A 72,089-nucleotide genomic window follows, 5' to 3' on the forward strand; every position below is an offset into this window, starting at 1 on the left:
CATGACACCAGGAAAGGAGAATAAGGTGTGTAGACTGAAGAAGAGTTTATATGGCCTGAAGCAGGCCCCGAGGCAGTGGTACAAGAAGTTCGACAGTTTCATGTTGGGAAACGGTTTCAGGAGATATCATGCATACCACTGTTACTATTTGAAGAAGCTTGATACGTCGTACATCATCCTTCTTTTGTATGTTGATGATATGCTTATAGCTGGTTTAAGCATGAAGGACATCTCAGATCTCAAAAGACAACTATCTAGAGAATTTACCATGAAAGATTTAGGAGCTGTAAAACAAATCTTAGGCATGAGGATAAAGCGTGACAAGGAAAATAAGAAACTAGTTTTGTCACAGGTAGAGTACATAGCCAAGGTACTTGATCGATTCAATATGGGAGGTGATAAGCCAGTTAGCACTCCATTAGCCAACCACTTCAAGCTATCTAAGGAGCAAGGTGCAAAGATGCAGGAGGAACAGGACTACATGGCTAAAGTCCCATACGCGTCAGCTATTGGGGGTCTCATGTATGCTATAGTGAGCACGAGGTCAGACATTGCTCAAGCAGTGGGAGTTGTTAACAGGTTCATGAACAACCCCGGGAAGGAACATTGGGAAGCTGTGAAGTGGATCCTCAGATACATGGTAGGTACTATGGATATAGGGCTGTGATATGGTGGATCGAAAATCAAACTACAAGGTTATGTGGATTCAAATTTGGTAGGAGATATCGACAACAGAAGAAGCACTACAGGTTATGTCTTTAATTTGGGTAGTGATGCAATCAGTTAGGTCTCGTAGTTACGGAAGATAGTATTTATCAGTACAACGAAAGCAGAATATGTTGCAGCTACAAAAGCATGCAAGGAGATGGTGTGGATGCAAGGTTTCATGGAAGAGTTGGGTAAGAAGCAAGTAGATTGCAAGCTGTACAGTGACAGTCAGAGTGCAATACACATGGTCTTTCATTTAAGGACCAAGTATATTGACATCAGATATCACTTCATACGTTCGTTACTGGAAGATAGATCAATTACTCTGGAAAAGATTCATACAAGTGAGAATCCTACGGATATGTTGACCAAGACGATCACACGGGAGAAGCAGAAGCTTTATTCAGCTTTAATTGGTCTTCAAGCTTGAAGACGGGGAGGTGATGCACTCCGGATGTAGAAGACGAAGGTTTATGGCGATGTGTCTCCAAATGGGAGATTGTTGAGATGTGGAGCCACATCTGGATGACCGCTCGACCAGTCGAGTGACCTGCTTGACAGGTCGAGCGGCCCGCTCGACCAGTCGAGTGGTCGGCTCGACCAATCGTGGACTGGCTCGACTCGTTTTTCAGCCAGTTGGGATTTTGAATTTTCGAAGTGCTCGACCAGTCGTGGGATGTTCTCGACCGGTCGAGGGTGCCGCTCAACCGGTCGAAGACTCCACACGACCAGTCGATCTTACGTAGATTTGAGTCCGGATTTAATACGGAATGCAAAAATTTGAGTGAGTTTTCGCAGAGGTGCGAAAGGCAAGTTTCCTAAACTATATATGAATGGGAAAGCTTTTCTAGGTGATGGGAAATAATTCTAAGGTGTGGGCAAATGGTTTTCTTTGTACTTTCAAGAGAGAGGTTAGTATATTGCTTTGGAATCTTCATTTTTCTTCATAGTGGAAGTTTACATCCGTGGTTTTTTACCCTTGTTGGGGTTTTTCCACGTATATCTTGTCTTGTGGTTTGTTTGGAATGCTTTGATTCTGTTTCTAGTCTATATTTCTTCTTGTTTATCGTTTGTGGGTGAGACCGGAGATTGGATCTCAATTCACTGCGTTGTTGGCATGTTGTGCAACAAGTAAAACCATTGGATGGTTTTAAGGCCCATCTGAGAGCGTGGATTAGGAACCCCTGATTTGGAATTCTTTAAATTTGAAACCCCTTAGATTTGAAATCTTCTCATTGTGTTTGGCACTTGGATTCAGAACCAACTTTAATCTAAAAGTAGCTATGCATAGTATATTTATAGGGGTTTAAATTTAATTACTAAATTAACTTTAATATCTTTAATTAGTGAACATATGTAATGTTTGACACAATGGTTGTAATAAGCTCGTTGAAATATATACTTTGCCTAAAAATGATGAAATTCCAAGTCTCTAATGGGTAACAAGCATAAGATCACTCCAAGTGACTAACCAACGATTTTTAACTGTTGATTTACATGGACAATGTTTGGACGGCGCTGATCATCGAATTAAAATAATTATAGTAATGCAATTGATAATCTAATTATTTTGGAATATCATTAGTGAGTCATGTGTTCAATAGATTAATAGTCTAGTGACACACATATTAGACATGCAACTCTTGAAAGAAATTTAGATGTAATCCAAGCTCTCACCGGGTTACTTTACGGTGCCAAACAAACAGGGGATTTGAAACCCCAATTACTTCATGGTGCCAAACAAATAGGGGATTTGAAACTCCTTCAAATCGTCCCAAATCCATGGTGCCAAATGACCCCTTAGTTGCTTGCCGTCCAATAAAAATGTCCACTAATTAGATAGTTAGATAATCAAATAAGTTGTAACTTTTTGGTTCATAGTACATCTAAACTTGTGGAAATAATCTAGATTACTTTTTTAAAGAAGGTAATTAGTAAGTGCTCGTGTATCATTCATCACACTTTTGAAGAGCATTGATTTTCCTTTCTCCGTCATTTCACCCTAATAAAGAGGAACGCTAAATGCATTTGTCGCACACGTGAGGGGGGCACGTGTTAGAGATCAGAATCGTTCATCAGGCCATCCTACAATGTGGAGGCGGTAACTCATGTAGGCCATACCAAACCATTGGTTCCAAATTTTCTTACATCGGTGGCCCACTTGATGATCCTATTTTGTGTGATTTTAGATTGCATGGAATTCACACACAGAAGATCGCCTGATGAGCTGTGGATTGTGTGGTGACTCGAGCACCAGGTAGGTACATAATGTCAGGACTATGTTATATCCACACCGTCCAAAATTGAAGCATATCCAAAGCTGAAGTGGACCACACCACACGAAACAGCGAGGATAATCATGTTCACCGTTGAAACCTTCCTAAAGCCAAATGTTGAAGGGTTAGCATCTCTTGCATGTAGATTATTAGGCCATCCAACGTCCATGTTGGGGGGCCCATCAGAGCGATGGTGTGGATCACTTAACCATGCCCGAACATATGTGTAAACCAGCCAATCCCTATGTGTCCGGATTGGGTACTTCCTCCACCTAGGACTCGGAGGGGCCACTGTGATGTATGGGTATTATCCACACTATCCATCCATTCTTCCATGTCATATTAGCTAACGAGCCCAAAAAAAAGTCAGATCTCGGGCTCAAATGGACCACAAAAGGGGTATTAAATACTTACCATTAAAAACTTCTTGGGGGCACATAAGTTTTGTATCAAGCTGGTTTTTTTTTTCCATTCATCCAGATCCCTATGACCCTATGAACAGGTTGGATTTCAAATAAACATGACGGTGGGCCCTAGGATGATTTCAACGGTAAATATCATTAGCAACGCTGTTTCCGGTGGTGTGGCCCATTTGAACCTTTTACTTTTCTTATTTTTAGATTTGCATACTAAAATGACATGTTAAAATGGATGGACGGTGTGGATGAAACCCATACATCACTGTGGGCCCTCCGAGCCCACTCTGTCCCTAGCTTGGGACAAGCGGGGAAGTACCCAATCCGCGCCCCATCCCTATACGGTAAGGACCAAAGGCTGATCTGCAAATCAGGTCCGTTCATATGAAGCACCCTAGCATTCTGGATTTCTCCAAAATTGTACTTATCAGACAATCCCATCCCTCTAATATGTGGCCATTAAAAATCTTCGGTTGAGAACAAAGACAATTAACGGTCAAGTAGGGAATGGGATACCTCGTTTCGGTTGAGAACAAAGACAATATGGGGGGGAAGGATTTGAGGGGATTTCAAATCCCCTGCCTTATTTGGCATCATAAAGTAATTGGGGGGTTCTTTGAAATCCTTCCAAGAGTTGCATGTGTAGCATGTGTGTCATTATATTATTAATCTATTAGACACATGACCCACTGATGATATCCTAAAATAATTAGATTATCAATTGCATCACAATAATTACTTTAATATGATTATTAGCATTGTCCAAACATTACCCATGTAAATCAACAATTAAAAATCATTGGTTAGTCACTTGGATGTGATCTTGTGCTCATGGCCCATCTTAGACTTGGGATTTCATCATTTTCTGGCAAAGTATATATTTAAGCGGGCTTATTATAACCATTGTGTCAAAAATTACATACTTTCACTAATTAAAGATATTAAGGTTTATTAAATAAATTCAAACCACAGTAAACATACTATGAATAGCTAGTTTTGGATTAAATTGGGGATGTGACAGATATTTGGGCCATATACCTAAAATAGGGTGACACATTGGGTGATCCAGGTGAATTTATAGATATTACAATAGGGCCATAGGTACATTGAGGGCACCTTTTTTCTTTCATCTCCTTACAATAATAACATACCTCCCAATTGGATTACCATACAATATTGGATCTATGTGGTGACCATTGTGATTTGTGAGTGCCATCCAACCCATCCATTAGATCTCTTTTATAAGCCCAAATTCAATATCTAGATTGATCTATCACTGCATTGATCCACACCAAAGGGAGCAATGAGAAACTTTGTAGAAGGGCACAGTGTACATATTCATTGTCACCACTTGTGCACATAAAACCAACCATTCATTTGTAAACTCAGCCATTTTTATCCACCGAGCATGCATTAAACCTATTCAATAATAATCCTTAACCATGTCTCAAATGCACTCAATAGTCTTTTATCTACATAAAAAATATATATATAAAAAAAAAAAAAAATCTATTCAAATAACTTCACTCATTTGCACTACAAATCAGCCCACTCTCAGTCCTTCAATCTTGAACTAAACCTAACTAAATCAAACCCATGAATTTTGAGTTCAATCTACTTACATTTGACCCTTGATTTTTCACCATTTATTGGCATCACTGAGGACTATAGAACCTGTATTTTAGAGCAGCCTTTTAAGACGTATGACAATGTGCCCAAACTGTGTCCAAAACAATTCAACCAAGAAGGCGGGCCAATGCTTTGATTTTCACCCTTAAACTGACGGATAAAAACCTTTCTACACTATCATTAATTTTAAACCACTCATTCACCAACCATCTAACTTCCACCATGTTTTTTCATCCGATCATCAAATTGGACCATTGAAATAATCATTCACTACTAGATCTAAGTATCCAACCATTCACTTTACTTATGGACAATTCTTTAATAATGAATTAGTCCTAAATTCGTTTAAACTATACATGTACTCATTCATCCTAACGTGTAACCGTTCACCCTACTTCTTATCCATGCACAAACCTTTCCTACCATTGAAATTAAGATCCAACGACTACATCACGAGATACTCCTCGGTAGTGACTTAAGTGCATTTTAAGGCATGCACACATGGAATTACATAACTTTATGCACACATTAATCATTTGAAATTAATTCCTGACCACATACTCAATGACCTTTGGATCTAGCTTTCTAATCACCTGATTATTCATAATAATATTATTATTGGTTTTGACCATTTGTACATCACTTACCCCCAAATATATACCATACATTCTCTTCTCCATCCATACATACACCTGTCCAACCATCCAATATATATATATATATGTGTGTGTGTGTGTGTCCTATCTTTCTATGCTAATATAACTTTGCACGGTGCCTTTATACGTTATGATATTTCACATGTCTTTGCCTGTAACTTGATTGGATAGTATCATTCACGGTCCAAAAATGGGAACGGGAGCTTTAAGAGCCACCATAATGAAGGAGTTTTATCAACACCGTCCATCCATTTTAAAATGTGATTTTAGAGTCAACCCACAAAATTGAAGCAGATCCAAGGTTCAAAGGGACCACACAATAGGAGTTAAACACCTACCGTTGAAATCTTCTTAAGGGTACTCAAGCTGTTTGGATCAAGCTGATATTTTTGTTTTCCCTTCATCTAAGGTTTGTATGGCCTTATGTACGGGTTGGATGGCAATGAACAATCACGGTGGGCGCTGGTGAGTGTTATTATCACCGCTGATTCCTATGGTGGAGTCCACTTGAGTCTTGGATGTTCTATTTTTTGTCTTTATAGCCTAAAATGATATTGGAGAGTGGATGAACGGTGTGGATAAATCACATGCATTCACTGTGGGCCCAACAGAGTTTACACGATTAACCGTACGCAATCCGCTTCAAGGTAAAAATTCCTCATATAAAGCAAAGGCCGCCCCCTCCATCCTTCTTTCAGAGTCCCTTTTTCCGCCATGGATGACGCTCATCTCTCTCTTCTGACTGAAACCGAGAACAGCAGCAGTGAAAACGGCGACGACGCGGCAAACGCCGGCAACGATGCAAACGGCGACGACGCGGCAAACGTCGGCGACAATGCAAACGGCGACAAAGCCGGAAACGCCGGCAACAATGCAAACGGGGACGACGCCGCAAACGCCGGAAACAATGCAAACGGCGACAACGCCGCAAACGAAGACAATGCAAACGGCGACAATGCCAACGATATTGTGCCGCTTCAAGCACACCTGGGCCGTACTATTCTTTCTCCTTTTCTTCCTCATTCAGCCAGCAATGTAAAACGCTGGCGACGGAAGAAGCCGACCTCCTGCCTCAGAGCTTACAACGCCGACTCCCTGCGAAAGCGTTTCGCAGGAAGTTCTTGAATCCAAAACTAAAGGCGGTCATACGAGAGGGAAAACAAGCCTACCGTTCGTATGGCCAACTTGAGTCTTGGATACACCTGATTTTGGGTCTCTTTTCCTAAAATAATGATCGGGAAAAACGGATGGACGGAATGTATTTCTCGCAAACATCACGATGTACCCATCTAAGCATCCCATCGGAGGAAACGGATTGGGTATTCCCCTGCCACCAGCACGGTGGCTGATGGTCGGTGCTCTGTGGGCCCCACCATGATGTATGTGTTTCATCCATTTTTACAGATCATTTTAGGGCTTGACCCGAAAAATGAGAGGAAGATAAATCTCAGGTGGACCACACCAAAGGAAAACAATATGGAATGGATATCCACCGTTAAAATCCTCCTAAGGTCCACCGTACTGTTTATTTGATATCCAATCTGTTGATTAGGTCATACATGCCGTCCATCTTTTATAATTTTTTTTAAAAAAAAAATGAGAGAGAGGGGGGGAGGGAGGGAGGAGATGCAATAATTATCATACATGAACATTAGTTCTAGTGAACTGTAATTAAGGATATGATGCTCATGAGATCTTGGTCATTTCTTCTTTAGCTTTGCTGTGATGCTTGAGATGATTCTCTGCTATATTATTTTTTTTCTACACTTTCATGAAATATATTTTATTTCTTTTTTTAAATATTTTTTTTCCTATTTCAAATGCAGGGATTATGAACGTGGTCGATATGATCGGGATGAGTTATTTACTTTTTTCATATTTTAGCGGCATATTAACTATTATATTTTCTCCCCCTCGCCGTTGGGTGGGGGGCCTATTGCTTTGTTGCTTAGTCATAGCTGCAATTATCTGGAGCTATATTATTCAAAGAAGAGAGAGAGAGAGAGCTCCTGCACCACGACAAGTTGCTGAAGGACAGAGAGAGAGCTCCTGCACCACGACAAGTTGCTGAAGAGGAGATGGATCTGCCACCCCTAGCACCGGCACGGACAACCGGGAATGCATCATCGGGATTGGCATCTGACGTTCCTTGAAATCGATCCCTTGGCATTTTTTTGTTGAGGCACACTAGGAGTGACTTCCATCAAGAGCTTGCCTCTAATATAGTTGTTTTATTGTCAACTTTTTGTGTTGATGGCTTCCATCAAGAGATCGCCTACAGTATAGTAGTTTTATTGTCAACTTTTTGGTCTGGTTTATTTCAAGGAGTTCTGCCCTTTATTTAAATGATCATTGATCACTTAGTTTTCCTTTCTCTAGAACTACAAATGGATGGTGACTGCAATCTTTCATGCTAATCTAGCAGTTCAGTTTCAAACGTTCAAATACCATTTTCCGCACTACTAAGATCACAACACCAATTCATGGAAAAAGACATCTAAGAACATACTCCTTGTTCTTTTAATAGGTTTATTGTGATGGATTTAACAGTGTTGTAAATGGATATGGTTTAGCCAGTTCTGTCACCGTAAGATGTCGTCATTCTTGGTTTATTTGGAAGATAGTTAACATTATCCTTCTCCAGTTGATGCAGAAAGATTTCTTGTACAAATTATAAGGAAAATTGATTCATATAGTGTGCAGCCAACCATACACCCTATGGTTGTAGATGGTAAGCATGCTATAGAGATTATATGGTTATAGGTCTTTTGCAGAAAACCTCTTCAAAATCTTGAAAACCCCAAAACAAGGTTACAAAGGGCCACCACAGAAGGCCAGATGAAGGATTTAATTCAGCGGACTTGCATAATTTTTGAGACGAGTGATCTTCACGGTGCAGCCCCACCTTCTCATGGCTCAGATGACCTACAATAGTGGAACATTGACAACGAAAATGGGCCATATATATGCGGCATATGACTACTCTAATTACTTAACAGAAGCAAGTAATTAGATTAGTCATGTGCTGAGGCTCACGTTGATGAAGGACCAATATCGATGAATACGTACCTGGCTTAGCAATCCTCCAAAGCTCAGCTCAGATTAGTTCGAACAGAAGTTCAAACTAAAACAAGCCTCAGAGTCACGCTCATTTAAAAAGGTAAATCAAGCTCAAACCAGGGTGGTACCGGATAGTATTGGATTGATTTGGCTCATATATTGTATGCACACAGTTTCCTATGATGTGATCCACTTGAGCTGCCGATATGATTCATTTTTGAGATCGTCCTAAAATGATATATAAAAACGGATGGACTGGGTGGTAATACATATATATGATACAATATGACATGGATAATACACAATACATATGTATAAATGCACATTGTTTCCTGCGGTTTGGTCCACTTGAGCTTTCGTCCGTGTCTTTTTTAATGTTATTTTACAGCGTTATCTTTGTATTAAAAAAAAAAAGTCAACATTATGTATATTATTTATTTAACAAAAAAAAAAAAAAAGAGTTGACCCCTGTTCGAACTTGGCTCCATTCAGCCCCGCTCACATATTTGGACTAAACCAAACCAAGCTCAAGCTCGTATAATCTGGACCAAACCAAGATCCAATAATAGGGATCAACTTTCCATTTCACCGAAAGCATTGATATTTTCAAGTAGTCTGTTTTCACCTAAAGTGGGCCACAATGTATTGAGTATAATAATTGGTAAAATCATTTCCCTAAATTATAATAATATCGTAAAATCACTTTCTGATTGTCCATTTGACGTAGCCCACTTGAGGTTTACCAATTTTTCGAAGAGGAATCATAAGGTCCATGCCCAACTATGCATCTTTTGATGGATCTAATTGTGACAGGCTCCCAAACTCACATAAATTTTAAAGTTGCTACCCTCAAACTTCAGTTGAACGTGGACCATTACATATTTTCATGCCACTAATTAGAACATTAAGATTATCCTACTGAGATATACACACACACACTACTCTTTTCGGAATGGGACTGAACAGAGCAGTCCGGATCATGGAAGCTTGGGCCCACTTGCCAAGCTCAAAAGCATTTCCTCAAATCCAGTATAATGTAATGTGCAAGCCAAGGTTTCTGGCTTCAGCCCAAATTGCATGGATGGGGCTTGAAATTCCCATTCGTGGCCCACAGCCAGATGGTAAATGGGATAAAACAAAACTAATTTCACATACAACCGGAAATAAATTAAAATATTATTTCAAGCCATTGATTTTATTGCAGTGTGCTGATCTTTTAAGGAAAAAGATATATGTTAGAATAGCAGTGGATTCCACGATCTACTACAAGCATCAAATCTAGGTTGTTTAACAGTTTTGAAGGCGTACTTTGATCGGTCATTATGCCGTCTGTATGGATTGCTGGATGATGTGGTGTCTTTTGGTCTTCGGCCTCTACCACACCTATGCGTTCTTAGGTTCTCTAATGGGAAGATGAATGGGTGCATAATGGTGTGTAGATTAGGGGACAGAACACTTCTTTATATAGAGACAAGTCATAAGAAAATCCCACCCATCATAGGATTCTCCCAATCCCATGACTCCTAAATCATTGGGAGAGAAGCCTTCTCCCAACACAACTCTATCAAGAGTTGTCTATTGTACTTCACACCCATGATAATTGTGTGCACTCAACAATAGTGTGGGTCCCACTCTGATGGTCATGCGAACGATCTAATCCCATCATTGCATTGTTTGATGGACATATGCTATGTGTAGCCCATAATTCCAACAATATAAACATAAATGAAAGAGGTGAACTTGAACAGGCATTTTAGTCATTTTACCTATAGAAGTTGGGCTGGGACAGGTATTGTCTCAACAATAACTCTATTTGTTGAAGTCTATATATATATATATATATAAGAAAAAAGAAAAAAAAGCGCTAAACTGTCAGGTTTTTCTCCAAAGAAAGAAAGAAAGAAGTGAAGAGAGGATCTTGACTACTAGTGCTGGATCCATGGCAACCTTTAACGGCTAGTTGCTTCCTCCTCCTGACCAGAAAATGAAAAGATTAATCAATCAATCAATCACATAATAGTCATTTTATATTAAATAATAATAATAACAGCAACAAAATCATTAAATATCATTCGAAATCAATAGGTTCCGAAGCTTAACACAACATCCTATCCTAAAATCTAGAAAAAAAAGAAGAAAAAATTGAGACAATGACTTGGGCATAGAGAGTTGGCTACAGTTCAAAACCCAAAAACTCGACTGAACTGGATGTCCATTCGGGTCGAGTTGGCTCAAAGACCCAATCGAGTCTTTAAGCTACTCGATATTTAATAATTAAATTAAGATATTAGTAGTATTTAAAGAGAATTTTTATAACTAAATAAAATAAAATAGCAATGGCACATGATACTATTTTCTGCTACTTTTCAGGGTAAAAAAGAAATAGTAGTAGTTTTCACAGTGGCGGAAGGCATTGGTACTATTAAAGGAGGGCCACTGGTTCTGTTAAATGAGGTTTAGTGTCTGATTATATCCCTCATCATGAGCAGACCAAGTTATAAAGTCAAATTGACAAAACTTGGTTGAGCAAGTTCAAAACTGAGTTTCCCACTTAGCCCCAAATCTCACTGAGTTGAGTTGAGTTGACTCAACTTTGGGTCAAGTGAGTCAATTTATATATGTATGGCATAGTCGATCATAGGCAAGGCTCATAACAACACCACTTCCAGTCTGGATTGTTGTTTTGCTTTGCTTTGTACCCAAATGATCTGTGGTGGTTTTGGCAGTTGTTTTTCTTGTGTTGTTCTTTGAGCTATAGTGCTAGTTGATATACTACTTTTGTTTTGACAACTAAAATCAACAAGTAAAAAAACAGGACAAATTGTAGCAGAGATATGTGACAGCTAGAGTAACCTTCATTACTAGAATGTGTTAAGGAAACAATGTGTCAGACCACATAAGACTACATTTTGGAAACTATAATTAATCTAATTTATTTCTCTGAGAATAACATGAATATATAGAAGATGTAGCACATCTGGAGAGATCTAAACAAAAAAGGGAGCAAGGGAGAAATATCCTAAGCTAGAAGATAAAACTAACATTTTCTAACATCTCCCCTCAAACCAAGGTGCTCCAAAAGAAGCAACTTGTATTCGAAAGGAATGGTGAAAATTATTCAAAAGAAAATTTAAAAAATGGCATGATAACTTGAGGTGACAAAATGACGGGCAGCGACAAATATGAGTAGCATGAGGCAAGCAGGCACTTTTGACGATGTCAATCAGATTAAAACAAGCAAAAAAATAATAAGTTGAATTTGTTTACACTGAACTGCAGCCTCCAACTGACCAACAGTCCACATTTAGCATAAATGCATGGCAAACCTAATGACTGGACTGTTTAGCTAGTGGCCCATGTTAATATAATTTAATTCACATCTCCTTGTTTTCCATCTGGTGGCCCATGTTAATATAATTCACAGACTATACCTGTATGCTGGTTTAGTTATCGAATAGAGAAAAGATCTGTGCAGGGTACCTTTAAGAAGCAAATTTTCAAGACAAGCACTTGGACTGCATTACTTAATTACGGGCTCAAAATCCAAATTATCAGGTAAGGGAATGGCAAGACTGTAACTGCTCATAAGTGCAATCTTGTCAAAATACTTCTTGACAACTAAGAATACCATTGAATTTGCCACCCAATTGTAACAATTTACTACAAATTTCTACATAACCAGGAAATTTAAGAGTCCAAAATCCTAATAGATGTGAATTTCAAGACTCAGGAATGGGGGCTAAGGTAGTCCCTCTTATTTTACAAATAACTCCTAAAATTTAAAACCCTGGTATGTCTTGAGTGCAAGTGTCGGGATGGAAATGGAGGTGAATGGAGGTCATAAAAAGTAAGCCATGGATCCAAAAGTAAATACCAACCCAAATGTCCATGTCAACTAACCTCCACTCCAAAAAATATTGCTACCACACACAACTACTCGTAAGAGCAAATAATGTAGGAGAATGTAGAAATGTTGAAAATATGGAATCATGAAAAAAAAAAAAAAAAGGAATGATGGAATGTAGATGATCATGATGAGATGAAGACAGATCAAGTACAAGGAAAGCAACAGATAGGTGCCAATCAGAAACATAGTCACAGGAATAGAGAAAGAGAAAATATGGAATATAAAGTGGAAGATGAACTACGGGCTTCATCATCCATCAGCAATGTAGAGTTGCAGATGCAAGAGGATTCCACACGTTTGGGGCCCATTTATCTGATGGGCCTAGTGCGGATTGGGGGTCCCCTGAAAATCTCCTAGTTTCGAAGATCCTGACCTTTAAATATTTAGCCTTTTCTTTACTTTTCTCTTGTTTGAATAGCTAGATCTTAACCTTTTCTCCATGCAATGTGAACCCTTGCTATACTTTTCGTATTAAACATCAATTTCTTCATCACCAATAGAATACTTGAGATTGTCCAATCCAACTTAGCTTGAGAACTACAGGAAGTTTCTCAATTCTTCTTATATTTTAGTTGAAATATAGTTAATTTCTTCTTCCTTTTTAAGGAAGAAAACAATCCGCTTTGCTTCCTAGATTGCTCATGCTAGAAAGCATCTGTCTCATTTCTAGTTTCACACCCATGGTGTCAGTACAGTACGACCAAAATATGCGTAGATTAAAAAATTATAAATAGTGCCCCCAATAAGAAAATTAATGGCTTGTTCACCTAATATGAGCTCATTCATATTTTGCTGGATTCCCCCTCCAAAAACCTCTACCAAAAAACAGAATAATTCTCTATTGCACATTAATATATAACGCAATTAACGGGAACAATTTTACCCCTGCAATTCGTTTTTACAGCGGCACTGCACTTTGAATATTTAAAGTGACATGGGAAGACATTTTAAGAGTGTATTTTATTAATTTGGAGGCCCAGTTGCTTTGCAACATGCGGCTCGAGATTTTACTCACAAAAAGCAGGTGAACAGCTTAAGAGTCACCTGGAAAAAGAGAGTGCATGGTGCTCTCTCCCTGTGTAGCCCAGACAGTGAGTGGTTTTTTATAGGACAAGGTGCCCACAGCATCATATTTGAGGCATGGACTGGATTTTCACCCCCGGATAGTATCTTCAATGATGACATGAACCGTTTGAATTCTGGACTCTATGCAACAAAGGCCATCGTGGCATCGTTAGATTTGTTGAGAAGACGATTGTGTAAAAGGATGGATTTGGAACATTGGACATTAAATTTTTAACATTAAATTTTTAATGTCTCATATTCAAATCCAAGAGTCAAAGGTTATGAGAATCATTGAGGCATGATTATAATATTTAAGCTACGAGAGTTATGAGTATTTGAAAACAGTTCAGATCATAGTCCAAGATGCAACCAGGGTGAAAACGCACCCTGCACGGTATATGGTAAGGAGCACCATATCCTATCAAAAGCATGTCTCTCTCCTCTCCCCTCTGTGCGAGACACAAACCCAAATGTCACGCATCCCTTCCCCAAGATGATCTCTCCCCAATCTCTCTTCACCTGAGTGACACATCTCATCCCCTGTTTCATATAATGTGCCAATTACATATGGCATATGGCCTTGTTTATAGATATCGATTTCCTCATTTGATCCAGTCTCTCTGTCTACCTGCAGATAATCTAGATTCCCTAACAAACTGAAACTGAGAGAGAAATATTGGAACTTCCTAAAATAAAAACAAGTCTAGGTAAACCATGCATCAGGCTAAGTGGGACCCATCCAGGCCTCTTCTTGTGCACATGTGTGGAATGATGAAGAGCAGGTCGCGGACAGTTACATGGCCAAGATGGATAGAGAAGTGATTCGGACCATCGAACCTTAGACATATCTTTTAATCCGGAATGAGTTATCGGCGTAAAATATATGATTTTGGGGTAGGTAAACCAGAATTGCGAAAAACCCCTGGATCGATGGTCGTTTCCCGTTTTAATTTCTTTACTATAAATAGATAGTTTTATCCGTCGGCTTTAGGAGTTGCGCCCAACCTTAGAATAATTAGGAGAACGGTTTGGTGAGGCCAAATAGGTGGAAAACCTAAGTGTAGGACCCTTATTTATAGTAAGTCCAGTTGGATTTCTTTCTCATTGCTTGGTACCCCTATTTAAAGGGTTGTGAACTCGTTTTTATTCATTTATTAAGCAATTTCGAATTTATTAGAATTTATTTCTATTCGAGGAGTCCAGAGAAGCTCCGTGGATTCGGAGTAATTATCCCCATCACGTTCATCCCTGCGTCACATCATTAGGAAGATCAGGTACATGTCTACAATAAAAATGGATCCCCACTAAAAAAAGAGAATTGAGGGTCTCCATTCAAGGTACATATGTATGATAAAATGCAATGGTCCACGTACCATGCATCCTTAGCCATGCGCTGCCATGACACATGCATGCTGGGTGTGCCACCTGATCAACATCCCAATGTCTTACATCAACATGCCGGCATGGCACTTGAGGGAAGGGTTTAAGTAGCCATAACATGGCTAACTCAAGATATATGATATAATGCAGAAATTATAAAAGTTATAATTTCATAGCCGGGTTATGGAATATTTGGGCAGAAAGGAACAATCATTGCTTCAGAAATCAAAGGGGCCACATTGAAGAAGTTTTCAATAGAGCAAATTAAATGTTATGAAATGGGCATAAGCAGCTAAAATATTAGGCATTGATCAATTTCCTGCTAGTTGGTCTAAGTTGTAATGGTTTTCTAGTGTTTTTTCTCTCTCTCTCTCTCTTTTTTTCTACTTATGTATTCTTTGGCCTTGGCTGTTCTCGAATAAAGTGATTATCGCTTCAAAAAAAAAAAATAAATAAAGAAAAGAAAAGAAAAAATCATCTCATGCACTACACATTAATGTAGAGAACAAGACGGGTGGGGAGAAATCGGGAGGAATAGGTACGGCTATCAACTAGCCTGGTTCAAGAAGGGATGTGGCCTGTCCAAGTCCAGCCTGAAAAGTTAAACCTAGAGCCCGGCCTGGGCTGTGATGGAAAAAAAGAAACAGGCCCTAGCTTGAGCCCAATGACCAACTTTTTTGCAGGATCTGGGCTGTTCATTGAGTGTGCCTCGTCATGCATGATATATCACAAATAATTCTATTAAGTTAGGGTTGCAGTGGACCAAGCCCAGCAGCCTAGCCCCATAAGGCTAGGGATTGGGCTCCTCAACTTGGCCCAAGGTCTTTTTAGCCTGATTTAGGCTAGGACTAGCAGGACTAGGCTTGGGTCAGCCGAATGGGCTGTTAAGCATCACCTGAACCCTAAAGGATTTGGAAATGAGCTTAAAATCTTGGCCTTGGCCTGGGCCTGGGCCTGGCCAATGAGCATAAGGGGTCATTAGGATGCCTGTAAATTGTTAAGTTGTGACTTTCACCTGTAAGTCACTTATAGGGAAGTGACTTCTCACCCCTAACCCCATGAAGGTGTTAGCAATTTTGCCTATAAGTGACTTATAGGTGAATTTCCTCCCCCAAACAGCATCTGTAAGTGACTTGCAGTATTCGTAGTATCGGTATCATTACATGTATCGTTGGCTGGGGATACGGAAACATGTATTGATATTGCCGAAGTTATTGCCAATGCCCAGAAATGTATCGTTGATTGAGGGAAACATTGGGGAAATATGGGGAAAATGATGGACACATATAATAAGGTTCTTTTAATGGAGGCCTAAAGAGCTTGTATTGCTGGCTCAAGGAAACATTAGGGCCTTTTTGGATTCATGAAAAGCATGAGAAAGGAAATAGTGTTTCTTGGGAAACCTTATTTCCAAGAAACTGTGGGCAAGGAAATATTGTTTTACTTGTTTGTTTTCTAAAAAAGATTTTCGTAGAAATTTATAATCTATTTTCAAGTTTGTTGTTTTGCAAAACAAAAACTTTTCTTTAAAAGATTTTAGGTAGTCACTAGCATGTGCTAGATTAGCACATGTGGCACATGTGCGCATGTGGGATGCTTAGAGATGAATAGTGGCATATGTGGGCACTTGAAGCTGAATTGTGGCACGTGTGGTAAATGTGAGGTGTTTGAAGTTGTATGGTGACACATGTGGCACAAGATATGTATTGGCACATTTGACATGTGAGCACAAGGCTAAATGATGATAGTTGTGCACTTTGGCACCATTGGCACGTGGCATATTTGGAGAATTGAAGATGGATAATGGCATGTGTGGCACATTGGTGCATGTGGGAAGCTTTTCACATGTGGGGCACAAGTAAGATGAATGGTGGTACATGTGGCACAATAGTTCATGTAGGGCACAAGAGAAGATGGATGGTGACATAAGTGGCAAATTAGCACATTGGGACATGGTATTCCAAATCGGTTACATAATGGCCGTAACGGCCGTTACGTAACGGTAACAACCGTTATGCGTTACAGGATCGAAACGGCCGTAACGGCCATTACAGAAAAATGTGCCGTAACGGTCCGTGACGGCCCCGTAACGGTCCAGGAAGTGCATTTTTCAAAAAATAAAAAATGGTCGTAACGGCCGATATGGGGGCTGTAACGGCCATTACTGCCAGTATCATAATGGTAACGGTGGTGGCCGTTACGGCCATCATTACCGTTATGGAACACCTTGCATTGGGGGCTCTTTACACATGAGCCATATGATAAGATGGATAGTGGCATATGTAGCATAATGGCGTGTGTGGGGCATGACTAATGATGGACAATGTATCTTTCAGCACACGTGACACGTGAGGCGATTGAACATGGATAGTAGTGCATTTGGGGTTTAACCCCTAAGAAACCAGTTTCTCCTTCCATCGTGAGAAAATGCATTTCTTAAGAGTTGAGGTGGGAAAGTAAGCTCATTTATTTTTATACAATGATAGAAAGTGGGAAATGGTATTTCCCACAATTTTCACAAAGAAAGACATTAAAAAATAAAAAAATAAAAAAAATAAAAAAAAATAAAAAACAGAAAGTCAGTTTCATGGCAAACACCATTCCATTTCCCATACTTTCCATTAATCCAAATAGGCGCTTAGGGAAACATGGCGAAAATGGTGCAATTTCTCAATGATACTTCTGAAGATGCTAAAGTACATGTACTTGCATATTTAAGAATTAAATAATAGTAAAAAAGATGTGTATTTGCATATTTAGGAATCAAATAACAAGTTCCCTTTAATGGGGGCCTAAAAGCAGGCATCGTTGACTAGGGGAAACATTGGGGAAAATGGTGGATCCATCCATCCATAGATGCACGTACATACATACAAATACACATGCATGGTCTATTCATCCATCCATCCAACCATCCATGCATGCATACATACAATGCCACAAATATATATACATACACCATGATCCATCATCCACACGTGCGCGCGCACACATCCATCCATCTACACAGACAAACATGTATTTAATCATAAAATCATGCACCCATTTAAAAATTAGAAAAGATTTTTAAAAATAAATAAATAAATAGATTTTTGGTGATATCGATACATTGGCAATGCACTAGCAATATTATCAAAATACCGCTGATAGCCTAAGACATTGACGATACAATTGACGCCTAGAATTTATACAATTGAAAACAATAGCAATACATTAGTAATATCAATACATTGATAATACTTGGTGATATATCGCTGGTACATGGATTTTTATTTTTTTATTAACGGGGTTATTGATATTGTTGAGCCAGTGATACCAATAATATCAGCAATATTATCGATAATATCATTGATTCTCGGAATATTGCTTAGTTGTAAGTCACTTCCCACTCATTGTGGCAAGCACAAAACCCAACAGGCCAGCCCAAGCCATCGATAGCCCTGGATGCAGCGAAAATTTAGACAAGTAAAAAGAAACAGGAAGAAGAATAAGGGGTATACACGCATTGCGGTCTCATCCATGGAAGAGATTGCACTTCCAAGGTAAGCCTAACAACATGCCCCGCCCCATGTCATCTGAAGTCAGGAATCCATTCTCACAGAAAACCCTGAACACTTGCAGATGGGAAGGTAGTGAGATATACTTGGCACCACCCACATTGACGCACTCCAAGTGGGCCATGAGCCGAGCGTGGAGAGTCACAATTAGAGCTGAGCAGAATCCGACTCAATCCGACGGATCTGACCCGATCCAATTTGAACCAAAGGACAGGATCAGGTCAGATCGAGTAGGCCCACTCAGATCCGACCGTACATCGAATAGAGTTCGGATTAATGGCCAATCCGAACCGATACGATTTCAAATTTTTCCTGATTTTTAAGTATTTTGAGGGTATTTTTTCAACAAAAAAAAAAAGTTAAGGGGATGTGTGATTGCTCATGTGATTATGCGATCACGACATCGCGTAAGTGCACAACCACTCCAAGTCGTAAATGATCACTTATGCGATTTGGCAACATTGATCAAACCCTAACCACCATTACCACCATACATATAAGTCAACATGATCACAACCGTCCATAAAAAATTTCAGCTTAGTCATAGATTAATTTATCTCAACCAATTAAGTAAGATATCATAAGAAAATGCACCATAATTTAAGGTTGAAGAGAAGATTCGCCATACTGTAGCCCTTCCACCCTATTCCGTCCTACACATTGTAGCATTTATTGTAAGTGCAAGAGAGAGAGGGGCCGTACAAAAGAGTGTTTGTATCCTTTTCGTGTCAGAAAAGAAAAGCAAAGGTTTTATAGAAATGATTGATGATGCGTATGGAAAGCTTCCCATCCACATGGCTACCTTTCAACTTGTTGGCAATCACATAACGTATCTGGACCGTCCATTATGTCTAGTCTACCCATCATGTCTCTCTTTAAAAATTTCATGACCATTTGATAGATCAAACCATCTATTCATGGAATTTAAGAATAATGGACACGATCATTAGGAAAATATAGTTCCAGCCACAAATATTTAGAACCGTCCAATTGCAGTGAATTTTACATACAAGTAAAAAAAAAAATAGTGACCTGGACCTAATGAAAGGTCCAGATACGTTACGTGATCACCAACTGAGTCCAAATACAACTATGTACATCTAAAGGCTTCCATACACCTACACCACCAGTTGTTGAGGTTGGTAATAATTTGGTTGAAATTTTGAGAATATCTATGCAAAGGATTAGCCGTTGAGAATGAGAATTGCAGAGAGCATTGAATGCTCATTCCAATCTGTTTGTTTGTGGAGGAGCAAGTAAATGTGCGTTACTTCCTAAGGTGGCTAAGGAGAGTCGTGAGTGTTAAAGAGAGAGATGGAGATAGTACCTTTTGATCCTAAAAACCTGATCTATATCGGTGCGAACTCGATCCGACTCGATATTTTTGATCGGGTCGGACTCTGTTCGAATCAGCCCAACTCAGATCGGGCTCAGATCGAGTCAAGCATGTTGGACTCGGTACCGAGTTCGAGTCAGGCCTTTTTCAAAACCGGATTGAGTCGGGTTAGACCTAACTCGGTCCGACTCGACTCAATGCCCACCTCTAGTCACAATATCATCCGTGCAAGTGGACTACATGTTACGAAAGATTAGGTGTAGTGAGAAATGCAGCAAGTGGATGAGAGAATGTGCTCAATCCATAAGATTCTCTTGTCAATGGATCGGCACTTGGCACTTAGTTTGTCTTCGAAAGCATGCTCCGGCAGAGTGGCGCTTAGCGATCTTGGTAGCTTTATGGTTAATCTAGGGGGAGATGAATGAGAGATGCATTAAAAATGTGGGAAATGATGTTTGTTTTGACATCCCTAGGGTGAAATCTTTTATAGTGGATTGGGCTTCTTGTAATGCATCTTTGAAAGATAGTGTAGATGCCGAAATCCAGATGTCCTCCCTAGAACGCTCGTGGACTTGCAAAACGAGACTATAATGGAGACCCTGGCTATAGCAGGGGACCCTCCGATGCCAAAGTCAGTGCAGGCAAACTGGGTCTAGTCAAACGTACGATTTTGGAGTGTATTTTGGGGCATATCGTTCACCATAAAGGAGGCCCTTATTTATAACCTTTTGGATGGCGGTGACATATATGGCAATGCCTCTAAATGCATATTGCGGAAAGGATCTTCTTCTAAATATGTCGTGGTTATCTTCTTAAGATCATCGACGAAGATCTTGGAGTGATCTTCCTTGGATAAGATCCTTGAGCGGTCAGGGTCCGAGGAGGTCTGGGTAGATGGTTGAGGCCAACCTCCAGGGCAGCTAAGTCGAGACCTTACAGACCGAGCTGAACTGTCAATTGTAGTCAGGAATCATATAGAGCAGACTAAAGTGTTGATCGAGGTCAGGACCTTTCTTTAATGCAGGTCAGGTCGATAGTCATAATCGTTAGCTGGTCATGATAGTGAAACGTCTGTTAGAGCCGAGATTTTTGTCCATGATAGATGCTCGGGCCATTCGTAAAGGTCGAGCTCGGTAGTTAAGACCGAGTTACCTTACTTTGATCATTTTGTGCTCTTTCGTTCCAGTTGTTGGGTCAATCCATTTTCACCCATAACAGTAGCCCCCTACTTCCGAGCGTCCTTCACAAGCTCAGGAAGTAAGTCGGTATGGACTGACACTCGCATAATGTGTTGTGCCCGATAAGTTGGTTGGTTGGACTAGCTTGTCATCATTGTCGGAGAGAGAAATACGGCTAGTGCGGGATTCGAGGAAGATTCGTAATGATCGTGAAGGCATGCTCGAGGAGGCGTGTGCTGGAGCAGCGCCTCTTTGACTCTTTGCCAATCTTGTGTAGGCACGTATCTCTACCTTGGAGGTCGAGTCGGCCAACCAATAGTCTGTCACCATGTGGATTAAGGCGTGAGCTATAACGCCTCTTCGAATGCGGCATTAAATGCGGCCCATTAATGCTTGTAGCCGAGGTCTCTATAAAAGAGGGGAAGATTTCAGAAATCTCTCTCATTTGATTCTTCTGCCATTGTAGTATTCTTCCTGACTATCGGAGCAAGCGATTTCCAGTAAGTCGGGTATCTGCCATTCAAGCAACTCTCTCTTCTTCTCCGATCATCTTTGCTTCCTTTTTCTATTCTCCCTTCCTCTTTCGGCCGATATGTTCGATATTTCGGATGATTGGTCAGAGCCAATGGCTTTCCAGGGGGACTCTGAGCCAGAGAATATACACTCCCCACTCGAAGTTCCTTTAGACCCGCCATCTCCAGTATCGCTGAGCCGAAGTCGAACAGCGGAGCAAGCTCCATTCGAGAGGGTTACCGATCAGACCTCTGTTAAGCGGCTCGTGGACCTCGGCCCTTTTGGGTTGAGGCTCAGAGACGCCGACCTGGTTTAGATCATATCGGAGTACCAAGTACCAGCTTCCGCGGTAATCTGAGCTCCTAAACTAGGTGAAGTCCCGGGAGATCCTCGCAAGGGCAAGGTGGCTATATATCTGATCGCCTTGCAGTGTGGCCTTCGACTCTCTATTCATCATATCGTTAGGGAAGTCACGGCTCACTTGAAGCTAGCTCCAGGCCAGATCATCCCCAACGCCTGGAGGGCCTTGTTGGGGACTTACATTCTGTAGTTTCAGCTCGGGTACACCGAGCTGACCACCGAGGAGTTCTTGTACCTGTATCAAGCGAAGACCAGTCCTAAGCATCAAGGCTGGTATTACTTCTCGGCCTGAGCGAATAAAGGCTAGGCCCGCATCACAGACAATCCGTCCTCCAACAAGAACTTGAAGTACAAATGGTTTTGGGCATCTGGAGAAAATGGGAGGCTCCAGTGGTTGATGTAGCTCGGCTTTGACCTCGGGTTCCCACCAAGTTCGCCAACCCGGGTCAAACATATCCGAACCATAGACTTGTAAATTTTATTTGCTTTGTAGTCATTTTTGCTAACCGTAGGGATGATCTTTTGCAGTGCTGCCCAAGAATCCACCCCAATTGTCTGACCTCCAGCGTCGTCGAATTAATCGTGCGAGGTTAGTGGACGCTGGTGACCGAGCTTGGAAGGATGGGATGTGGTGGCATTGTCTTACACCAAAGGGGCGCAAAGGAGACTAGGATTCTTGAGTTGGGATTAGGCAGGCAATGTGGTACAAAATGAATGTACCTATGGGAGAGACGAAAAGAAGACGTGAGGGACTTCTATAGATTTCTTGCCATCCCTTATTATAGAGAGCATATGTAACCAAAAGTTATGCAAGGCCCATCATGATATCTGTGTGACATCCACTCCGTCTATCCACTACGACTTGTTAGGTGGTGAGCCGGAAAAAAGAAATAAACAAATGCAACTGAAGTCTGACACACCATAAGAAATAGTGGGGATTGAAAAGCTTATATTTACAATCCATTCCACATCACATATCAAGGTTGTAAGTGTTGTGCACACTTTTGTTTAATTGTAAGTATTGTGCACACTTTTATTTTGTCAAATTTCGATAAGACAAAACACCCTCTAGTTCAACTTCAAGTGATGGAAAGTTCACCTTCAAGTTCAACTTCAAGTGATGGAAAGTTCACCTTCAAGAACAAACCATGAAGAGTGTATAGTGCAAGAACAAGTTCAAGACGTGGATAATGCAAGCTAAAGAATACTCAAGTTCTACTACTAGTGGAAGATCAAGCTCTACCTTTAAGTAGAAGATTCGTTCTATACACTTCAATGTCCAGCTTTGTCAGGTATAAATGACCCTAGAAAGACTTTAGGCTTAGGTTCTTTCAAATGCTAAACTTATACAGGGTTTTATACTTTTATTAGGCTTTAGTTCGACTAGTCTAAGCCTTAGTTCGACCAGTCCAAGCCTTGGTTCGACTAATCTAAGAATAACTTCGACCAATCCAAGATTCAAAATCAAAAAAACTGATTTTTTGCACCCTCGACCAGTCGAAGGCAGTGCTCGACCAGTCGAAGAATGGTTTTATCCGATTGCACCGAAAATTTAAAAATTTGTTGGATCTTAGACGAGTCGAAGCAACCGAATTTCAGCCTATAAATAGAGGTCTTCTCTCATTCCAAATCAATCAATTTAAGCCAGGAAAAGCTTCCATTGAGAAAGAGAGAAGTCCCCACTATCTTCAAGCTATTGCGCGGTATTTTAAATTTATGTTTATAGCTTTTTGTTTTGATTCTTTGATCTCTAGTTTATGAATCTTATTTTTTAAAAGAGAGTAATCACTCTTCTTTTTGAGATCTAAAGGATTCAAAAAGTTGCCTAAGGTTTGAACTAATTTAAAATCAATTAGAACCTAGAACCCTTGATTGTATTACTGGACATTTAATGTTCTACATCAAACGAATCATTTCTACGGGCTACATCAAGTACATCTTTAAAAAGGAAGATTAGTATCATTCTGTATTTTTGTCTTTGGTTTCTTTGAGATATCCAGAAAATCTCATGTATTGGTTTTGACTGAGATAGCCAAAAAATCTCAGCATAGGGTTCTGTTTGTGATAGCCCATCTAAAAACACAATTGTATAGGTTTTAAGGTGAACCTGTGAAAACCTTGATTATTAGTGAACACCAATATCATGTGGGTTGTAATTATTGGGAGTGGAGTAGGTGTGGCTATTTGAGAATAGTTGGTGTACACACCGATCTACTATAACTTCTGGTGTTTGTGGTGAATGATTTAAATTTCTGTATATGTGGTGAATAATTGTAATTTGGTTGTGTGGTGAATGCTTGTAATAAATAACTCTCTCTTATCTCTTGCTTAGTTTGTGATCTTAATCCTTACTACATTCATGAAATCAGGTTGTCCTACCTAAAACATTTGTTTTTGGTGTAAGGTTGTCCTATGAACAAAGTTTGAATCAATTTCTCATTACTACTGCTATTGAGATCAGTGATTTATTCTAATTTATTCATTATATTTGTTCCATCCATGCCAAGATTTAACAAATAGTTCCTCCCTTCTGATTAGAAAAAGAAGAGATTATTCAATCAATCATGTAACTATCATTTTATATTAAACAACAATAATAACAGCAACAATAACATTAAATATCATTTGAATCAATAGCTAGGAATCTTATCACAACATCCTAGCCCAAAATCTAAGGAGAGAAAAAATAATAAAAATAATTATAAAAAAAAGACGAAGAAGGAAAAAAAAAACAAGAAGAAGAAGAAGAAGAAGAAGAAAAAAAAATGCTATAGTGAGTTGGGCATAGAGAGTTGGCCACATAGTTCATGTTCAATGGCTACATGGTGCTAATCTTGAGGGCCTATGGATTGTCCTCTCTTGGCCCATGAATGTGTAGCTTACATTATTAAAATGGATCCCATTAGATGTTATTTTTCACTACAACTTTGGGGGGGTTTAAAAGGTGTAATATGTAAGTCAGATATTGAGAAGGCCTACAACCATCTCAATTGGACCTTTCTGGACTACATGTTGAGTAGGATTGGGTGTAGTGAGAAATGGAGGAAGTGGATGAGGGAATGTGTTCAATCCACAAATTTTTTTTTTTTTTTTGAAGACACGGGGGACTAATCCCTGCGGATACACGCAATCACCCACAACCACGTGTATCGGGTAAAGACAAGGAGGGGAATCGAACCATCACCAATAGGGAGCAAACCTATGGTGAAGAGAAATGGAGGAAGTGGATGAGGGAATGTGTTCAATCCACAAATTCTCTATTCTTGTCACTCGATTGCCTAAAGGCTTTTTTGCAAGTTTGAGAGGTGTGAAGTAGGGTCCCCTTATCCCCATTTTTATTCTTGGCAGTAGTAAAAGCTCTGGGCAAAACGTGGTATTTTAAATAGCTACACTATGTAGCACGCACCCAACCAGAAAACTGGGAAATACATGGTGCTAATCTTGAGGGCCTATGGATTGTCCTCTCTTGGCCCATGAATGTGTAGCTTACATTATTAAAATGGATCCCATTAGATGTTATTTTTCACTACATCATTAAAATCAATTATTGTTTTCAACGAATTGTTAATTTTTATATTTTCAATAAAAATTAGTTTATCTTTTCAATGCTTCTAGTAAAAGTTGTGCGAGTAATACTATTAAATCAGTTCCGTTGCTCTTCTTTATCTTCATACTTAAAGTAGTGTGTAGCCTATGCTAAGCTACATACTATGTAGCTTACGCCTCATGCTTCAAAGGGGAGAATGCTACGCTACACGCTATTTGCTATTTAAAACACTGACATATTGTTGATAAAAGGGCAGCAGTTGAGCCTTCTTAGTGGGTTCAAGGTCGATAGGAACAGTGCTCAATTACTTATCTTTCGTTCACAAGCGATACTATATTTTTTTGCGATGCATATCCAAATATGGTGCACACACTCAGTATGGTGATCACTTGCTATGAAGTCGTTTCAGGCTTGAAGGTAAACTCGGCTAAGGGTGAATTGTTGGGGATTAGAATGGAGGAGGGGGAGATGAATATTCTCACAGGAGTTTTTGGGTGTGGGGTGGGGTCATTCGCCTTTACGTACCTAGGCTTACCTTTGTGTATTGGGAAACCTCTAAAGCATTTATAAGAGAAACCGGTGAAAAGGGTGGAGAGGAAGCTATCTTGCCGAAAAGATAGATATTTATTTTAGGGGTGTAGGATAAAGCTAATCAAGGCAACCCTATCCAATATGCATCTCTACTTTATATCCCTTTTCAAATGTCCAAACTAGTGTTGAACTGCATGGAGAAAATTAGGCGAGACTTTTTAAGGCAATGTTCGGAAGACAAGAATAAGTTTCACTTTTTGTCTTGGGAGGAGGCGTGGAAGCCATAAAATAAATGGGGGGGCTAGCATAGAAGCTTTGGAGACTATGAATCTTGTGCTTTTGGGGAAGAGGTGGTGGCGGTTTGGGATGGAGAAAAATTCTTTCTAGAGAAAATAGGTTGCTTCCTTGTATAGAGTAGCTAGGTTGTGAAGGGGTGTCTTTAGTGTAAAACCAAAGTTTAAGGAGGAGATTAGTTTCTCGATTGCAGATGGAGAGAAAATCATATTCTGAAAGGATGTGTAGACAATGGACAACTCTTTAATGAATGAGTTTCCAAGTTTGGCCAGGTTAGCAACGGGATTTGATATATCAGTTGGAAATTGTTGGTCGACTAGTGGATGCTCTGTGGTATGGTCACCCCATAATTGTCGAAATCTATTGGATGAAGGAATAGAAGATTTTATCTTACTCCTTCAAAGAATTCACCTGTTTAGTCATCCACCGAGGACCATAACAACTTGGCGTAGCTCTTTTTATGCGATGTTGTGCATTGGTTCGGTTGCGGGCTAGGCACGGAGGACCATGTTATGGCGATATGGTGCTCCTCCGAAAGTGGTGACTTATACATGGTTGGTTGGTAGGAAGAAGCTCTTGACCATTGATAACCTTTGCACAAGAGGTCTAGTGATCCCAAATATTTGCGCTCCATGTATGGGTAGTGATGAGATAGTTAATTAACTGTTCATTCATTCTTCTTTCACTCAATGTATTTGGGATTCTATTCTCTCTTTGTTCAAGGTGCAGTGGTCCATGAACGCCTCAATGGATAGTTTTCTAGAGGCGGGTCATGAGATCTGTCTTCAAAAGCATGCTCAAGCGGAGTGGCGCTTGGTGATCTTAGTGGCATTGATGTAAAAATGCAGAGAATAATGTTTGTTTGGTCATCCCTAGGGTGAAATTTTTTGCAGCCAATTGGGCTTCTTGTAATGCATTTTTGAAAGATAATATCTTGTTACTTGTCTAAACAAAAGATAGTATCTAACTTTTTTGCTTTTTAGGGTTGTAAGCTGTTTGGTATCATCTCAATGCCTTCTTAATAAAAGTTACCACATCTTTTTTTTTTAAAAAGGCGCTTCTGGATCTAGAGGTTCATGTAATCCAATCCATCAAGTCAGAGGGTATACAGCAATTTTTTAAAGACTTGGACTACTTCAAACATTTGATCATGTCACCCTCTTCCTTACAATACGAACCATGGCCCATGCTGCCCTGTAGGGGATTGAGGTCTTTTTAGCCCAATTTAGGTCAAGGCTGAGGGGACTAGGCTTAGGTTAGGCCAACGGGCTGTGAGACATCGCCTGAGCCCTCAAGGATTTGTAAACGAGCTTAAAATTTTAGCACAAGTCCAGCTAAAGGGCCTAAAATTGTGGGAAGCTCAAAACCTGATAGGCTAGGCTAGCCCATTGACAGCCCTGGATACATAGAAAATTTAGATAAGGGGTCGTTTGGATGCCTATAAAGTTTTAAGTTGTAAACACATTACACCTATTCTACAAGCTATTCCGTTTGGCTTTTAAGTGGTAATATGCTTACATGTAATCAGATTGTGTGTTAGGGTAGCTTGTAAAGTGTTTCCAATGGATGAAGTAAGTATTCATACCATTGAGCTTGGGTGGTAATCCTTCTAAGATCCACAAATCACAAAGTAGGACCTGAAAAAGAAAAAGAAAAAAAAAGGAGGAGAGATATACATTCATTGCCGTTTCTGTACATTCAGAGGGTATCCGGCCATTCATCCACAAAGAGATTGCACTTCCGAGGTGGGCCCAACATAACGCCCGGCCCCACGTCATCCGTAGCCGGGAATCCAACTGTCACGTTCTCACAGGAAATCCTGAAATTATACCAGCCGAAATTATACACGGTATACTTTGCCCGAGTAAGCAATTCAAATCGGAAATCCACGGCACCACGTAACAGCCGGTCCCTGACCATGGACTCGGCGGCACCCACATCCAAGCTCTCCGAGTGGTTCATGAGGCGGGCCTGGAGAGTCATATGCCGCGACCGTTGCACGTAGAAGGGATGGATGGAGACCTGTGATAGGAAGTGGGACCCATAGTATATGGATGACCGGACACGGTCATAGTAGATTTCTTTCCGCTGGTGATAGTTCTTGATGTAGATCGAGATATTCCAGGCGGCCGTCAATCGCGACGAGGAGATGTTGAAGGGATCGACGGTGGCTGAGGAGACGGTGTATGAAGACAATGTATTAATCCGCGGGTCAATGAGATAGACTAACAACGTCAGGAATAGTATTCCCAAGATTAGTACGACTATTTGGAAGAGGGTAGAGCGTTGGTAGGTGGTTGGAGTGGGATTTTTGGTGCTAGGAATGTTAGGGTTCTTCTGAGGCTGAGTACCGGATGTGGTGATTCTATCTTGCGCCGGAGTAGCGGAGAGGAGGACCTGATTAAGAGATTGGGATTCAGGCATTGTGGTAAAACGTACTTAGAAAAGAGGCGAAAATAAGTTGTGGGGGACTGCAATCCTTGTTTTTTTTATATATATAAGGATACCGGATTCGGTGCGGCCTTCCTTACCGGACGTGGATTTCCTGCCAAAGTATTAGGAAGGAGACGCTGATTTCTGCAAAAGCATAGCAGGAAGCTCCTCGGATGGGATGCTTAGGTGGGGACACAGTGATGTTTGCGAGAAATCCATTCCGTCCATCCGTTTTTTCTGATGATTTTAGTAAATGAGATAAAAAATCAGGTGTATCCAAAAGTAAAGTTTGTCACACGAAAGCAAAGAGTGTCGATTCAATGACCACCATTGAAACGTTTATTTAGAGCGGATTAGGAAATCGGATTCAATGACCAACCGAACCAACGGCATGGATCGGTTCGGATCGAATGGGTCAGATCCGACGTTTTTTCTGATGAGAATCGGACTGAAATCCGAACAGAATGAATCCGATCCGGACCTAACCTATCCTAACTGATCCGGAGTGATGGTATGGTCTACTTAAGCTTTGGATATCCATTATTTTAAGTTCAACCACTGAAATTTTATAGAAAAACAAATGAACGGCGTGGATAAATCACATGCATTCACGGGGACCCTAACAGAATTTACTCGGTACGATAACTCGATAAGAAATCCCGCGATTTGGAAGCGGATTGCGTACTGAGTAACTGAACATGCTGAAGAGTACTGAGTAAACTCTGTGGGGTCCACCGTGATTGATATATTTTATCCACTCCTTCAGTTCATTTTATAAGACAATTTTAAGGCTTAATACTAAAAATTAAGCATATCTAAATCTCAAATGAACCACACCGTGGAAACAGTGTGAATTGAAAGTCTGCCGTTGATAAATTCTTGGGGGCCACAGAAGTTTTGGATCAAGCTTATATTTTTATTTTACCTTCATCTATATCGTTATGATATTATGAACAGGTTAGATTATAAATAAAAATCAATGTGGGGCCTAGCAGGGTTTCAACGGTGGAAATCATTATTCCCACTGTTTCTTGTGCTTTGAAACACTTGAGCCTTTTTTATGCTTCAATTTTGGGTCCAACCCCTTAAATGAGGTGTAAAAACGGATGGATGGCGTGGATAGACCACATACATTAAATGTGTGCCCGACTGAGTTTACTAAGCACAATAAGATACGTGTATCTACATTTACGGTGTGCAGATACACCCGTAGTCGTGCAGCACGTCAATGGACAACACAGCGACCACACCTGACACCATGGGTGGTGGTCGGTGCTCTGTGGGGCCCACTATGATGTATTTATTTCATCCATGCCGTCCATATATTTTTACGGATAATTTTAAAGTTTGAGACGAAAAATGAGATATATCCTACTTAAATGAACCACATTACAGGAAACAGTGTTGAATGAATGTCGACCATTAAAAACATTTTGGTGGCCATAAAAGTTTTGGATCAATATGATTTTTTTTCCCTTCATCTGGGCCTGTATGACCTAATCAACATATTGGATGTCAAATAATTAAATAAATCGTACAGTGGGCAGTAGGAGGATTTTAATGGTGAATTTCCAATCACTATTGTTTTTATGTGGTGTGGACCACCTGAGATTTTTATATCTCTATTTTTTGGAATAAAGTTGTAAAATTATCTTTAAAAATAGATGAACGGAATGGATAAAACTAATACATCATGATAGGGCCCACAGAACACCGACCATCAGCCACGGCGTTGGTGGCGGGGAGCAGCGAGTAGCCAATCCGTTTCCCAACACGGTACTACGGCAAGTTACAGCTGTAGATACGTGTCGTTGAAAGAGCAGCGGAGAAGCCCCTCCAGCTCTGAGTTGTACGAACGGCTCAAATTAGATCAAGATTATATGGGCCTCATGATAATGTATTTATTATATCAATATTGTTTGTCCATTTCTCGTGATCCTAAAAAAAAAAGACCCACCAATTCAACCCGATCCGAATTATACCCAACCTGATCGACTCGGTTCAAGCCAACCGTACATCGGATCGGTTGGCCAGATGTCTGGACTCGGTCCCTGATCGGAACGAGTTCGGATATGCCCACGTACATTTCCGGACCGAATCGAGTTAGACCCCGTCCTATCCGACTCGGTCCGCTGCATTTACAGCTTGAATGCATTGATTTACCATCAACCCAAAAGAGATTTTTATCTTCGTGGATCTTCCAAAGGTACATTTTCAAGCTCTTTCAATGACTCAAAGTTCTTTTTTCCGCTTTCGGTTTTCCATTTCCTCTTTTGGCTACCCTTTTCGAATATGCCACCGCTTCCTCAGTTCCCACCATTTCCTCAGTTTCCACTGTTGCCGCCGTTTCCTCCATTGCCACCAGTTTCTCCATTGCCACTGTTGGGAAAAAATAAGGCAATTCCTGTACGTCAGACTAATTCCACTGACATGGCCTGGACTCATTAGGCGCCAGGCTGACTGACGCCCACATGTCCAGAGCTGTAAAACAACCTCTAAAAAGGACTGCATGCCGACCCATTTCATGGGTTAGCCATTATTCAGGCATAAGCCGACCTAAACTTGTCCCAGTCTTAGTCCGACCTACTGGTTTAGTCGGTCAATAGGGTAGTCATTGCCCAATAATAAGTTGGTTATGAATCGACCTCGTCTGACTAAGAGTCGGCCAAAATAGCAAAGAGGGAGAGTTGGCCGATGTGAGTCGTCTAATGACGTCGACGCTCGGGATTCGTCATTGGTTCTCCAAGCCTCGCCCCCTATTTCCAATATGGAAGCTCGTCATTAAGATTCGCCCTAAGCCAAGCCAAGAATCGGCCCACACGAGAAGTTTATCTCTAAGATCTTTGAGGATAATCTCCAATCCCAAGAATCCAGGAGTCTAGGATCTCGGGATTATCCAAGATAACAATCATTTCTATTTATAGAAGATCTCTGGAGTTGTACGGGATCATATCTCTTCTATAAATAAAGAAATCGAAAGGTGAAAGGTACACAGTAATACACACTCTCTCACCTCCACATCCTTATTATTAAGACCTGGAGCCTAACTTTAGCATCGGAGGGTCCCCTGAATAGAATAGGGTTTCCTTTGTCTTCTCTGTGTGCAGGAGATCAAGTATCAGAAATGGGTGAGCCGATAACTGCATCAACAGTTTGGCGCCGTATGTGGAAATGACACAAAAAGTCGTTTTACCGCTCTATCGGAAACACTGCATAACTTGCTATAGCCATAACAAGAAAGAGCGCCCATAATCCTCCTGAAGAGGTTCCGGTTACCGGACAGCAAGTAGAGAATTGCGCCCCTGATCAACCAGAGTGGCAGGAGAACCGTCGGGCTCCCCCACCCTCCAGGCGACCTCTGGTTCGACCAGGTGCACTCAGCGGAATCGTGGAGGAAATGGACGACTAGAAAGAAAAGTTTAGGAGCTTCGAGCCAACATGAATTACATGAGGTAGATATTGGAGCAGATATAGCCCCAGCAGACACAAGTGCCCAACCAAAGGGACGGTTAACCTAATGGTGATCAACAGTTTGTCGACTCTCAACCTTCCGCACCGTGAGTTGCTCCTCAACCGAGTCAACATCCGAACCTAGTCGAGCCTGCCCCATCTGATGTTTCAGCAGCAGTTTCGTTGCCTGCCTCTGATCCACGACACGAAATAGATCGAAGGAGGTGCACCCGGCCTCCAGCAGAGGGAATGGTTGACAACGAAGAACCCTAGAAGATCGAGATCCAAAATCTACAGAAGCAGATTGCGAATTTAAAACAAAATCGTCCGACCACTCAAGCAAGATAAGAGGAGACAGAATCCCCGTTCGTGGACGACATAATGCAAGCTCGCCTACCAGATCAGTTCCCCTTGCCTCAGATTATGCCCTACACTATCCAACGGAACAAATAAAGTCATTTTAGACTTATATGGAACTGTATGATGCCTCGGATGCAGTAATGTGCCGAGCATTCTCACTTACCTTATCCAACGTCGCTCGACTTTGGTTCAAGCAACTGAAGCCGAGGTCCATTAGCTCGTTCGCAGAGCTCAGTGATGCTTTCATCGCAAACTTCCTTGGTCGTAAGAAAAGGCTCACGGCTTCAGTGCATCTAAATAACATAGTTCAAAAGGAAGGAGAGCTCCTCAAGGACTATATCAAACGTTTTAACCTCGAAGCTCTTCAAGTTCGAAAACATTCGGACGAAATAGCTCTCAACTCCATTATGCAAGGAGTAAGAGACAAACCTTTTCTCTTGTCTCTGGATAAGAATCCACAATCTACTTCGGCCGAGTTTATGACTCGGGCAGAGAAGTACACCAATGTTGAGGAAACTCGGATCCTGCAAGAAGCAGCTCAGAACAAGAATGCTTCAGCGAAGCAGTCAGCGAAAAAAGAGACTAAGTCAGTCAATATCAGTAAAAAATGGAAAGATGATCGGTCTCGAGACAAATGCAAGTCGAGCAAACAACCTGACAGCAAGTTCACGAACTACACCCCGCTCAATAAGCCGCAAGAGCAAGTCCTGATGGAAATCAAAGGTGAGAACTTCGTCAGCTGGCTGAACAAACTCCGAGGTAATCCTGATCGACGAAACAGAAATAAATATTGTTATTTTCATCAGGATCACGGACACAACACAAGCGACTGCTATAACTTGAAGCAGAAATTGAAAGGCTCATCAGAGAAGGTCACCTGGGCGAGCATGTGGACCAAGGAGCCAGGACCATGACTGCGGAAGAATGCCCAAGTGACAACCGACCCATAGAAGAAATCCGAACCATTCTCAGTGGTCATCTGGGCGGGGGCAACTCAAACAATGCTTGGAAAACCCATGTAAGGAATATGAGTTGGCCCGAGTTCGAGATCATGATTCTGGCTCAGCCTATGAAGGAGAGAAAGTTAGAAAAATATAATCTCACATTCACTGAAGAAGATGCTCGGGGGATCCACTATCGGCATGACGACGCTTTGGTCATCACCGTCACCATAACGAACCTCAGAGTCTTCAGGGTTCTCATCGACACAGGGTCGTCTACAGATGTGTTATTCACCCAGGCCTTCAATAGAATGGGAATCGAGCAGTCTTCTTTGTGCCCCGTGAAGACTCCTTTGATTGGCTTTTCTGGCAGGCAGGTCCTCCCCGAGGGAGCTATATAGCTTCCCTTCACCGCCGGAGACACACCGAGTCAAGCGACGATTATGGTCGACTTTCTTATAGTCGATCAATAATCAGTCTATAATGTCATCCTCGGCCGACCCTCGTTATGCCTTCTCCGAGCCATAGTCTCACCGTATCACCTCTCTATGAAATTTTCGACCAAATCGGGAGTCGGAATCGTCAAAGGGGATCAGCATGATGCTTGGCGATGTTATGCCACAGCTCTGAAAGCTCCATCCGAAGTGGCAACAATCGAATCTCTGGACCCTCACAATGAATCTTTCGAGCGTGATCAGCCGATCGAGGAACTCGTATAAGCACCGATAGATGAATCTGACCCATCTAAGACAGTACAAATAGGATCATCTCTGATACTTCAATTAAAGGACAAACTCGTTACTCTACTATGAAGATACTCCGATGTTTTTGCATGGTCTCATGAGGACATGCCCAGCATCAACGCATCGGTCATCACCCATCCCCTCCACATTGACCTGGCCTACAAACCGGTTCAACAAAAGAGGTGTACCCTCGGCCCCGAGAGGTATGCTATAATTGAGGAAGAGGTCAACAAACTTCTAAATGCTAAGTTTGTCAAAGAGGTGTACTATCCCGACTGGGTAGCCAACATCATCCTAGTTAAAAAGGCTAATGGGAAATGACCAGTTTGTATGGATTACACCGACCTAAACAAATCCTGCCCTAAAGACGGTTTCCCTCTTCCTCGGATAGATCAATTGGTAGATAGCACGGCGGGGCACAAGTTACTTAGTTTCACGGATGCCTATTCAGGCTATAATCAAATTGTAATGCATTCAAGTGATAAATCAAAAACCACCATTGTCACCGACAAAGGTCTTTATTATTACCGAGTAATGTCGTTTGGATTAAAAAATGCAAGAGCGACCTACCAGAGGTTGGTCAACAAGATATTTGCTCGCCAAATAGGGCGAACAATGGAGGTATATATAGATGATATGCTCGTCAAGAGTATCCGAGCAACCAACCACATTGGCGATCTTGAGGAGATGTTTCTCATCCTTCGGCAATACCAGATGAAACTGAACCTAAGAAAATGTGCTTTTCACGTAAGCTTGGGAAAATTCCTCAGTTTCTTGGTCAGCCAGAGAGGGATCGAGGTCAATCCTGAAAAGATCAAAGCCTTGCTCGATATGGAGTCACCTAAGATGATCAAAGACATCTAAAGGCTGACTGGAAGGGTTACAGCACTCAACTGCTTCGTATCCCAAGCCACAGACCAATGCCTTCCCTTCTTCAAACAATTGAAGGGTCGACAAATGGTAAATTGGACAGAAGAATATGAAACCGCCTTTTAACAGCTAAAGCAGTATCTGGGATCACTGCCCCTACTCTCGAAGCCCGAGTCAGGCGAGACATTGCTGATTTACTTAGCAGTATCTGATGCAGCTGTTAACTCGGCCCTGATCCGCGAGCATAAGAGAAGATAATTTTCGATTTATTACATCAGCAAAGCTCTTATCCCGATAGAAACGAGATTTTCGACCTTGGAAAAGGTGGCCCTAGCTTTGATTGTCTCATCTCGACGCTGGTGGCCATACTTCCAAGCCCATTCGATCATCGTTTTGACCGATCAACCACTACGACAGATAGTCCAAAAATCGGAAGCTTCAGGACATTTTACCAAATGGGCAATCGAGCTAAGTGAGTTTGATATACACTACAAGCTCAGAGTGCCAATTAAAGGACAAGCGGTGGCCGACTTCATCATTGAAGTTACGCAGCAGTCCGAGCCAGATTTAGCCGAACCAGTCTCAGCCGAATTAGAGAAATCGACTGAGAAGATAAATATAGAACAGACCACTCTCGCCCAACCCCACTGGAAGTTTTACGTTGATGACTCTTCCAACTTTAAGGCAAGCGGGGCCGGGGTCGTCTTGAAAACTCTTGATCATACTCACATGCAGTATGCCTTAAGACTTGGATTTCAAGCTTCCAATAATACAGTGGAATACGAGGCTCTACTTTTCGGACTTCGCTTGGCAGCCAGTCTAGGAGTCACTCATCTCGATGTGTATAGTGATTCATAATTGGTCGTCAACCAGATAGCCGATATCTACCAGGCTAGAAAAGAGCGAATAAAAGCTTATTTACAAAAAGCAAAAGAACTAATCGGAGGTTTTCAGCATTGTACTATCGTCCGAATCCCGTGGGTAGAGAATGCTAAAGCTGACCTATTGGCAAAGCTTGCCTCAGCCGACAAAGATGATATCCCCATGTCCATCTCGATCGAATACATCGCTAAGCCCTCGATGAAGCCGACGTCACGACCATGCTCCCCATTGACTTGAGACCTACCTGAGTCGACCCTGTCATTCGACACCTTAAGACAGGCGAGCTACCTGAGGATTGAGTCGAAGCCCTGCGATTGAGGATCAGAGTCGCCCGATATACCATGTTTAATGGGATCCTATACAAGAAAGGATTTTTCGCACCATTACTACAATGTCTGCGGACTACATCATGATGGAAATTCATGATGGTATCTGTGGCAATCACTCCAGAGGATGATTCTTACCTCACAAAGTCATTTGACAAAGATATTACTGGCCGACCATCCAGCAAGATGTACGGAAACTCGTCTAGAGTTGCGATAAATGTTAAAGATTTGCAATAGTCCCTTGCCTTCCACCAGAGGAGATCACCCCAATCGGTGGCCTGTGACCCTTTGCTTAGTGAGGGATCGACATCATTGGGCCTTTCTCTACTGGGAAAGGACAGACAAAATTTATTGTCGTCGCTATAGACTACTTTACCAAGTGGGCCGAGGCTGAGCCATTGGTCAAGATAACTGAGCAGAAAATCACAGAATTTGTTTGTAAGAACATTATTTATCGGTTCAGGATCCCTCGAACTATTATCTCTGACAACGAGAAATAATTTGATAACAAGCAGTACCAAGAGATGTTCTAGAACCCCGGGATCAGAAATATGTACTTATCTTCACATCATCCCCAGGCAAATGGATAAGTTAAAGCTGTCAACAAGATCATTAAGTAACATCTCCGAACCAAGTGTGACCGAGTTAAAGGAGTGTGGGCCGAAGAACTCCCTAAGGTTCTATGGGCCTACCGAACCACTGCTCGGACCGCGACAGGCGAAACCCCATTCTCCTTAGCCTATGGGTTGGAGGCAATTACCCCTATGGAGATCGGACTACCGACCACTCGAGTGAATTTATTTGATGAACAGGACAACGAGGAACTACTGGCGGTCGGCCTCGATTTGCTTGACGAGAGGAGGGAACAAGCTCAGCTTCGAACGCTCGTCCGCCAACAACAAGTGACTTGATTTTATAACACCTGAGTCAAGGTTAGGCGATTCCGAACGGGAGACTTGGTACTCCGAAAAGTTTTTCAGAATACTAAGGAGGTCGGCGCGGGTACGTTGGGACCTAATTGGGAAGGACCCTACATAATCACGGGCACTATTCGACCCAGGACATATCAACTAGAAGATTTGGCCGGTCAGCTATTACCTTATCCATAGAATGTCGAGCATCTCAAGATCTACTATCCATAATTTAACAAATAGACGATTATGGCTCGACCCTCACATATAAACATGCAAAAACCCATAACCATGTAAACCAAACGATAAGAAAGCAAGAATTTTCACAAAAAATGTATTCATTGGTCCGAATAAAGATTACACTCGGCATTGTTTCCGCATTTACATCGGCATTACATTGGTAGAAAGCAACAAGTACATAGTGTCTGAGATGAATGATGCTCGCTTCTTCAGATGCTTTCGAGTTTAGTGCTCGGCGTATTTGGCTTGGCATGCTTGAAATGCCTAAGGCTGCAAGTTCCCTTGACGTTGGCACTCGGTGTAGATGTGGGGAGCAGAAAGAATTTTTACTATGCAAAATTAACTTCAAGGCTCAGCCGCCTCACTAGGAGCTAACTCAGAAGCCGCCAAAGTAGTTGCCTTGGTAGCAGCCTCGGGAGCCGCCTCAGTGTATGCCTCAGGATCAACCGCGACTCCCTCACCAAGAACGTCAGACCCCAACTCACTCTCATCAAAGGCAGAGAGATCGAGCTTTGGAAAGCTCTCTCTCATCGTCTTCATGCACTCAGCGTATCCAAGGTGAAAGAGAAAATCTCTCTTAGCCTCGAATTCCCGAGACGACTGATAATCTTGCACAACTGTCATCCGCGCGTGTGTGAGAGCGGCCTTGGTCTCGGCCCTGATCTTGTTCGCCATGGCACAAGCCTTGACACAGTCCACGTGACACTTATCATATGTCGCCTTAGCCTCTTCCAATCGCGAGGCAAGTCGGGTCCTTTCCAAGTCAGACTCCACAAGAGCAGCCCTTGCTGAAGCTAGCTCTGCCACTGCAGAAGTCGCCCGAGCCTCATCCTCCTCCGCCCGCCTATTAGCCTAAGCTAGCTTGGAGTGGGCCCTCAGCACGCAAGGTGTGAACTATAAAAAGAAAAGATGATTAGTACGAGAAAGAGAATTGAATGAGTACAAAATAACGACTTGCTCTTACCTCGAGAAGCGTCAGAGTTATCCTAGCGAGTGTGTGGTCCGTGGGGGATGTATCGAAGAGGCCGATGAATTCCTCTTCGGCCCCATGGCGACTCGCCTAGGGGAGGATATCCTCGACATGCCGACAGAAGCACCCCCTCTCTTCCTAAGCTGCCTCTCTCCTGGGAGGCTCTTCCTCCCCCTCCCTCGAAAGGGCCTGTTCTGCAACAGGTCTTGGCTTTGGATCCTCCCGAGGCTCAGGAGGAACCGTCCCTGCCACCTCTGTACCCTCGTTTGCGACCTCTATGACGGTTGGGACAAGAGAAGCAGCCCTCTCCTTGCTCTTGGAGGAGGTCTTCTGCTTCTTCGAAGCCCTAGGATCATCCCGAGGAGGGGCTTTCACCTTGAAGGGAGGATGAAGCGCAGGCCGAGTCGAAGACATCCCTGCATCAACGATGTGACAACAAGCGCCAGCAAAAAAAAACAAATCTCTAAGTCCGAATCCTCAGCCGTAAAGTGTACCTGTCTTGTATCTAAGCCTGACTGAAGAAGGCGGTCTGGTTGGAGAAGCCTTTTCTAAGACCTCTCCGAACTCAGAGCTCGCAAGCCTTTTATCTGAGCTACCGAGCCTGGTCGAAGCTTTGGCAGTTGTTTGGGGATGACCGGAAAGATCAAGGCGGTCAGAGGAAGATTAAAGAAGACTTAGCTGAGCAAAACGATGATAAAATAAGGGCAAGTCACCTGGTCGATAGAAGGCTTGGGGAATGAAAGGCGCGAAAGGCCCTGGCTCGCTCGTCTCCCAACGACCGCCGACCTAGAACCATCGATCCCTCCTGTTTTTATTTGAGAAAGGAGGGTCGGTAATCAGAGCCCCATCTGTGTTTCGCCAAGAGCAAAAATAATACCAGCCGGGCTACTAGGTATTCGCTTGTACTTGGTATAGATGGAGGAACTCATCTACGGTCAACTCGGGTTGATCTATCCCGACCCACAAAACCGCACAACCGAATAAGTCCCTCCACCCTTTTGGGGTAACTTGCCCTGGTGCTAAGCCGAGGCTACCCAGGAGACACCGAACAATCCCCTGAAGAGGCAGGAGCAGGCCGCACTGTAGCGCAACTTAGAAAATTGCAACCAACTCAGGTGGTGGTTGGTCGGGCAATTCACTCTGCAATGGGAGACGTAGGACGACCGACTCAAGGATATGATACCTAAGTCGAATTCGAAATAGGTCGTCCTCAGTTAGAACAGAAGGCACTGGCCCCCTGGTTCTCCCTTCTGCCTTAACCTCCTCAACCTCGTCCCCGACTGGAGGATCAGATCGGCCAAAAGAACTCTCCATTACAAGCTTTGGACTAGGAGTCCGATGCGATGCCCTAGCAGACGTCACCGGCCTTTGTGCCAGAGAATTCAACACTCTCTGCGAATGACAAAATAAGGAATCTGCCTCCGCTACTATTCCCTTCTCCACCAGCAGCGAAGGTGATTCCAAGATAAACTAAAAGTCGCTCGGTTCACCTTCTTCGCCATAAACTACCTCCCGAGGGCTTACGGAGCCTGACATTCTTAAAAATAAAAGAAGGGGAGGGAGAAGCAGCTCACCGGAGTTGTGAGAGACTGCCGAAAAATGCAGATAAATGAAAATGAAGAACATAGTGCAAGAGAGGAAGGAAGAAAAAGAGAACAAAAGAGGGAGAAATGAGCATGAAAACGTGAAATGGGATGCTAGGGCACCCCTTTTTATAGCCGAGCCATGTGGCTCTAGCATTAAAATAGGAGTCGAAGTGTCGCCACCTCTGTTACCCCATTGCGACACATGGCGCTACCCCATGCGTCGCCTCGTTCCATCATTAAGTCCTCTGCCACGTGTCCCTTTCTCATTCGCTCTTTCGGTGAAATGATGGCTCGATGGCTCGTGTGACCTCGAGAAATGAATCGACGCGTATTGGGATGAGGTAGCATGTCCCGATAATCATGCTGGCTGACGTACTAGTAATAAATGAGCCATCATGAGCTCGGTCCAAATGTAATCCGACCAAATTCTCATCTATTCTTTGGCCTCCCCACGTCGACTCAAGGAGTAGGGGAGCTCACTCTTAGGGGAAAAAATATGACAAGTCCAATAAGTCAAACTAACTCCACTGACATGGCCCAGACACATTAAGCGCCAGGCCTGATTGAGGCCCACATGTCCAAAGATGTAAGACGACCTCTAGAAAGGACTGCATGCCGACCTATTTCATGGGTCGGCCATTATTCAGGCATAAGCCGACCGGGCATAAGTTGACCTAACCTTGGCCTAGTCCTAGTAATGGGTCGGCCATTATTCAAGTAAAAGCTAAGTCGACCTAACCTTGGCTTAGTCCTAGTCCGACCTACCTGTTTAGTCAGTCAATAGGGCAGTCATTGGCCGATAATAAGTTGGTTATGAATCGACCTCGTTTGACTAAGAGTTGGCCAAAATAGCAAAGAGGGAGAGTCGACCGATGTGGGTCATCTAATGACGTCGACGCTCAGGATCGGCCACTGGTTCTTCGAGCCTCGCTCCCTATTCCCAATATAGAAGCTCGTCATTAAGATTCGCCCTAAGCCGAGCCAAGAGTCTGCCTAGATGAGAAGTTTATCTCTGAGATCTTTGAGGATAATCTCCAATCCTGAGAATCCAGGAGTCTAGGATCTTAAGATTATCCAAGATAACAATCATTTCCGTTTGTAGAAGATCCCTAGAGTCATAGGGGATCACATCTCTTTTATAAATAAAGAAATCGAAAGGTGAAAGGTACACATTAATACGCGTTCTCTCACCTCTACATCCTTATTATTAATACCCAGACTCTGACTTTCACATCGGAGGGTCCCCTGAATACGAGTAGGGTTTCCTTTGTCTTCTCTGTGTGCAGGAGATCAAGTATCAGAAAGGGGTGAGCCGGAAACTGCATCAACAACCACCATTTCCGCCTCTACCACCATTTCCTCAATTGCCACCTTGGCCTTCATTGCCTTTCCCTTTCAATCTCTCTCCGACACCATTTCCAAAATCGCCGGCATTGCCTTTCCCATTCCTGCCTTTGACGCCATTTCTGTTGGTCCCACCTTTGTTTAGATCATCTCCTCCACCGGATGACTCTCTGAGAGACCCAAGACCTTCTCTCTGAGAGACCCAAGATCTTGGTTTCCTTTTCGGCCTCCTTCTCCTCTTGGTGGTAGCCTGCAGAACCAGCACCCATGATAACCATTTGTACAAGTTGGGTCACGTTTGGATGCACTATCGAATTGAATTGCAATTCCACTTCAAATTCAATGAGTGGGCATGTCCAAATTGCAGTTTCGTTCCTTAACATTACTAATTACGTTGCTTTTCTATTGTAATTTGAGGGCTACTTCAATTACCATTTGGTCATTTCCTCCGTATTGGACTAATTATTGTTGTTGATGCTAAAATCTGGTTCACCCTTGGTGTGCTCTGAACACTCGCTCTGAGCCTTATAAACCTGCACAGGAGGAGCACAAAGGAGTCCCTGGCTAGAGCAGGGGACCCTCCGATGCCAAAGTCAGGTTAGGAATCCGGGTCTAAGTGTGTAGTTAGAGCTTAGGGTGTGAGATCATTCGTACTTGTTTCAGTCGTTATGTCCTCTATTTATACCTTTGAGTTGGAGTGGATGTGTCCATTATTCTCGGCACGATCTCTGCTATCAAGTGGGAGATATGCGCGCGCTAATGTTGGCTATTATCCTGAAATAGTTCGCCGGATGACTCTCTACACATGCGTTACTGGAGACTCTTTCGGTCATGTCGAAGCGGGCTTCGCTCAGGACCCTCCGAGCTCATGAACAAGCCACCGGTCGGGGCCGGTGGGTCGGACTTGTAACGGCCATATTCTCATCCGAGCCGGGCTTCACTCACGACCCTCTGAGCTCATGAACGAGCTACTGATCGGAGTCGACGTGTCGGATGTGTAATGACTTCTTCCGGGTTCCGGGCCGGTATCAAAGCTCTGCAAAAGAACTTGGAATCGGGTCGATTCAGATGCATTGCTATCAGTTCAAGGCTCTGCTCATCGATTTTCCTAAGTCCGCCTCTATCGGGTTCGGCTCAAATTTTTCCATAACAATTGCAATTGGATTCGTAGCACATCCAAACGCGGCCTCAGTTTGAATTAGATTGCTGGTACTGTCTATGTAATGTTATTACAGTATACAGTGAGTTTCATGCTTTGGTAAATTCAAATGTTACAGGAATGGAGTATTACGATCACAGCCCTCCCTAGTTTGAGCTGTGTGGGGTCCATGTGATGTGTGAGTGTCATCCAATCGGGCCATCGGATGCGCCTCCTAACGTTAGGTATTGATCCAAAAATTCAGCCTGATCCATAAATCAGGTGAGCCACACCAAAGGGAAGAATAGGGGACACTGGGAGGGTGGCTTCTGCTCGTAGAAACTTCCATTTGGAATGGGGGGCCCACCGTGTTTTTATGTGTCATCTAACCTGGTCATAAGGTGCCAGGATGTAGGAAAACACCGAAACGCAAGCTATTGCAATCTTTGGGTGGGCCACAACAAGTGAATATATAGATTTCACGTGTGATTGTACATTGAACGCCGTGGGCGGGTCCCACCTGTGTTTTTGATAGGGACGACTCTTGGGAATGTGGTGTCCATGTGACTCGCACTAGATACACGGTTTGGAATCTGAGCGTCGGTGGAATCACCAAGTCACGGTTGGTACTGTTAGATGAGCGGTCAGGATTACCGGACTAAGGGCTTCAATTGAAGTGTGAAAAAAATTAAATTATTAAGGGTTATAATTTCAAAGTTGAAAAGTCATTGATCTCATTAGGAGGCCATTCTGATGGATGGCCCGGATCAATGAGCACATTCACCAATTACCATCTGTTCCGATTAACGATTGAAGGGCCTGCAAATCCTAGCCACAGCTTCCATGAGCACATCACCAGGTCAGCAGCAGGTTGATTTGGACAGGGCACATATTGGGCTTAAAATGATTTTAATTTTTTACTTTGGCTGTCTATGGCGCTTGATACACGGGCGCTTAGAAAGTAGCATACGTTAACGTGGCATACATACATTAACCCAAATTAGACCAACTGACCGTTTACACAGTGGAACTCACTGTCACTAAGGGTCTGTTTGTTAACGCTGAAATTTTCCACTTCATGCGGAAACTGGAAATCCTTCCATGTTTAGCAGTGATTGTTAACACAGAATGAGGAAAGTGGTCCATCATTTCATGCTGAAATTTTACGCTGAAATCAGATTGTTTGAACAATCCCAACCAATGATGTGTGGACACTTTTTGTTGAATTAAGACTGGTGGATATTTTTCATACAGACACAGATTGTGTCCAACCCCTACTAAGCCTAGCTCAGTAAAGGTAGGGGCTCTATGGGGGCTCGTCGTGATGTATGTGTTTTACTGGCGCATGCCATTATTTTATAAGATCATTTTGAGGCATGAGCTCAAGAGTAAGATCTAAGGTTTTAAGGAGGCTATACCTATGAAACAATGGGGATTGAATGCCGGTCATTGAAAACTTCCCGGGCCACTGAAGGCTTTTTTATTTTATTTTATTTTATTTATTTATTTATCAAGTAGATATTTGTATTGTCTTTCATTCGGATTATGTAACCTTAATAAGTATTATGGTATGTCATGCTTTAAAATCTGGCATTGGATTATAAAGACTTCGGTCTCGAGTTCCCAAGTGCGAACCTATTAAAAATACAGTTGGGCAAATTGCCACATGCCCATGCAATCCGGTTAACATTCACTCGTGATCGACAATCAAAATAGTTTTAAATTAGTGGCATCAAAAGTTAAATAAAGATAATTAAATTCAAAAATATATAACTAATGTTTAAAATGTATGACTCCAATAATATTGTCCACCCATATAGAAATTACATAAGCTACAATATACATTCAACAAAATCAAATTATTAAGTCCACCCAACTGGGGACTTCAATATATACATGTCCAAAATGAATTAAGTGTAAAGTTTTTTAGTTTTCGCCTAACACTCCTAAAACATTACTGCGATGGTGCAAGCTGATTTAAGCATGTCTGTCTGAGATCTCGGTGATACCTGCATTAATAATATCATCTGGTTAGTATTTTAAAATACTGTTACAGGTTAGAGTGAGTAACTCAATGATACCATTATTCGAAGTTACACATATTATTAGCATATTAAGGCATATGCAATGATATCATTACAAAATAAGCAATTCCTAAGTTTTTTAAATGCATGAATGTCGTAATATGCATATGTATGGCTCGAAAATAACAATAATTGTAACACTTTCATATCAACAATGTCACCAACAAAACAAATAATCATTTAAGCAATGGTTAGCCTTCAGCACAACCCACCAATGTTTGTCATGATATGCATGATTAGCCAAGTAATTCTTATTCCCATTTCAAACAACAGTTTGGCGAATCTAGGATACCACTGTCTTATCGTGGGTCTCTACCCGAATCACATGGCTCGTTACAACATGAGACTACTTCTTACCAATGTCCCTTGATCCAAGTTAGGGCTCATCACCCAAAAGTCCACGTAACCCAATCAAATAAAAGTAGAACTCGTCACCCAAGGACAATCACAACTAGGGTAAAGATTGTCGCTCATGCTCCAAATGTGGCGAAGGTTCACCAACCAAATCTGTAACGCCCTGAAAATCGACACTCGAGTACATAGACTCCAATCCTTGGGTTCCCAGTTATTAATTTATTAAAATGAATGTCCTCATTTAGTTTCGCATTTATTCAACACACGAATAATCAGAGGAGCACAATTCAACTTAGTAGAACACAAAGCGAGGTAAAGATAACAAAAATTCATAAATATATGACTAAGAGTCAAAATACAATTTCAATAGTGGTAATCGCTCAAAATGTGGATTATACAAGTCACAATGAACATACAACAAAATTTACACATAAAGTATGCCTAATCGGGAGATTTAACATATACACGTACAAAACAAAAATAAAAACAAAGTCTTCCAACTTCGCCCGACACTCCCAATGCAATATTGTGAAAGTGTAAGCCAACCCAATCCTATCCACCGGAGGCCTCTATAATACCTGCAATAAAAACTTAGGTGTACGAAATAAAAATATCTTTACTTTTTAACATTAGGTGATTTTGAGGACGAAATTATTTTTAAGAGGGATAAATTGTAATATCCAAGATTTTCATTTTTTTGCATTTCCAAAAACTCTTGAAATTTTTTGCTATATTAGCTCACGTTGTAACTGACTGACCCTTAATACTCGAAGTGAGCCTATACGCAAGTGGTGCTGGTAAGGAACTACATAAATCCAATCAATCGACTGTAGGAAGCCAACGAATCCGCCCGATCACTTAAACATCAAGTTTAATCACGTGATTTGTTCATGGAGAGCCCATCTAGCTGACATATCACTTATCAATTAAGACAACGTACTACAACAAAATAAAGACACCGAAAGTCAAGACAATTAGGGGTTAGATCTTAATTGACAAACCAAACTGACCCAGTATGATTGTAGCCTAAGATTGACAGTTTTGGGTGATTATAATTGAAACATCGTATTCGTGAGGAATGAATAGAATTTTCAATTTTGGAACGGTTCTGAACCGTTCCTGAAATAGGGCGTCGCAAAAAAATTAGGAACGGTTGAAAACCGTCGCAAATTTTCAATATCCTGCCCCAATTTTTGGGAACGGTATTTTTCTTATTTCAGAACAGTTTTAAACCAAAAAACCATGCAACCACGAACAAAAGCCAATAAAATTGTGCATGATACAGTTGGGCTAACATGATACACTCATGCATGAATGGTATCACCCAAAATTGCCATCTCGATTACCATCATACAATTGGGTTGACACCACCACCCAACTGTACAACACAAATCAAGGGGTACCCTTTTGGGGAATTTCCTAAGTTGTGATTGAAGAAATCACATAATAGTTCCAAGCAAAAGCAAGAATGATTTAAGGAAAAAAAAAAAAAAAAGGCACATTCAACAACTTCCATTCTTCCAAAATCTTCTTTCCTAAATAAGCTCTATAACTCGTTACACGCTGCAGCTAGAGCCTTTGCCTTTCCCTCCTGATTTTCTGGCTGGGAATTCTCCAATGTTGCAGCAGCATAGCATCCAAGGCATGGCAGTGTATGTCAAAATAATGAGGAAATAAAGTCTTGCTGCCATCTGTATGAACAAACCTGACAACTACTTTTCTTATTTAACAAACAAATATACAATTTAATGACCTTTTAATATTCATTCTTTCAGGTGCAGAACTGTTGGAATGCAATCTTGACAGTCTCTGGCTCCTCTTTGTTCTAAGATCATCGATGCTAAATTGCAAAACAGAACATCTCTGAACCAGAACAAGGGACTGGACTATCCAAAATCACATTGGAAGATTGTACCAATGGAGCTGTGGTTGATAGATCGTCCAATGTATTTTCTAGATTTTTGCCAGAAAAAGCTTTTGAACCCACATCAACGAGAGGTGATGCTTTCTCCCGACTCGAGACATTCTCCTGTTAATAACAAACTCAAGTTCAGGAACAGCTTTATGCATTTTTTTTTTTTAAAAAAAAAAAGTATAGAACCAACCAGATGCTAGGAAGAACTCCGGAGCTAAAAATCATTCTACCCTATGCTCAAATGATTCTAGAGGATATAACTGTACAAAATCTATGACAAGAAAAAGATCACAAAGTCAATGCACGCTGCTTCAAAAAGTATAAAGGAATAACAAGCCTTGATGCATCAGGACACGAATAGTATCCTGATAAGTTGATTCCATATAAGTGGGTCACAAGGACCCAAACCATTGATCTGATGGGTCCCACCGGAGATTTGAGAAGCCTGAAGGTCTTCCACATTGAAAGATTCTATTGATCCAACATTTGTCCACTTTTCTCAAATGTTGTAGTATATTTTATTAACTATATGCTTGCCTTTGGAACATCCAATCTGGAAGAATTTTTGGGGCATATCCCATCCGTGGTGGGCCCCATCAGATCAATGGTTTGGACCACTGAGCCATGGGCTCTACCAGTATGGAGTGGGTGAATCAGGATATGCATCAAGACCAGTTGTTCCATTTATATGTTTAGAACAGCTGAATTTGAGAAAACGAGTGAAAATACAGATCCACGTACCTCTGCAGACACTATCATCAATGCAGCTTCTGGCCAAAGGTGGAGTTTTCACTTCATTCGGAACATGGAATTCCTTGGAATGCTCTGAAAGTTCGGTTTTATCCATGTCACAGTAGAATCATCACATTCATGGTGACTAAGAAGGGAAACTGAGACTGTAGCATGCATTTCTGGATTGTTTTCCTCACTTGACAAGGAAGCATTTCACTTCTTAGCACTAGCAATTCTGACAATACTGTACAACTATCTTCATGCTTCCTCTTATTCACGGTCACAAACTTGGTAAGTGAAGACTAAACAACTTTTGAACGACTGGATGAATCAACATTTTCGAGATAAATTGAGATGATTCCCATAAATATTGCCATATCACTAGATATTACACATTTCGAGATAAATTGAGAAAATACCTGATTCTTGAGACATTTTTTTTTCTGGTTCAAATGGCTCTCTGGCACCTTTTTTCCAAAATAATAATAATCGCATATCTAACCAAATAAAAAAAAGGAAACATAAATATTAAAAGAAGGCAAACAAGGAGATTGAATTGACATAAATTCCTAATTTATTCTCTTGTTCAGCTAACAATATCAGCAAAAAGTTCTGCACTAAATGATTGTTACATACTTGGTTGTGTTTGGTTAGAAGGTTGGTCATGGGCAGAAGGCAAACAAGGAGATTGAATTGACATAAATTCCTAATTTATTCTCTTGTTCAACTAACAATATCAGCAAAAAGCTTTGCACTAAATGATTGTTACATACTTGGTTTTGTTTGGTTATAAGGTTGGTCATGGGCCCGATGAGCATTGAATCCCTTGAAGCCTAGCAAAACTGCTTAACCTGCAACCAATGTTCGAAATATCGGTATCGCGTTACCTATCGCACCTTTGGGATATAGAAACGTATCGGTTATCGCATGGGATATATCGGTTGTATCGTGTAATGTATTATTGTTGTTGGAAACATTGGAAATTGGTTGATTTTTTCAACGAAATTTCAGTAATTGTTAAAAAAGACAATACACACTTACAAATCAAAACATTACAAAAAACGAGTGCACATAATGGGTTTTCTTTGTATGGGGTCCTAATATATGCCTTGTCTAATTAATTGATCTAAGTATATTCAAAGTCTATTCATATAATTTATAAATGTAAGAAGACATGTGGAAACACAAGCAATACATTCAAAAGCAAAAGAAGAATCACTGGATTAAGTTACATACATGTTTGATTTTGATTTTGATTTTTTTTCAATTTTCCGCAATTTGGTCCTCCAAATCTCGAAATCAAAACTCCCAATCCATGATTTTTCATGCCATGCAAAACACGAAAGCTCATGGATTTGTAACAGTTTGACACTAATTTAACACGATTTATAGAAAAAAAATCGAAAAAAAAAAAAATGTCCACCGAATCGAACATGTGGGATATATCCCACTACTTGTGTGTTTCGTATCGCACAAGTGGGATACAAGATATATCGTGGGATATATCGGCTGATATCGTCGATATTTAAAACACTGCCTGCAACCCACGAAATGAGAGAACACCATAAATGAAAGGACTAAGAAAGGGAAATGAAAATCAATCAATATATTGAAATGATAATTATCCTGCATTAAAAAAAAAAAGAAAAAAAAAAAAAAAGAGTTGTTGAGTATTCAATTTCATATAAATATTGAAAGGTAAACAATCAAATACCAAGAGTTGTTACTTGTTACCATGCAAAGAGTCGATTGGATAATTTCAGAATGCCAACACAACATCAAAGACTCCTTGCTCTTGCGCAAGGTGGTAGCATCATGGAATCAGATTTTAACAGTTCCCTTTGACACATGCCTTGCAAATAAATGTTGAACATTTACCAAAGAAAAAAAACAATAAAAATATGTGCAGGTATGAAAATGTGTGGATCCTACTAGGGCATTACAAAGTACAAACTCAAGATTGTTCACTCCCCAAGTATAGGGTTGTGATGTAGTAATAAACTCGGTGAGACCGAGGTCGAATCCCAAGGAACTGAAACTTGTACGTAATCTGAAACTAAATAGAACTAGAACTAGAATAAGGTGAAATCTAAATCGAATAGAATTTAAGGAATAATGGTGAAATATTAATCTAAAACTTAAAGAATTCAGAGGTAGGAAACTAGGGTGCCAAGGATCCACTTGTAGCGATTGGGAAGTTACCTTGCACTGATTTAGGGACATAACTGGAATCAGAGTCCTATCTTATCCAGTTGGTAAGAAGAGATTTGTCAGATCTCTGAACTTCTCATGAGTCTAATCATCAACAGATAAAATTGGTAAAGATTTGGAAGTGATTCCATCACCTAACCATGCCCAAGAGACTATGACAAACAACAACAATTTACCAAACCCACAGCTAACCACAAGAGAATTGTGAAAGTTAGGAAGGGTTCCATCACCCAACCATGCCCATGAGATGATGGCGAACAACAGGACCTCCTAAGTTCACAATCTTATAATGAAAAGAACATACTCAAAGCTATTGCAGATCTACTGTAATTTGAGTCACAATAAACCATTAAAAACTAAAAGTATTCCTTAATAATCAAATTAGAATCCATAAAAGTTCAATAACCATGAATCAAAGCAAAACTAACACCCCAATCATGCTACAAGCTTCACCTCTTAACCCTAGCTAAGAGGTTTAGCCTAGCAACATGATTAAGCTAAATCCCTTAAACAAAAATAAAATAAACAAAAGAAAAATAAAAAGAAAAAGAAAAAACTCTACTCTCTCTCCCTCGTTCTGTGCTTCACGTCTAGCCCAGATCTGAATGTCTTCTCCCCACGTCCAAAACCTTCTTTTATAGCTGCTGGAGGCGGTGGAGGGCTGTCGCAGCAGCTGTCACAGTCATAACGAAAGCTTTTTCGCAGTCAAGTTCGGAGCTTCAAAACTCCTTACTTTCCTCCCTCAATTTCCAAAGAAACACTTTCCCTTAGGATGTTTTTGAGCCCTATACTGATGGAAGGTTCAGATCTGCCATATGATGAAAGATGGTGGGCCACAACCGCCTGAAAAAGTCGGTTTTAGCGGATCTGCGAAAGCTTTCGCACTCCTTCACTATCGTGATCGGTGGGCCCCATAGAGGTATTTCCGAAAAAATTCACCCCATCCATTACATTCAGGACGAAATTTCAGTCAAGAATGGATGGTTTTGAACGTCCATTGACACGATCCAGAGAAGAAATCACGCTAAGATTTGTTTTGAATGTTGCAAGGCAGTCCACTTATGGCCTCTGTATCACATACGTGTGTACGTATGGGTACAAAATTTCAGCAAGGTTTTGATGTGCTCGAAATCCTCTACACGGTGAATGGATCAGATTGGTCGGACGGGCCATGTAGGTGGCCCACCGACGTCCGCAAGATGGCCCGCTCCGTCCGTTACACGGAAGGCCGAAAACGGCAACTGCCGTTTTGAGAGGATGACGCGGGTCAGCGCCTGCTGACCCAGCTTAGGAGGGCAGTTGCTCGGCGGGCGTGTGTACACTATGTACACACGCTTTACATAGTGTCCACTGTAATGTTCTTCAGAAATCCAATCCGTCCATCCTGTTTATCATCTTATTTAAACCGTTGAGGACAATTTTGAAGCATATCCAGATTGTAGGTGGGCCTCTTTAACATGAATGGCTTGATTTTCTTGGATCCCTGACGTGTAAATCCGTTGATCTCAGTCCTCTGGAGTCTGTCCTTTGTTTTGGTGACTTCGGAGCATCAAATCAATACTTTTAATACTCTTTTTCAGTCAACGCTCCTAATTACACCCTGCAACAAAAACACGATTAAAATATTCCATTAAGCCTTATCATGGATGTAAAATTCGGCAATACTCAGGGTCTGATATGCAATATTCGACCCTTATCAAAGATCACTTAACTACAAACAGAAAACTTCATGGGGACATCATCCGCACACGCATGCCCCCCACCCTACGCACGTACTCAAGGAGGAGGAAGGCTCCACTATGGATCTGGATCGACGACGACATCTATGGAGGACCTCTTAGATAGGAGGTTGTGCTAGGGATGATTGGAGTGGACCCTATCATCATGTGAATCCCACCATTAGATCTCATGATCGAGGCCCACTATCCTAGATGATCTAGAATTTTGAGTTTTGGTTATTATTGTTATTAGAAACATCATGAACGGTTTTAATTGCGTTGATTAGTTATTATGTGTGTTACTTCTTTTTTAAGTTTAAGTTTGAGTGTGCGCACATGGTGTGGCTTTTGGGGTTTAGGGTTTTCTTATAAATAGGCAACCACATACAGGTTTTTTTACCATTGAAGTTTATGAATAAAATTCTGCGTTTTTTCTTCTCTAGTTCTCTAAGTTGAAGAATCTAATTAGGTGCGAAACTTTCCCTTCTTCAAAGGGCTAACTACCATGGTGCGAAGCCACAACTATCTCAAATCGTCCCCACCTCCTACACCCCACATCCTTCATCTCCCACAAGCCATCCCTCTTCAAATTCACCCCTTTTTGTACCCAAGTTTTCCTCTACAGCAAATTTACAGATTCTGGCCTTCTGGGAGGGTTGAAACTTCAGCAGGGCACCGCGCACACCGGACCGCGGATCAACGTGAAACTTGGCATGAGGGTAGACCTCCTTTGGTCGACTAACCCCTATCTGGCCGATTCTAGTTTCGTGGGTCCCACACACGTGCGGACAGGAACCCACACACATGCGTCTGGGCCAAGGCTGTTGAAGCATGGTGAATCCTTTGAATTGGGGAACAATCCTTTGCAAGGATGGATGAATCTACACTCCATTAGGTATTGTTTGGTTTATAATTTTACTTGATCCAGCCCTAAACGTGTGTAGGCCTGGACCCCCATAGATTCCTCTTATTGAATGTTTGAACGTATGTGGGACGTGACTTTTTTTGTGATTATTTAGAAATTGGTATGATCTATAGCTTGAAATCTTGCACCTCATTTAATTTCATGTCCTGCATCAAAACTGCACCATTATTAGCATTCCTTAAGAAAACAAATCTTCTCTATGCAGGTTTGGCAAGATTCTAACTCAGTGGTTAGTACAAGCTAGTTGCATTTGGTCAAAATTATATCATTTAAACATGTTTGTCACAAAATCACAAGCCAGAAGAAAACATATGACATAAAATTTCTTAGGGAATCAGGAATACCAGCTGTGACCAGTGGTTTGGGTCTTGCATTATAAATGGAAAGATTTCAGATGGCTGCATCGTTTCTGACTGCAAGAAATGATTTACAGCATCCACGAAATGCAAGTCAAAAAGTAAGAGAAAGCCCACTTGAGCATGCATAAAGGAAAGCATTTCCTTCGTCATTTCACCTTCACACTCAAGCTCCTCTAGCAAATGGATGGCTTCCTTAAAATTCTTCTTCCTCAACAGATACTTTCCGAAAGCAAATAACCTACATTTGAACAGTTATATTGAAGATTGAATAACCAAACGTCTGTAGTATTTCCATCAGAGAGTTTTGTTGATTATCGCCTATTCAAAGTGAGGCCCATCATATAAATGGTTCAAGTCATTCAAAAATACCAACATCCAAGCGCTAGAGTCCTATGCATCCTATTGCAATAGATTGCAAATTTGCTTCCCTCTCAGATTTTGAATGCATACGCATTTCATACATAAATTACTTTACAATAAAAAATTGTCTGCAAGAGGAATATTTTAATGGTTGGTACATATCTACTGTTTTTAGTTGATTAGTTCTTGTTCATCAAACCTCAAGAGGCCTGGACAGTGATCTCTCCATGTTTAAGCTTACTTTTGCCTTCAGATTCTGTTCCTAGATATTTATCTTCATCTTCAGTTTTTGGTTTTCATGATTTAGATAGTAAGAACTGATCTCTAGCAAAATCGAAAGTCACTAACAATCATACTCTTTTGTGTTCTTATCTGCTAATTTACTGGCTTGCATTATAGTTTATACGTGACTGTTTTCTCCTCTGGATCTCAAACCAGTGACTTCCAGATAACTAAACATCATCTATAATGAAAATAGTCATTTACATTTTACACCAACAAAAGGGACAGATAATCAGTAAGGAAGAGGCAACAAGCAACAAAATGATGTGATAAAGAGTCAAATACATACCAGTCATGAACAGTTCCAAACAAGCCCCGATCATAAATGATCTTCAATTTGCTGGACTCATTGACAGGAACAACATTCATCACCCATACATCTTTATCTTTAAGGGAAGCTGCAAAACTGCCCAGGTTTGAATTCATATCCCTGATATTTCTGAAAGAATTCTTCTCTATTTTAGATTTCATCTACTTCCAGTACTCAGTGACTCTCCAATGCCAAATCTCCTGCATTTCATAAATCTCTCTAAGCAACTCAAATTTCAAAGACTAAAAAGTTCATAGAACCTAAAAGTTCATAAACGCATTTCATAAATTTTTGGTGGTGAAGATAAAACAAAAGGACTCCAACTCGCCAGGCACCTACTTAGAGTAAGAAATGATGAATTTAAATACATGTTAAGGGCTATTAGTAATCCCACAAGCAGGTAAAGATATTGTACAAATTCTCCTTTAGATTCAAGATTGAAGTCAGCAAAGCCTGTTTTATAAATATTCAACCAAGTCCATGGATACTTGATCAGCCAGTTGTGAACACTGGCAATTAGATGAAGTAGGAAATATTAAACCCAGGCAATTAGGCTCTCAAACAAAATAAAGCCAGTTGGAATAAAAAGTTATTTGGGGGTTCTTACACAACATCAGACTGATAGGAGTTAAGACTAAACTACTCAAGGCCACTCTAACTGGAAGCATATTCTTCCAACTTCGTATCTTTAACGCTTATAGAAGGTTGACGAGTAGCCATTCTAAAGGTTTATGAAGCAAATGAGAGAGAAATGTTTGAGGCTGAGAGTTAGACAAGGCTTGTTTTGATAGTGAGGTCAAAGACTCAGTCAGAGAGGAAACTGGTATCCAAAGTGGGCCAAAAACAGTTGTAAAACCAGACCAGCAGTTGATTCCAACAGCAACAGCAATGAGAGCCGGATTTGGCTTTTCAAGATAACACGTTCGGGAGTTCAAGCAGCTAGGAGCAGAAGACTCATGGGATTTCTTCGGAAGCCTAAAAAGAAACTGACACCATATTGTCGTCATCAGAAGCATGTATGGACCATAGCAATAAATCTCATTCATGGTAATTTTTTAGTTCAGAAATTTCTCATCGGATTTTCATATCTTGAAGCTTTCTCAAGATATCACCTAAGAATCTTGCTAAAAATAAAAATTTAAATATTTATTATAAATCATAATGATAAAGTTGTAGAAAATTAACTACCAATGATAAATAATGATATTTTTGTGAATATGTTGTGGGATTTTCAACATCTCACTGATAGTTGTCGAAGTCGTGTATGGATAACATGTGTGGGTTTTGTTTGACCAAAGATTCCAATAGAAAAAAATGAGTGGGTTGTAATTCCTATTTATTAGGAATGAGCAGAACAACCTGCTTTGGAATCCTCTGAGCCTTCCTATTGTTTCAAACATGGACCAAACATTTTTAGTTTAGTTTTAATTTTAGCTAATGGTAGGAGTCTTTACAATGCTTAGGCCTAAATCAGCAAATGCTAGATACTAAAATTTGAGTTTAGTTTTTTTTTTTTTTTTTTCTTCCCCATTATCTCACAGAAGTCTTAGTTATGGGAGTTACAAGAGCTGAGAATAAACTACTTTTAGAGTTGTGTTTTTGGGTTTATTTTGTAGTATAAAGGGTGTTTAATCAACCATATGGACTGGTTAGTGGTTATGGAGAATAAAATTGATATTTTTCCTTTAAGTAGAAAATAAAACACGTGGTACATGTTAGACACCTCACATACCTTGTATATCTTATTATCTTGTATATCTTATTTCTATAGGTAGGGGATACTGCCTTTACTACTTTCCTTGTATAGATGGTTGTAATCTCTATATATTCAACCACATTGGGTTGTCTCAAATACACAGAAAATCTTCTGCATCTCTCAGTTTTCATGGTATCAGAGCGAGGTTGATCCGAAACCGTCCCTACATCGTTCGTTCATCACCTCTGCTGCGTCTGGCAAGTGCCTCTGCTCATCCGACCGCCCCTGCGTCGTCCAGCCGCCTAAACCACGCCGTCCGACCGCCCATGTTGTATTGTCCGGCCATCCCTGCTGCGTTCGGATATTGTTCCTGCTCATCCGACCTCCCCTGCGTCGTCCGACTATCCCTATTACGTCATCCTGCGACCCTTCTACTTCAAATCTGCTCGTCCGACCCTGCTGCGTCATCCGGTCGTCCCTACTTGCCTCTGCTCACCTCTGCGCCTCTGTCCCTGTGCTCCTCTGTTCATCCCTGCTCGTCTGGCCAGCACTTGCTTGTCCGGCAGCCCCTGCTCGGCCTCTGCTCGTCCAAATCCAGATTCAGATCCAACGCACTCTGCTCGTCCAGATCCTGTTCGTCCAGATTCAACCTCTGCTCATCCAGATCCAGATCCCTTGCTGTACGGTACATCTGAAACTTTCTGTGTATTCCATTACTTCAGATCAATCAATGGATAAGGACTCATCACGTACAGAAGCCCCACGTTGTAGTTTTGATGGTACCAACTATTCTCTATGGGCCATCCATTTTAAGAACTTCCTCAAGGGTCGTGGTTTGTGGGGACTCTTTGATGGATTTGATTCCCACAGATGCCGCCAAATTAGATGATTGGGAAATAAACAATGGACGATTATTACCTGGATTCTCGATTCGGTCGATCGGTCCATTCTTGTTGGACTCACACCTCATCGCACATTGCTAAGGCGATGTGGGAACATCTCCGGTCGATTTATCAACAGAGTAATGCGGCTGGTTATACCGCCTTGAACAGGATCTTGTTACCCTTACTCAGGGTAATAGTATTCAATCATTTTACTCTAAAATTGTCACAATTTGGACAAAGATGACTATAATGGATCCAACATTTCCTCATGACTTTAAAATATTCCAAACTATACACAAGAGTGCGCAAGTTCGTCAATTCCTTATGAAGCTACGTTCGAAATTTGAGCATTGTCGGGCTCTCTTGAACCGTAGCCTTACTCCTTCATTGAATTCGGTTATTAATGATTTATTAGCCGAGGAACAACAACCTGAAAGTTCTCTCAACTCTGGGCTCATCTGATATGGTGCTTGCTGTGTCCACAACTCCACCAACACGTGGTTCTGGTTCCTCTCCCTTGACTTGTCACGGGTGCAACAAGGTGGGACATGTTGTCGCTCAATGCAAGGAATGGTGTGCTTATTGTCGACGGACTGGTAATGGTATTCAGGACTGCCATACACGAGCTTATGCATCTTCTTTCGGCCGTGGCCGTGGTCGTGGCCGTGGTCGTGGTCGTGGTCGTGCTCTTTGTGCTACGGTGCCACTATTTCTTCCGAGCCATCTGTTAGTGAGTCTGCATCTGTTTCTTCTGAAGGTCTTTTATCTCCATTGACTCTGCGATGCTCCAACAAATTGTTCATGCCCTTTCTGCCGCCGGTATGTCGTATATCCCCATCTTTTACATGGTTCTTCGATTTAGGTGCTTCCAATCATATGAGTGATGTTTCCCATTTTCGTGACATTCGTCCTTATAACGGTAATCATGTTATTTCTACTGCAGATGGCACTAGACTACCTATTCAATCCGTTGGCTCATTGACTTTCTCTCCTTCGGCCCATCGCTAGTTCACTCTTCGTGATGTGTTTCATGTCCCTAACCTCTCCTCCAATTTAATTTTAGTTGGTCAACTTACATTCCAATAATCGCTTAGTCATATTTCTTCCCAATCGTTGTTTTGTGCAGGATCTCGCAACGGGAAGATACTTGGGAAGGGTAGGCGGTATGGTCGTCTTGTACGTGCTTGACTTTGATCCATCTGTCACCTTGGCTCGTTGTTTCTTTTCTCCATCTTCATCGAGATATTACTTCAGAAATAAAATGTGGAAAGCTGTGGCACTTTCGCCGGGTCATCCACATTCGATCGGTTACTTGATTAATTTCATCGGCATGTTAGGGAATATTTCTCTTAATAAAAATAATTTTGATTATTCTTGTTCTTCTGTTGTCTTTCAAAAAGTAAGTGTATTTCCTTTTCTTTAAGTACTACAAAATCATCTTCTATGTTTGAACTTGTGCATACGGATGTCCGAGGTCCATCACCAATTATGTCCCTCTCGGATTACGATACTATGTTATATTCATTGATGACTTTATACGGTATACTTGGATTTACTTTCTGCAATCAAAGTCACAGGTTTTTGAAAAATTCAAGTTATTTCACTCTATGGTAGAGACTCAGTTTCGGGTTCCAGTGCAAACTCTCCGCTCTGACTCAGGGGGGAATATCTCTCAACCGAATTTCGTACCTTTCTTCAAGGTCATGGGATTATTCATCAGACCACCTGTTCTGATACTCCACAACAAAATGGGGTGGCTGAACGGAAAAATCGTCATATTGTTGAAACTGCCAACACTCTGATGACAGCTATGAGTGTTCCTCGTTCTTTCTGGGCGGAAGCCATGTTACATTCAATCTACTTGATTAACCGGATGCCAACCAAAGTTCTGAATGGTAAATCTCCCTACTTTGTTCTCACCGGCTTACCTCCTGCATATTCCACACTCCGTGTGTTTGGTTGTATTTGTTATGTTCACCTGGCTTCACGTGAACGTAATAAACTATCTCCAAAATCGGTCAAATGTATGTACTTGGGATTTGGGGAAACTCAAAAAGGTTTTCGATGTTATCCTGTTTCTCGTTGTGTTCGGGTTTCACGACATGTTGTTTTTCTTGAACATATTGTCTTTCATTCATCTCTTCCTCCTCCGCACACTCCAAACTCTTTCGATCTAACCACCTTTCCTGAAATTCCATTTGCCTCGAGTACTCTCCCTCGTCCATTGCAGGTATACTCACGTCGACCACGTACAGATCCACCACCTATTACTCAACCCGAACCTACTGTACCTATTACAGATCTCGAACCTACCTCGATACGTGATTCCGCTCGTGAACATCGAGCGTCTAATCGCTTAATATGCTTTATGTCTGTCATGAATGCTACTCTGGATACTGTTTCTATTCCTACTTCATACTCTCAGGAGAACTTGTGGCATTGGATGATAACCATACGTGGGAGATTGTCCTTCGCTGACCAACAACTAATTGGTAGCAAATAGATTTATTTTGTAAAGCTCAAGTCTGATGGATCCTTGGATCGATACAAGGTTCGACTTGTCGCTCGAGGATACAAACAGGAATACGGAATTGATTACGATGAGACTTTCGCTTCTGTGGCCAAGATGAAAACTGTTCGTACTCTTCTAGCTATATCTTCTATTCGCTCATGGCCACTCTCTCAAATGGATGTGAAAAATGCCTTTCTTCATGGAGAACTCCAAGAAACCGTATATTTGAAACCCCCTCCTAGCTCTTTAATTCCTGACAGTAAGGTATGTCGCCTAAAGAAAGCCCTGTACGGCCTCAAACAGGCACCGCCGGCATGGTTCCAACGCTTTCACAATGTGGTTACGGGTTCTGGCTTTACTCAAAGTGGTCATGACCCATCCTTATTTTTGCGCACCACTGCTCACGGCATTGTTATTGTTCTGGTTTATGTTGATGACCTCCTACTGACTGGTAGCGATGCTACTGGCATTTCGGCTTTAAAGGAAGTTGTGCAATCATCATTCAAGATGAAAGACCTCGACCATCTAACATATTTTCTTGGACTTGAATTTTCACGTTCCAACCGTGGGATTCTGATCAGCCAGCGTAAATATACTAAGGATCTTCTCGCCTTAGCATCATTGACGGATCAGAAGATGGTTCAGACTCCTTTAGAACTTAACGTTCACTATGGTCGTGATGATGGTGATCTACTTGTACAGCCCGATTTATACCGCCGTCTGGTTGGGAGTCTAGTTTACTTAACTATGACTCGCCCTGATATTGCCTACGCTGTCCAAGTCATCAGTCAGTTTGTTTCTACTCCTCGGAGTCTTCATATGACTGCGATGTTGCGCATCCTACGGTACCTTTATGGAACTCTAGATCGATCTCTGTTCTTCTCCTTCACGGCGACTCTAGACCTTCGTGCTTATTCGGATGCTGATTGGGTCGGATGCGCTCTCACGTGAAGATCTACCACTGACTACTGTGTTTTTCTCGGCACTTCTCTCATCTCTTGGAAGTGTAAGAAGCAGGCCACTGTTTCCAAATCGAGTACAGAAGCAGGCGATGTCCGCTGCGTGTAGTGAGCTTGTCTGGTTACGTGGACTTATTTCAGACTTGGGCATTCCTCTTTTGAAGCACTGTGAAATTACCATGATATAAGCATCCCAAACAGGATCCTCAGCTGTGATCATCTGTTTGTCCGGGTCCCAACTAAAGCCATTCTGCTCAATAATGTCCTTCAATACTATCCACTGTCTCCGGAATGTCTTGTGCCGGTTTTTCAAAATATCCCTGTCAAGTTGAAGGCTGAAACTTTGATTCAACAATTCTGTCATCTCATTCCACGCAGACTTGGTGAATGTTTGATGTTGCTTGTGTTAGACACCTCACATACCTTGTATATCTTGTTTCTATAGGTAGGGGATTCTGCATTTACTACTTTCCTTGTATAGATGGTTGTAATCTCTATATATTCAACCCCATTGGGTTGTCTCAAATACATAGAAAATCTTCTGCATCTCTAAAACACGTGGTACATTTGGGTATTTTAGAGGGTTTAAATCTATTTCTCCTTTGTTTTGAAGATATTCTCTCCTCGGTGTATTTTTTGAATCTCATATGATCTAGACTCACTATCAAGAAGTTAATTTTAACTGCTAGAACTGTTCAATAGTTGCTGGATATTATTCATAATTTTGGAGCTGGAACTTTCTTTCTGAATTTAGTTTTTAATCACTGAATATAGATCTTGTGTTAGAATTATTGTTGTGGCCTATTTTTAATCACTGTTTGGAATTTAAGATGCAACTGATTGGGTCCTTCTAAACTTGGATCAATCCTACTTTTTATCTACCCTTCCTAGACCTAATTAACTTTTGTTTGATTTCAACCTAATCAAGTCCCGAAATGATGCCATAGCTGCAGTTGCAGTTGCAAGTGATAGATGGCATATGAGAAGTAACTATCTTCAAGTCTAAAATAGCCATTTCAACCATATACAACATAACTGGATCAACCCTGCTAGCTTACATACCACTAGATTCCCATCTATTAAATCTAATACTTTAATACATATAATCCATGTTTCAACATTTTTGGGTAAAACCTTATAATCAGCAATCAATCATTTTGTTTTACAAGTGCAAAAGTTTATTAGTATATTAGTATTATAGAGCTTCTGATTAATCATGTAATAAAATCATTTGGTGGGTGCTTCCAAGTTCCATAAGATGCTGATTATGATGGGGATGAAATGAACATGCATGCTCCTTAGTCATTTGAAACATGCACGTTCCTTAGTTATGCAAAAATTTACAGAGGCTAACGACAATGATAGACTTAACACTTTAGGTGACTAGGATTGCGTGATGCATTTTCTATGATAGTGGAATGTTAAATTGTTGTTTTATTATCATCAGAGTTATGAAACATTGGATTAACTTGTCTTTTTTCTAATCTCTAGTAGCATTTGTGAGTTCTGTGATCCACTGAATGGTTGTGCGAAACCTAACTGCTGCTTTAAATATGCCAATTTGGAATGATAACCTGAAGGTTACTTTCTTTGATAATGATGAGCTTGACTATAGAACTAGTTTGGATAGAACCTGGGATTGGGAATGGTTTGCTTGGTACAGAGTAAAGAGAATTGACTGAAAGCGGTCCAACAAACTGCACTTTAGCTTGCATACTGAGTTACTCAGTGCGCTTTTATCGTACTGAGTGAACTCAGTTGGGCCCACCTTGAATGTATTCAGTTTATTGTTCACTCCCCAAGTATAGGGTTGTGATGTAGTAATAAACTCGGTGAGACCGAGGTCGAATCCCAAGGGACTGAAACCTGTACGTAATCTGAAATTAGGTAGAATGAGAACCAGATTAAGATGAAATCTAAATCGAATGACTTTTCAGGAATAATAGTGAAATACTAGGCAAAAACTTAATGAATTTAGAGGAAGGAAACTAGGGATTCAAAGGATCCACTTGTAGAGATCAGGGAGATCTTATGCCTGCATCAAGAATTATGGAATTTAAACTGAACTTCCTTTGATATATTTTTCAAGAGGTGAAAGGTATATGAATTAGAATGGATTCCATCACCAAACCATCCCCAGGAGACAAAGCAAACAATAAAATTCAACTAATTGACAACCAATCATTGATGTATGAAGGTTATGAAGGATACCGTCATCCAACCATGCCCATGAGACGATTGTGAACAACAGGGCTTCCTGACGTCGTAGACATCAAAAGGAGGAAGAAATACTCAAAGCCATCGCAGATCTATTGTAATTTCAGTCACAACAAACCATTAAAAAAAACTGAAAGTATTCCTTTTAATTTGAACTAAAAATCAACATCAATCAGTCTTAAACAAAAGGCACAAGCGAAGTCTCTCCCATCAGACTACGAGCTTCACCTCTTAGCCCTAGCTAAGAGGTTTATCTTAGCAACATCATTAGGCTAAATCTCTTAACAAACATAAAATAGACAAAAGAAAAATAAAAAGGAAAAGAAGATAACCCCTGTACTCTCTCCCTTCTTTCGTCCTTCAGGTCCTGCCCCAGCCGAGATTCCCCCTCTCTCTCTCACGTCTTTCTTTTATAAGACCACCAAGGTTGGTCCACTGGGAGCGTGGAGAGGTGAAGCCGGTGAAGGAACTCCGTGCGCCAAAGACAGCCAGCTGCACTCCTTTCGCAGCAACAACTCCTCTGCGTAAATCTTGTTACGCAGTCAAGAAACCAGCGCCCTCTACTCCCCACTTTCCTTGCTTTCTTTCTAAAAGGAGAACGTCCTCTGGGATTTTTTTGGCAGACCTACATGATGGACGGTTCAGATCATCCGTCTGATCGCCTCCAAGAATGCACAACATGCCGCAAAAGCTGGACATCGTCCGGCTGCGAAACAGGGCCTGATCCATTTGCGCAGTCACTATTGTTTTGAGAAATCTACGCCGTCCACTGCATTCTGCTCGAAAAACCAGTAAGAAATATCTGGTTTCAGATTGGATTCTGTGTGGCCCACAGAATATTGTATTCCACCGTCCATCCTGAGTTTGATCGAGACTTTCCTGTGTGTGCGCGCATGAGTGCAGATAGTCAACATGGCTTCGACCTTTCCGAGCTCCTTTACAAGATGGATGGCTTGGATCGACCCTTTGAGCCATGATGGTGGTGCACCAGCTTCCGCAGTCCATTCGTTTACGTAACAGAGGAGACGGCAATTGCCGTTTTTGAAGAGGCATGAGTCCAGGACAGTTTGACTGTCCTGGAGTTGCTGTGCACGCCTGGTGCATATGTGCATAGTGCACACCCAACTCAGGTGGGGTCCATGATGATGTATACATGAAATCTTCTCCATCCATCTTCTGCCCCTTTTAATTTAAGACGTTGAGTCCAAAACTGAAGCGTATCTAGAGATCAGGTGGGCCCCATATCACTGTTTTGGTGACTGATCTGTCAGTTGTTCTAGAGGCTTAAATTTGATTTGTACGGTTGATTTTTTATCCTCAGCCTACATATAGAGTTTTGAACTGAACGGATGGTGGGAACCCTACGATCTTGCATTCTGGACGTCTTTCGGGCTACTTGAGCATCAGTTTCTCGATTTTCTTGGATCCCTGGCGTGCAAATCTGTCGATCTTGGTCTCATGGGGTCCGTCCCATGCTTTGGTGTCATTAGAGCGTTAAATTCATGCTTTAAGCACCCTTTTTCGGTCCATGCTCGTAAATACACTCTGCATCACAAACACGATTAAATCGGGCCATTAAACGGTATCATGCTTGTAAACTCTATTATCCATTTGGGCTTGGATTTCTAAGTTTATATAATCTTTAGTACTATGCTGAATTTGTTGCAGAGTGATGCACCATGATTGGTTCCAGTTCGACCTGAAGGAAGGTCTCACTTTCCTCAGAGATCAGGTTTGTTACTTATTTTATTTTTTTTAACCTATTGCCTTAAAATTAAGTTCCTTTTGGCTTAAAATTTTCAAAACACATCCTTATATATTGGGGAAGAAGCTTCTTAGGGAAGGGTAATTGTCTCATTTCTTTTTTGTAAAATTTTCTTTTTAGGGAAAAAAATGGATATCCAAAGAAGCCTTAACTTCTTCTTCTTCTACTTTGTGTGTGTGTGTGTGTGTTGTATGGTTAAACAGGCCCTTAACGTGTTGGTATCAAAGCATGTCCATGGTGGATCTTGAAATGATGTTATCGGTTTTGCCATGCAGTTTTAACTGGGATGTATGGAAGTCTGCTAGGATATCTAGAAGCCTCCGTAGCTTCTATCTGTGCATATGCTTGGATGGTATGTAGTGGTTAGCTTCTATTTGTGCATATGCTTGAGTGGTATGTGGTGGTCTGATGAGGAATCTAGAATGGTTGAAGTTTGTCAAAGGTGAATAGGTTTAGTATATGGTTCTTGGATGCCGGAAAGTGTTGCTTCTTGTCTTGGTTTTTTGTTGCTCAGTCAATAGATTTCTCCTTGTTGTTGGTAAGGTGTCTTGTTGTGGCCATGTCTAGTCCTATAGCTAGCATGCTTTTTTTTTTTTTTAGTTTCCAGTTGATCATGCAGTATAGGATAGGTAAGGCACTTATCTTGTTGTAATTTCCAAGGATTGAATCCTCGATCACTCACACACACAACAGTTATCTCTACCAGCTCATTAGCTCATCTAATGAGCTGTGGGCATCCAATGTTACTTTCGATATTCTCAACCAAGTGGTTATTTTCGAGGCTGAGCATATACACGAGGCTGTAAATCAGTTGATGATGGTTGATAATTTAGCTAGTGATGTGTGTTTCATAATCCTTCTATTTTGTCTTGCACTATATTGAAAAATTACTTGTATCTAGCAGCTCATATTTTTCTAGTCAATGTTATACTGCAAAGCTAGTACATTAGGAAGCGTGACCCGAGGCTTAGCTTAGTATGCAAGGGTTTTCAATTCTGACAAGTGGAGCATCTTGGTTCAATAATCCATAATCTGGATCAATGGTCTTTTGCATCCCACCATGGATGGACCATGCCCAAAAATAGGAAGGAACCCAATCAGCATGAATTGTCATAATGGATTCAATTTTTTTACACCATTCTCCTTTGTAGCTCTGCTTGTGGAGTTCTCTTTATCATTTATCATTGTAGGGCTATAAATTTCTTTCTAAGAGCCGGTCACCAAAGTTTACAGTCACTATGCCTTAAAAAACTTCAAGAAAGGGTGGGTGATTGATCAGAAGGGTAAGTTTTTCTTTTGATTTTTTTTTTTTTTTCTTTTTTGACATCGGATGAGCTGGTGGAGACACCCCGTACTTTTCAATACTCGAGTGTTACCATGTAATCTAATTAGTATAAATACAAGCCTAGCTTAAGTGAACGTTCATGTTCATTCTAGCTTAAATTCAACTATTGAAAATAATCCTCCCTCCGTATATCAAACTATTCATTTGATTAATTCTCAAAATGGCCCAACATGACTTCAGAGATACCTACTCCAGGACTTCACTCCCATAGACCAACTGAACCGTTCATTTCAATGCCGGGACTTGCATCATTTGATCCACCGTCCATCATGCCCATAACATCCTGAAAAGCAATCCATCACTTGATCATATTGATTGAACAACCTAAGCATTAAATCAGGCACCAAAGTCCACTTAGACGGCCCTTAGGACTATTAGGGCGATTGATAAGTGATTTGAATCAATTCGACCCTTGGTTTATAGGGCAAACATTGCAGTTGAGCATGTAATTACTAAGATGTGTAATTCCTCAAAAATAACCTAATTGAATGGTCGGATGGAGACACACATCATAGTTTGTGGACTGTGTAATTTAAGAATCATTTGGGGTTGATCAGATTAACATCTAAAGCCAATATGACCGTTAAAAGTTGGTAAAACTCCAAAAATCATGTACTATGGCCCACTTAAGTTCCAGATCAACTTGTATGTCATGCTCGAACTTTTCTTATGATTCCTAAGACTATTAATAACTAAAGAGGAGTCAATTCAATGGTTGAATTATTTGGATCATTAGGATGTTGAGAGTTGATAAGTGGACGTTCACTTAGTGTGGCTCACTTAACCGTTAAAATTAGTTGAAGGATGAGATACATAACTCGAGGTGGCCTACTCACATGGAGGAATACTTCTGACTAGAGGAAGGCCCTACAATTTCAATTTAAAAATAATGATGATGATGATAATAATAATAATAATAATAATAAATGTTGAAATTTATTTTAATAATAACATTTAATATTCTAAATTTATAGAACAGGTGGTCCCAGTCATCTAAATAAATTGTTAGGGTCCTTTTAACCTCGACGATCGATTTTGGGATGACCTGATCGTCAGATCGACGTGAGTCCACAAATAAGACCTAAACCAAGCTATGGGGCCCACCTAAAATTTAGATCTGCCTGATTTTTGGTCAGAACAACTGATTAGAGCCTCCAGGAAGAATGGACGGAGTAGATTGGGCAAATCACCGCTGTGGACTCCACAATGGTTTGGGTGTGTACCATCGTGTACGTGCACTTGCAGTGCATGGGACCAAAGGCCCGGGTCAAACCTGCCTTGAACTGACGTTTCCGAAGAAGGAAATTTCCTTCTTCCCTTTCCCGCCGCAGCAGTTCGAACGGGAGACGTTCGTTTACAACGTCTGTGGCCCATCATGATCACCAACCGGGGGATCCAAACCGTTCATCTGGTGCGGACGTGAGTCCCGCGTAAAATCCACTAACTCATTACTTTAGAGCACCTGTACATGCACACAATCCTTGACAAAATCAGGTCCTACAAGCACACTGTTTTCCAAAGATGGAAACTGTCCCTGCTGTTGCAGGTTGGTGATCCGCGAGAGGCCGAATCCGCCCATCCTAGCCGTCCATCTAGTGAAGCATTCTCAGCCGTCCATTCTAGATACGCGGTTTAGGTTTTTCGAGTAAAACCAGCGGCTGGTTTTCGTTGTACTAGTGGTATTCGGGGTTTATGGTAAAACCGAGCATCCGAGCCATTCATTTTCTTCCAACGGCTGAAGGATAACCTAGGGTATACTTAAGACAAGAGAGGATCGCACAACACCTTATCTCCTTGCCATTCTCGCGGCTGCGAGAGAAAACGGCCGCCATCTTCTTCATTCGAAACCCACTGAGAAAAGCTCATCTGAGCTTCGTTCCTTCCATTCCCTGAGCTTCCTGGAGTCCAATAGATCGACCCACAACAGCCAGATCTGAGGGAAACCCATCAACGTGAGAGCCGCCATTATCAACCCATCATCTTCCTCGTTTGAAGCCGAACCGAGTTCGGTCCGGTCCAGGCCAGCAACCCTGCTGTCGTATGGGTTTGGTCCACTCCAAATCTCGTGAAAGGCCAGGAAGAAAAGGAGAGAGGGAGCGTTCGGGAGAGAAACCAACAGCTGTAGTCATGCCGCACTAGCTCGGTTCAAACCGAGTCACTTACTCACTCTAACTAAAGTGGAGGCTGAGTTGGGTGGACTCGATAGGGATGAACAGCAGAGAGAGAAAGAAGAAAAAAAAAAGAAAGAAAGAGAGTGGGAGAGAAGACAGAAGTCGGGTGCAAGACCCGAACTCGAGCTGCACCAAGACGTTGCTTGAGTTGGGGGCCCAGTCGGACCGGGTCTGGTGAGTTTGGGGTGCGTCTAGGTCGAGTCCAGGTGCATCTGGACTGTCATAAATCAAAGAAGAAGAAGAAAGAAGGGAATCAGTGGTAGAGTTGCTGGTCGATCCACACTTACCGAGTCCAGATGAGGTTCTGACTCACTGGCGAGTCATGAATTCAAACAGGGTCGAGTTCGGTCCGAGTTCGGCGTGGGTCTGGTCCATTTCAGGCCTTGTGGAAGACTAGGGAGAGGGAATCAGAGGAAGAAAGAGAGAGAGTGTGTGTGTGTGGTCGATGGTTCACTACAACAATACAGGGCATCACCGACGCTTTTTAAACATGTTTTTGTATCATAGCGCCGCCAAACGTCAGATAAGTATACAACATACGCCCCAAGTACAAAAGTCCCCCCTCGCTATCCCTTCCCTCTCTCGGCCCCTATCCCACCCCCCCCCCTCTCTCTCTCTCTCTCTCTCTCTCAGCCGCTCATTCTCAGCCATGGATCTCTTTCTCTTGCAGATGGCCCTTTTCGCCCTCTTCTTCTCCATTATCGTCGCCACTATTGTATCAAAGCAGCGTAGGAAGCGATTCAAGCTCCCACTGGGCCCACTCTCCATTCTCGTCGACAATTGGCTCCAGGTCGGCGATGATCTCAACCATCGAAACCTGTTAGATCTCGCCCCTTGTTCGGAAAGATCTTCCTCTGAATGGGCCAGCGCAACCTCGTCGTCAGCTCTTCAAGGATTATTTTCTTGAGGAGAGGAAGTAAGGGGTTTTTTTTTTTTTGGATTTTTAGAAAATTTTTGTTGGTTTTTTTAAAGGTTGAAATTACCAAAATGTCCTCCATTATTTTTCTTCAAGAAGTGGAGTTGAGAATTATTGCCCACGTGGTATGTTTATGAAATCCAAACCGTCCAATAGGTATAGCTCTTGTAGATCCAATCATAAGGCAGGTGCTGCTGTCGGAAAACATTATATACTACTGAAAACATCACGTGTAGCCTATCTAATGGTTTGATTGGATTTTTCTTTTCTTTTTTTTAAATGTTTATGTAGCCTAGTGGAAACGCTGCCTGTGGAAACATCACGTGTAGCCTATCTAATGGTTTGATTGGTTATAAATTTGAAAAGAAAAAAGATGGTATGGAATACTTACATGGGAGTTAAAATACTGCTTATTAGGTGTAACCACTGTGGGACGACTTTAGACCTTTTTCCCCATATAAATTGTTTACAACTTGGGGTTTTACAAACATCCAAACCAACCCATTATAGGTGGACCACACTTTAGTAGAGAATATTGACCATTGGCCTCCTGACTTAGAGGTGCCTACAAGCAAAGTAGGTGTGTGACATCCAAGCTGTCCAAAATATGAATCCAAAATTTGATGAATGAAAATTCTGGCAGATCTTAACAAAAAGTGTGCCACGCCATAGGAAATAATGTTTGCAATGTTATGTAATGCTCAAAAACATCCAAAATCATATGAAGCCCATTTGATGATTTGATTGACCAAATATTTTTGTTCGAGTGATCACCATGGTGGGGTCATTTGTTTGTGATGTTACCATGCAGGACCTTGAAGAACAATCAGTTAAGAGGTCGATCCCTTCAACCCTTTAACATATGCCAAATCTCAAAACTCAGTAAGGTTTCTGTCACTTGTATTTGAGTTGCTTATTCTATTTTGTGGTTTATGCTTTTTAATATCTACTTGAAGTGTATACTTTAATATGGTTAAATTACATCATAGACCAGAGGTGTATGCTGCCAGCATATTATGGTTCATGGCTCAATTCTGTTGAATTTCTACATCATCATGTCTTCTTGTGCATGAGTGGACATGTTTAAACATTACATCACACAATTACAGAGTGTGGGATATGCTCACATGGTTTACACGCTTGGCACGTTAATGTAGCTGGTCCATAGCAGTGATATCCACACCATTTTCCATTCTTCTTTTGCTTAGATTCAATTTTCTTCTCTTCTTGTAGCAGCAATGCAATATCCTCTGCCTTGGAGGACAATCTACCTTAAATAGGCAGAGAGTGTACAAAATCATATGTGAAGATCTCCAAGCAAGGTTGAAGAGTATCATATTGAAGTAACAGAAAGAGGATAAAAGACATAGTCGAGAGATGTAAATAGATCCCGACAAAGACCACAAGGATCATTTGACTTTCCCCAACTTCGAGGTGTGTTTTTCCATTGATCCTTTAGAGAACGGAGAGCAGTAGCTGCAAAATTCATGGATTCCAATGCATTCTAATTACAAGTTACCACATATAACTGATGACACATTTACTTCACACGGGTTCATTTGTAAGACATATTTACAAAATAAAAGTTAGCGAACTTGGTGTGAGAGTCAAGAAATATTTGGCCTTTCATTGGTTTCTTTACACTTTCTTTACAGATTGATTTATTCTATTTAAATGCTAGAGCATTGAAATTGAATCTATTTCTGGTCAATGTTTATAGCAATGTTTGTTACATGTCTGATGCAGGACAATTAACTACTTTTGTCTTCCGACTTCTTCCCTTTTCTTTTTTTATTAGCTGAACCTGGAAAAACACTTATTGAATATTTTTAGCCTACTAGACAAAATGGAATTGAAACATTGAAAAAAAAATCATCACGAGTAATCTTCATACATTAAATGTTACTGAGTTTTACCAAATGGTTTCTTGATATCTTGCAGGCGGAGTCCGGTATTTACTAGATAAGTGGCAGGCTGATATTTGCCCTTCTACTTGTTTGACTTTAGAACTGATAGTAAGCGGGAACTATTGGTCATAGGTCAGTGAGTGGTGCATGCTTTTCAGACAATCATGCCATATGGGATATCTACAAGTTAGTAATATCCCTTTCTTAACTAATATGGGGATGCAAATGCCTGGATTATTGATCTTTTCTAATCTTAGATGCTTTAGTTTCTAGTTTGGGCTCTTTCATGAGTAGAATGTACTCTCCTTTTCATATTATTATCAAGGGATACCAGAATATTAAGATTTAATTTGTGACAGGAATACTTCTCATGATCTGTTTCAATGCAGAATTTGCTTGATGTTGATGCCCATAGACAAATTCACATTTGTGATGACATTATGTTGGTTGAGCTTGTGTCTGTGACCAAAATTGGAGCTTTTGATTACAGGCCCATCTTCTTTTAAGTTTATGGATTGTGTTTGGAACTTTCAGCATATATTTTAGTGCTTTTTCTTTTGTTCGCTTGTGACTTTTTTTTCCCTAAGTTCTGAGGTTGTTCATGGTGATGTGGTGTTGCCAGATCAATAAAGTCACATTCAGCTTGACTCTAGAGATCATTCATCACGTGGGTGATTTCTCATGTCATTGCTACTTTAATTGCCACTTCATTTGTTTGCTTAGAAGGTAATCATGTCGATGCATCTCCGATAGAGATACCACTTAACCATTGATCCATTAATTCTAAAATAGTGAATGTTCCTTTGCAACTTTAAAAGAAAAGGCATGTTTATTGTTGAGATTTTGAGCTGTCTTTAGGAAACCTTGTTCTTGCACCAACATAGGAAGACTTGTTGATTCGACTTGATGCGGTCCATTTGATAGCTGTGACAACGGTAGCTCACCGTTTGCCTGTAAGGCATGTTAATGATGTTTGCTGCCTAGTGAATGGCCTGATCTTTGACATGTTTTTCATCGTGTGTGGGAACTAAGTCCCAATATAGAAGCTGTCATATGGAGCCACCCATGACATTGATGCATGGTATGAAGTTGTTTATTGCATTATTAAACACGTTTGAATGCCAGCATCGAGCTCCCCCTGTCACATTTTCCTTTGTATCATTAGCAAGAATCTCAGTTACAACACAGATGCTGGCTTACTGAATGGCTGGAAGTTCAGTCATTTAACAGCTTGATAGGTTGCCCCAGGGATCTTTTTGTACCCGTCGGCAACCCGAAACACATAATCAGCCATGTAATTTTCTTCATATGAATGGAAATAGCATTTTTCCTTTTTTTTAAAAAAGTCATTTAACAGCTATGTACGTACCTCTCTATAACCAAAACCTTTAAATTATTAAATAAAATAGAGAAACCATCCAACCCAAATGATAAAAAGGAAAAAAGGAAAAAGAAAAACCTTCTAAAGAAATAGATAAAACCTCTACATCCAGCTCATACTGTTTTTGCACTCTCTTTAAGTTTCCCCACATGATCTATTGGGACAATATTGCTTAGAGTAGAAAAATCATGTGGGCTGTTTTTCTTGTTGGATGTTGCAGCCTACTGTTTAGTTGCAGTTGAGTCAGTTGGCAGAAAAATTCCCATTGCCTTCCTGGAGCGGGTTAAGGATGATTTCAACAAGAAATACGGAGGAGGAAGAGCTGCCACTGCTGTTGCTAACAGCCTCAACAAGGAGTTTGGGTAATTCTTTTTGCTTTTTGCTTTTTGCTTTTGACCAAACACAGAAAATATGAGATTTATGTTGATATCATTATTGCATTATGATATCACCCTTAACATTTCAGGTCCAAAATGAAA

The 72,089-nt window shown here is 41.2% G+C and overlaps 5 protein-coding genes across 7 annotated transcripts in view; 3 read left to right on the plus strand and 2 right to left on the minus strand.

The window, feature by feature from the left end:
• The first annotated feature begins 6,368 nt into the window (after positions 1–6,368).
• Positions 6,369–7,789, plus strand: LOC131239391 (uncharacterized). Its single transcript, XM_058237082.1, has 2 exons — positions 6,369–6,679; positions 7,512–7,789. Exons 1-2 carry the CDS (start codon positions 6,400–6,402, stop codon positions 7,754–7,756), a joined length of 525 nt encoding a protein of 174 aa, XP_058093065.1. The 5' UTR covers positions 6,369–6,399; the 3' UTR covers positions 7,757–7,789.
• Positions 7,790–10,579: 2,790 nt separating this feature from the next.
• Positions 10,580–28,956, minus strand: LOC131239392 (uncharacterized). 3 transcript variants are annotated; one of them, XM_058237085.1, is made up of 2 exons: positions 28,090–28,955; positions 10,580–10,715 (listed from the first exon to the last, which is right to left on the minus strand). In XM_058237085.1, exon 1 carries the CDS (start codon positions 28,835–28,837, stop codon positions 28,112–28,114), a length of 726 nt encoding a protein of 241 aa, XP_058093068.1. In that variant the 5' UTR covers positions 28,838–28,955; the 3' UTR covers positions 10,580–10,715; positions 28,090–28,111. The 3 variants fall into 3 exon arrangements, with proteins under 3 accessions (XP_058093068.1, XP_058093066.1, XP_058093069.1); XM_058237083.1 differs by having other exon boundaries at positions 10,586–10,718; XM_058237086.1 differs by lacking the exon at positions 10,580–10,715 and adding an exon at positions 12,202–12,225 and having other exon boundaries at positions 28,090–28,956.
• Positions 28,957–32,766: 3,810 nt separating this feature from the next.
• LOC131238697 (uncharacterized) lies at positions 32,767–33,998 on the plus strand. The gene is made up of 2 exons (XM_058236313.1): positions 32,767–33,415; positions 33,505–33,998. Exons 1-2 carry the CDS (start codon positions 32,767–32,769, stop codon positions 33,996–33,998), a joined length of 1,143 nt encoding a protein of 380 aa, XP_058092296.1.
• Positions 33,999–51,479: 17,481 nt separating this feature from the next.
• On the minus strand, positions 51,480–54,018 carry LOC131238720 (vacuolar sorting protein 3-like). Its single transcript, XM_058236329.1, has 3 exons — positions 53,837–54,018; positions 52,891–53,143; positions 51,480–51,503 (listed from the first exon to the last, which is right to left on the minus strand). The coding sequence occupies exons 1-3, from the start codon at positions 54,016–54,018 to the stop codon at positions 51,480–51,482; spliced, it is 459 nt and encodes a 152-aa protein (XP_058092312.1).
• A 17,276-nt stretch (positions 54,019–71,294) lies between these two features.
• The window catches only part of LOC131238727 (vesicle-associated membrane protein 722-like), a 1,598-nt gene continuing 803 nt past the window's right edge, over positions 71,295–72,089 (plus strand). The window contains exons 1-3 of the mRNA XM_058236335.1: positions 71,295–71,310; positions 71,831–71,972; positions 72,077–72,089. The exon at positions 72,077–72,089 is cut by the window's right edge and continues 54 nt beyond it. Of these exons, the coding sequence (XP_058092318.1) occupies positions 71,295–71,310; positions 71,831–71,972; positions 72,077–72,089 (171 nt within the window). The remainder of the gene's footprint in view (positions 71,311–71,830; positions 71,973–72,076) is intronic.

Source organism: Magnolia sinica, chromosome 3 (genome assembly GCF_029962835.1).
Source record: "Magnolia sinica isolate HGM2019 chromosome 3, MsV1, whole genome shotgun sequence".
NCBI classification, from domain to species: Eukaryota; Viridiplantae; Streptophyta; class Magnoliopsida; order Magnoliales; family Magnoliaceae; genus Magnolia; species Magnolia sinica.

Bases quoted from the DNA above. Each gene is read 5' to 3' on its own strand.
- LOC131238697 (XM_058236313.1), top strand. From the start codon at position 32,767: ATGGAACTGTATGATGCCTCGGATGCAGTAATGTGCCGAGCATTCTCA. The intron at 33,416-33,504 runs GTAATCCTGATC...AACTTGAAGCAG, and splicing joins CTGGCTGAACAAACTCCGAG to AAATTGAAAGGCTCATCAGA.
- LOC131239392 (XM_058237085.1), bottom strand. From the start codon at position 28,837: ATGCCTGAATCCCAATCTCTTAATCAGGTCCTCCTCTCCGCTACTCCG.
- LOC131238720 (XM_058236329.1), bottom strand. From the start codon at position 54,018: ATGAAATCTAAAATAGAGAAGAATTCTTTCAGAAATATCAGGGATATG. The intron at 53,144-53,836 runs GTATGTATTTGA...GTTCAAATGTAG, and splicing joins TTTGGAACTGTTCATGACTG to GTTATTTGCTTTCGGAAAGT. The intron at 51,504-52,890 runs GTATTCCTGATT...TTTTTGTTGCAG, and splicing joins CAAACCACTGGTCACAGCTG to GGTGTAATTAGGAGCGTTGA.
- LOC131239391 (XM_058237082.1), top strand. From the start codon at position 6,400: ATGGATGACGCTCATCTCTCTCTTCTGACTGAAACCGAGAACAGCAGC. The intron at 6,680-7,511 runs GTACTATTCTTT...TTTCAAATGCAG, and splicing joins GCTTCAAGCACACCTGGGCC to GGATTATGAACGTGGTCGAT.